Consider the following 72,089-nt stretch of genomic DNA (forward strand, 5'->3'; position numbering starts at 1 on the left):
CTTTGCCTCCACAAAGCAGCAAATTTCATATCATTTAAGTCAGTGACATTAAATCTGATTCTGATCTGGTTCTGAAAGCTGGCTTCAGAAAATGTGATACATTACTCTGTCTTGGTGAGAAATGTGACTATTGGTTTATACTAACGATATTAGTAAATTAGATTAAATGACTAATGATGTTTCTGGTGCAATATTTTCAGCATTGTAAAATAATACCAATACTCTCATAATTGTCTTCCCTAGTCTGGCTTTGCACAGGAAATGATATTAAGCATTTTCACTTCCCCAAATCAGCTTTCATTTTAAATAGATAGATAGATAGATAGATAGATAGATAGATAGATAGATAGATAGATAGATACTTTATTCATCCCCATGGGGAAATTCAACTTTTTTTTCCAATGTCCCATACACTTGTTGTAGCAAAACTAATTACATACAATATGATATGCATCAAAATCAATATCTCAAAAAGCATTTATAATAGCTTTTAAAAAGTTCTTAAGTCCTGGCGGTTGAATTGTAAAGCCTAATGGCATTGGGGAGTATTGACCTCTTCATCCTGTCTGAGGAGCATTGCATCGATAGTAACCTGTCGCTGAAACTGCTTCTCTGTCTCTGGATGGTGCTATGTAGAGGATGTTCAGAGTTTTCCATAATTGACCGTAGCCTACTCAGCACCCTTCGCTCAGCTACTGATGTTAAACTCTCCAGTACTTTGCCCACGACAGAGCCCGCCTTCCTTACCAGCTTATTAAGACGTGAGGCGTCCCTCTTCTTAATGCTTCCTCCCCAACACGCCACCACAAAGAAGAGGGCGCTCTCCACAACTGACCTATAGAACATCTTCAGCATCTCACTACAGACATTGAATGACGCCAACCTTCTAAGGAAGTACAGTCGACTCTGTGCCTTCCTGCACAAGGCATCTGTGTTGGCAGTCCAGTCTAGCTTCTCGTCTAACTGTACTCCCAGATACTTGTAGGTCTTAACCTGCTCCACACATTCTCCATTAATGATCACTGGCTCCATATGAGGCCTAGATCTCCTAAAGTCCACCACCATCTCCTTGGTCTTGGTGATATTGAGACGCAGGTAGTTTGAGTTGCACCATATCACAAAGTCCTGTATCAGTTTCCTATACTCCTCCTCCTGTCCATTCCTGACACACCCCACTATGGCCGTGTCATCAGCGAACTTCTGCACATGGCAGGACTCCGAGTTATATTGGAAGTCTGATGTGTACAGGGTGAACAGGACCGGAGAGAGTACGGTTCCCTGCGGCGCTCCTGTGCTGCTGACCACCGTGTCAGACCTACAGTCTCCCAACCGCACATACTGAGGTCTATCTGTCAAGTAGTCCACTATCCAATCCACCATGAGTGCATTGTGGCCTCTTTCCTGTGCAGTCAGCCATGACCCATAAAGGCTTGTTGCAAGACTGCCTCTTAGTAGCATCTCATTGATATGAAAAACAAATCCAATGTTTTCACTAACTCTCATCAGGAAAGTCTTGAAGCTTATTCCCGAACGTCATGCTCGTCGAATCCTGGGACAAGATGATCACTGCTTCATGTCCAGCCTGAGAAGCGCTAGGAGTGAAAGGAAACTCATTATAGGAAGGACGTGGAAGCTTTAGAGAGGGAGCAGAGGAGATTTACCGAGATGCTGCCTGGGTCAGAGAGCCCGTCATATAGGTGGAGTATGCTCGGGCTTTTCCCTTTGGAGTGAAGGATAATGCGAGGTGACTTGATAGAGATGTACAAGATGATAAGAGGCATAGAGGCCTGTATCTTTTTTCTCCAAGTTAGAAATGTCTAGTATGTGGGAGCATAATTTTAAGGTGATTGGAGGAAAATATCGGGGGGGGGGGGTATATCAGAGGTAAGTTTTTTTACACAGAGAGTGGTGGGTGCATGGAATGTGCTGCCGGGGTGATGGTAGTGAAAGATACATTATGGGAATTTAAGAAACACTTGGGCATAGGAATGATAGAAAAATGGAAGGCTATGTAGGAGGGAAAGTTAGATTTACTACGAAGCTGTGTATAATTGAAACTTGTGATTCACGTTTTGATGGTGTGCTTTTGGGCTGACTGAGCGATCTGACACTTTGCTGCTTCTGAGGGCGTTCCATGAGGTTTGGCTTGGGGCGTGCGGCCTGGAAACCTGAATACGGGGCAAGAGCGCAAGATCGACTCGGCTGCTTCTCACTGATTGAGGCGTCGGGCAGGGTTGACGTCGGCAAGGATGAGAGCAGAGGACAGGCAAGTGTTCAGCACCATCTGCCTGCAGCTGACCTGTCCTCCTCTCCCTCTCACGAGATGACGTCGGAGGGAAGTGGGTCCATGTGGCAAAGGTTGATCAGCGAGGTTGTGGATGTGCTTTGGGGGAATTTGAGGTCCATGTTGCATGTGTCCCTGGATCCTGGTTACTCTTCTTTTGCCGATTTTGTGTGGCTTGATCGATGCGGACTGGGGCACTTCAGCGAAGAATGGCTCTGCAACCTGCGGTTGGCGAAGGGCGAGGTGCTGAACTGAACTAAACGGAACACTCTTGGTTTAATGTTTGATATTCTAAGTTTTCTGCCATTTGCACAATTTGTTCTTTCTTCGCGTGTTGGGTGTTTTCTTGAACAGATCCTGTGGTGTTCCTATGTTCTGTGACGGCCTGTAGGAAGACAAATCTCACAGTTGCATTCTGTATACATACTTCTATAATAAATGTACTTTATATCCTTGAATATTTGGTTTTAGTGTAGGTTAAAAGGTCGGCATAAAACACTGAACCGCAGGGCCTGTACCGCGTTCTATTTTCCATGTTCTAAAACGTGCTGTGATAAGAAAGCTAAATGAGGAGATTTGCATGTATGTTGGTAGCTGTCATCATTCTCTCAGCCCATGAACTGGAGAGGCTCAAGGCAAAACAACTTCCATGTTTATTCATCCAGCGAAGGCTTTATTCAGTCTTTTTTAAAGATCCTAGAAGAATCAAAAGGATCAGGTTAATTACCACTGCCATACAGTTTGCTGTGAAATTCATTGCTTAGTGACAACATCCTTGCTGGACTAACTTGAAGAAATCACTGCCCAGTTATCACCTGTAGCACCAGGGGACCCAACACGCCCAATCACTGCTACAGTACTATCAAGAACGCCTTAGCCACATTTTGGGAAATCTGGGATTCTGGCTGACCACCTCCAACTTGTATATTGGCAGAGGCTGAAGAGCAAGGCACCGGAGGTAAGGGCAACAAAGAGGTGATCACGAGAGGCAGATAGATGGTTATGGGATTGCATTGAGTCAGTGAACTGGGCCATGTTCAAGAACTCATCGGAGTACCTGAATGAATATGCTATGAATATGTCCCCAGAATATCATTCTGTCTTACCTATCCAGAAGCCCTGGTGAACCAAGAAATTCAAGATCTGCTGAGGGCTAGGTTAGTGGTGTTCAGGACTGGTGATCCAGGAAAGTAGAAGAAGTCCAGGTATAACCTCTAGAAAACCATCCGACAATTCTCGGCCAAGCATAAATCTCAGAAAGATGCTGGAAAGCTGTGGCAGAGCTTGAATGCCGCAGCCTCCTGCAAAGCAAAACAAAGCAACGTAAATGACAACAAATGTTTAGCTCCCAGATGAGCTCAATGCCTTTCATACTCACTTTGACCGAGAAAACACAGAGGCACCTTCACAGCTCCTGAGATACTGTAAGTGCATGGATAGCAGCGGTATCGAGGACTAAGGTCCAGGTGCAGGGCAATGGGACTAGGTAGAATAACAGTTTAGTGTGGTCTAGATGGGGTGTGGTGCTCTATGAATCTATGTCTCTATGACCCTCTGATCTCAGTCTCTGAGGCTGACGTGTGAGCATCTTTCAGAAGGGTGAATCCTCAGAAAGCACCCAGCCCAGATGGTATAACTGGCCAAGTACTGAAGATCTGTGCTTATCAACTGGCTGGAGTGTTTACCAACACTTGAATCGAACCTGAGCGACAGATTTTCCCACTTTGCGGAAAAGTTGTCTCTCAGGTCTCCTGTAATTTTCCCCTTCACCTTTAATCTATGCCCTCTGGTTCAATACCCCCTTTTCCTGGGGAAAAATAAGATTCTATCTCTCCTATCTCTGCTCACAATATTATAAACTTCTAGAAGGTGATGCTTCAGCCTCTCTCATTCCTGTGTGAATGTGGTCAGACTGTCCAATCTCCCTTTATAACGTCAGCTTTCCATTCCAGACAACATCCTGGGAAATCTCTTCTGCATTCTCTCTATTGTGACCACGTGGTGACCATAGTGACCAGAACTGTGCACAATACTCCAGCTGTGGTCCCACCAACATTTTGTACAGCAGCGAGATGATACCCCAGCTCTTACTGTCAGTACGTCAGCCCATGAATGCCTTCGGCAACACACACACAAAACACTGGGGGATCTCAGCAGGTCACACAGCATCTATGGAGGGAAATGAACAGTTGACATTTCAAGGCGAGACCCTTCATCAGGATTATCCACTGCCTTTTAAACTACCCTATCCATCTGAGTCACCATGGTCAGGGAGATATGGACTTCCATCCCACAGTGCTCCCTAGGTCCCTGCCATTTAACCTATACGTCCTTACTGGAATTTGACCTCCCAAAGTTCATTACCTCACACTTGTCTGGATTAATTTCCAATCCAGATCTTTCTTCCCCACGCAAACATTGACAGGTAGAGGATGGCAGAGTGGTACAGCAACTACAATGGCTACCTCCCAGCTTCAGTGGCCCAGATCTCCAGGCCTATCAGTGCTACAGAGCGTGTACCTTCTCCCTGCGGCTCCACGCTTTCCCCGGCTGCTCCAGTTTCCTCCCACATCCCAAAGGTGTGTAATGGAAAATAGTTTTGTTCTTTGTTCTTTCCTCAACAACAAGAGACACCGGCAATAAAAGAGGCCATATACACAAGTTATCAAAGGAATGAAATACTGAATGGAAGTAGAGTAATGAATGCCATAAAGAAAAGAATAAAATAATACAGATCAACCCATGAACTGATTCACATAATGCCAGCGAACCTCAGGTACCTGGCAGCCTTTCTGAAGTCTCTCTCTCTTTCTCTTTCCCTCTCTATCTATCTCTTAGCACCAGGTTCAACCCAGCATAAGAGAAGGTTTGAGCTTGCCCCTTTTTGTACCCTTCGAAACCCTAGTATAATTCTTATATCATCACTTCTCCTTTCAGTCGTGGTACCACTCTGCATCCCCTTTCTCCTGTGACTCTCGGCACTGGTGCATTTCTCAAAGAGAGTGACAGTGGGACTACAAAGGGACATTCATCACTAGTGTCTAGTATCAAGAACGTGCGCCCCAAGTACATCTCCAATGTATTGGCACATTCCAAGCTGACAACATTTTGTCCTACAACCAGCATTTGTTGCACACTTTGCACATAGAGGAATCAAATTTCCCTTTTGTAAACTGTTCTTCTGATTGTAGGTTAGTTGGTCGGAGTGGGGAGATGGGTTTAGAGTGCTCGCTGTTCGGTGTAGATGTGGTGGGCTAATGGACTGGTTTCATGTTCAATGTCTCTCTGGCTCTATGTGTAGGTGAGTGGCTGGAAACTGTGGGAGGTGATGGGAATGTGGGAAAATTCAAATAGGATTAGTGTAGACTGGGATGAATTTGTGTAAGATTGCCGGTGCTCTAACAGGCTTGTTTCCATGCTGTGTGACGCTATGAGCTGGAGATCTCCAGGGGTCAGTGGGAATATTGTGTTTCTTCAGGAATCTGGTGTTGGCCACGTGAATAAGGTGCACGTGAGTGAGCTAGACCATCTCGTTGAGTGGGGTCAAGAGAACACACACCAGTCCTCAGTGAGAGGCCAGCGGTGTAAAGGCTGAGCAGCTTCAAGTTCTCAGAGGACCCGTCCTGGGCTCAAAGCACTGAGGCAATCAATGAAGAAGGCACACCAATGGCTCCACACCATTAGGAATTTGGGAAATCTGGTACATCGCCGAGGATTCTAGCAAACTTTTACGGCTGATGTTGCAAAGCATTCTGATTGGCTGCAAGACCGCCAGGTGTGGAGGATCCTATGTACCTGAAGGACTGCAGAATGTTGGAGACTCATTTGGTTTCATCACAGAACAAGCCTCCCCACCATCGAGGATATCATCGAAATGCAACGCCTCAAAAAGGCAGCATACATCATTAATGACCCTCACCATCTGGGACTTGTCCTCTTCTCTTTACTACCATTAGGGAGGAGGTACAGGAGCCTGAAGACACACACTCAATGTTTTAGGCATAGTTTCTTCTGCTCCACCATCAGGTTTCTGAATAGCCCATGACCTATGAATGCTATCTTGCTAATTTCTCTATTGCACAATTTATTTATGTATTTCCTTGTTTGTTTCTTTCTTTATTCCAATTACTGCAGTTTTTTATGTCTTGCACCATACAGCTGCCAGGCACAGAATTACATGACGTCCATCGGCGATGATAAACGTTGATGTGGCCAGTTCAATGAGTGCAGCTCGGGCTTCATGCTGGGGATACTAGATTGGCAGTGGACACTGAAGTTGGGTCATTTATTTTTCCTGTGGATATACAGAGGCAGTGTTTTAGTGATAATGTTGCAACGCCCTACCTTCTGTAGTTAACTCAGTGCTCAGAAACAACCAGGACGGTAAGGATCAACATTGTATGTCCACAGCTTAACAACCCTAACCCCTCCGACTTTGGAACGTGGGAGGAAACTGGAGCGCCAGGAGGAATCCCACACAGTCACGAGAGAACATACAAACTCCTTACAGACAGTTAACCCGATTGGTGAATGCCGGACAAGATTTAGAAATTTATAGACTAATTTCATTAGCCCACATATCACTTGGCTACATGGTCAATAACTGTTGACAGATCAGCAAGAGGTGACAGTGAGAAATATGCTGAACAGCAGGAGGATGTGGGGAGGAAGTGGAGTGACAGTACAGTACACAGATTAATACATTTACTGACAATGAAAATCTTCACATCACTATTTCTACTATTCTCAGAGGCAAAGGAAATCCTGCTCAAAGTTCAAAGTAAATTTCTTACCAAAGTACCATTTATACACACACAACAAATAACCGTGAGTTTCAGTTTCTTCGGGAATACTCATGAAATACAAAACTCACAGTGGAATCAATGAAAGACAGCTGCCAACGGGGCAGACAGGGATCCAGTTGCAAAAGACAACAAACTGTGCAAATAGAGAATAAATAATTAATAAATATATAAATAAGCGCTAAATATTGAGAACATGACATAAAAAGTCCTCGAAGGTGGGTTGATAGGTTGCGGTAACAGTTCAGTGATGGGGCAAGTGAAGTTGAGCGAAGTGCTACATTTTGGTAGGAATAATCCAGGTAGGACATACATGGTAAATGGTAGGGCACTGAGGAATGCAGTAGAACAGAGTGATCTAGGAATAATGGTGCATAGTTCCCTGAAGGTGGAATCTCATGTGGATAGGGTGGTGAAGAAAGCTTTTGGTATGCTGGCCTTTATAAATCAGAGCATTGAGTACAGGAGTTGGGATGTAATGTTAAAATTGCATTGGTGAGGCCAAATTTGCAGTATTGTGTACAGTTCTGGTCACCGAATTATAGCAATGATATCAACAAGATAGAAAGAGTACAGAGGAGATTTACGAGAATGTTACCTGGGTTTCAGCACCTAAGTTACAGAGAAAAGCTGAACAAGTTAGGTCTTTATTCTTTAGAGCATAGAAGGTTGAGAGGGGACTTGATAGAGATATTTAACATTATGAGGGGGATAGATAGAGTTGACGTGGATAGGCTTTTTCCATTGAGAGTATGGGAGATTCAAACAAGAGGACTTGAGTTGAGACTTAAGGGGCAAAAGTTTAAGGGTAACATGAGGGGGAACTTCTTTACTCAGAGAGTGGTAGCTGTGTGGAACAAGCTTCCAGTAGAAGTGGTAGAGGCAGGTATGATATTGTCATTAAAAAAAAATTGGATAGGAAAGGAATGGAGGGTTATGGGCTGAGTGCAGGTCAATGGGACTAGATAACAGTAAGTGTTCGGCACGGACTAGAAGAGCCGAGATAGCCTGCTTCCATGATGCAATTGTTATATGGTTATATGGAAGTTATCCTCTCTGGTTCAAAAGTCTCATGGCTGAGGGGTAATAACTGTTCCTGAGCCTGGTGGTACGGGCCCTGAGGCTTCTGTACCTTCTTCCTGATGGCAGCAGCGAGACGAGAGGGCGACCTGGGTGATGGGGTCCGTGATGATTGATGCTGCTTTCCTGTGACGTCGCTCTGAGTAGCTGTGCTCAGTGGAGGGGAGGGCTTTACCCATGATGGACTGGGCCATGTCCACTACTTCTTGTAGGATTTTCCATCCAAGGGCATTAGTGTTTCCGTAGCAGGCTGTGATGCAACCAGTCCGTACACTTCCCACCGCATACCTATAAAAGTTTGTTAAAGTTTTAGATGCCACGCCATGCTTCCTTCACCATTCCACTTACTTCTTCAAGGCAGCTGTCGATCCCAGGGGTTAGGAAGCATCTGCTGTGACTGTGGGACAGACAGTCCTTGCCACACTGTGTGCAGCAGAACACTGAGACAGCTCTGTCATCTTGGGCATGGAGCTTTCGGTGGCCTCTCTTTTCCTCTGCTTGCTACATCAGCATGGTCTTATACCTCAAGAGATGCTTTTTCACCTCCCGCTTCCAGGCACACCTGTCTGAGGCGAGTGGTTGCCATGTGTTGGAGCTAGTAAAGGGCCTCCCTGTAGCGCAGCTGGGGTCTTCCTGTTGGCCTCTTTCCAGACTCCAGCTCCCCAAAGAGAAGGTGCTTCAGTATGCGCCCATCTGCCATGTGCAGGACGTGGCCTAGCCAGCACATACACCTCTGTTTGAGGAAGGTGAAGATGGAGGTGGTGCCTGCTCTCTCGAGCACTGTGCTGTTGGTAGACCTCTCTTCCCTGGTGATATCAAGTATGCGCCTGAGGTAGAGCAAATGGAAAGCGTTGAGTCACTGCTGTTGTTTTGTGCTCCGAGTCCAACTTTACACCTGGACTTTGGTGTTCGTGGTGAGTCTGTCGTTGGCCCAGACTCTCTTGGTCAGCGTTGAGAAGGTTGTGTCTGCTTTTCCAATGTGCTTGTTGATCTCACTTTCAACTGGCTGGTTATCCAAGATTGCGGAGCCTGGGTATGTGAATTCGTGGACGACTTCCAGCTCATGGTCGACAACGTTAATGGACGGCTTGTCATCAACGTCTTGCCCCATCACCTGTTTCTTCTTCAGGCTGATCGTCAGGCCGAGCTCTCCACAAAGCAGGCCATGAGATTGTTTAGCTGCTCCTGCTGTGAGTGAGTTGCGACAGCTGCATCATCAGCACTTGCAGGTTCTTCTTGCTCAGAGAGGGCTTGTACGCTGTCCATGCTTTTCTCCTCCTCAATCAGAGGCAACAGCACTTCAGAGTGGGCCTCAAACCAGTCAAAGCCTTGACTGTCTTTTTTCTGAAGGTGGGTATCCCAGTGTTGTAGATGGTGTCCTGCAAGTTTTCCCATCTCTTGCTGACATTGGTGTCGGGAGAGACAGGCAGAGCTTCCTCCAGGGCTTGCACAAACTCAGCTATCTTTATAAGTGCTGGTGTCAATGCATGGCCTTCGGGAATGATGGAGTCTTCTCGGCTGAAGTTTCACCGTGGGGCACACAAGGGAGTGAGCAGGGTCGCAATCTGCAATCTGGTAACTGCGCGTCGCCTTGACTGCTGCGTCTTGCCAGGATGACATCAAGTTGGTGCCAATGTTTGGACTTTGGATGTCTCCATGACACTTTGTGCTGGGGTTTGGTGTTGAAGAAGGTGTTAGAGATACAGAGGTATGAAGGCAGCAGAGTTCAAGGAGGCGCTGGCCGTTTTCATTCATCTTTCCAGTTCCGAACTGTCCCAAACAGGAGGGCCAGCTGTGGTGGTCACTGCCAGCTCCTGCGTTAAAGTCACTGAGAATAAATAGTGGTTCTTGAGAAGGGACTTCTTTGATGCCAGTGCTGAGTTCATCATAGAATTTGTCCTTAGCTTCCTGGGTAGAGGTTAATGTGGACAGATAAGCAATGATTATGCTAACCAGTCCACAGACATTCGAAGCTGATTCCTGAGCAGTCTTTCAGTTCCTTCAGTTGACACCAACTAGGAGACACCAACTAGGCTGCTTTTAATGGCGAAGCCAACACCATCCTCCCTGAGCTCTCCTGGTGGTTTTCCGTGCCAGATGAAGATTAAGTCTTCCTCTCAAAGGCTTCCAGAGGGAGATAGCCTTGTTTCCAGAAGAGCGACGATGTCCACCTGCAGTCTGTTCAGTTTGTTGTTGATGACTGCGGTCCTGTGGGCGTCGCTCATATCTTGCAGGCCTTCTTGCGAGGTCCATACATTCCGAGTACCTATCTTGAGGGCTGGATAGTTTTGACGATTCCTTTTCTTGCAAGGTGTAAGGTTATCGATCCACCATCGGGGGTTCCCTGAGCCCCACACACCCAGTGGAGAAGGTGGACCGTGGCGAGGCAGCACCTATCTGACTGGGCACTGCCCAGTTTGAGGAGGGCGGCGGCTGCCCAGTGAGATCCTAGGACCTGTCCCACCATTAGAAGCAGCCCCTGGCGTCTCACTCTACGCCGATCAGGTGCAGTGGCTTATCACTGGTAATTGCTGCTTGCCGTGTTGCGTCAATGCTGAGGAGCAATGCAGGAGTACCCTCTCCAGGATGCAAGCCTGGGCGGGAAGATTTGAAGAACCGGCTGTTACCCATGCAGCGGGCTCCCCCTCTCCACGTCACTGATGTAGTCCAAGGGATGGGCAAACGCCAATACAGCTTGGCACTAGTGTCATCACAGAGATTGCCAGAGAGAAGTTGTAAACAACATCAAATGGCCTTGGGAATTCCACTTACTGGTCCTCCAATATGCTAAGACCAATGAATTTAAAGTTGCTGACCCTCTCCACCTTTTATCCCCCGATGAGGACTGGCTCATGGACCTCCCGTTTCCCCCTGCAGAAGTCATTAATCAGCTCTCACTCAATCTTGCTGACATAGAGTGAGAGGTTGTGGGACCACTCAGCCAGATTTTAATCTCTCTCTCTCTGCAGATTCATTGCCATCTGTGACGCGGCCAACAATTGTGGCGTTGTCCGCAAACTTCAATATGATATCGGAGCTGTGCTTAGCTGCTTAGTCAAAAATGTAAAGTGAGTATAGCAGAAAGCTAGGCACACAGTGTTGTGATGTGCGTTGGCAATACGGAACCCAAGTGCAAATAAAAGACAGACTCTGATGTAGAGACAGTGATGAGAGTTTATTCATAGGAATTCCAACAGAACACCAGTGGCTCGGCCAAGCAACACCGTGAGAAGTATCATTCTCAAAACTAGGACCCTGTGATTAATGCTAATCAGGCATCCACTTAAATAATACAAGTAACATCGAATCCCTGAACCTATCGAAATAAACTTCACCAGCTTAAACAAAAGGCACCAGGAGACCACACTACAAAGAGAAAAACTCAAGGATCTCTCAATGATTAGTGACTGTCCATAAGCAACAATAAACCAGTTCAAGTGCTCTAAAAGCCTTGATGTCCAACGCTCTCTGGCGCCCTGCATGGAGTGGCAGAACTCATTGTGGGACAGAGCTCCCTACTGACGGCAGAGAGAGACCCAGGCAAACTCAAGGAAAACCTTGAGTGGGGCTCTAAGAGGGAGGCTGAAGCTGGAAGGAGCCTTGAGAAGCCGGAAAGAGCCTTGGAAAACTGGAAGGAGCTTTGAGAAGCCGGAAAGAGCCTTGGAAAACTGGAAGGAGCTTTGAGAAGCTGGAAAGAGCCTTGGAAAACTGGAAAGAACCTTGAGAACCTGGAAACAAGAGACTCAAGACCTAGGGAAGGATCCTGGAAGGATCTTGCTCATATTGTTTTACTCTTCATTGTTTTTCCAGAGGCAATTACAATACAGAAGGCTGTACTCTCAATTTTACTGATTGAGACGGCATAGACAAGCTCTGCTTATCACTGGCTGCCTGTAGATCTGTTTTATTTGTTACATGAGTGTACAATTCTCCCAGTCTGTACCACAACTTTCATTGAGTGGTTATATATAAGGAACTCTAGCTTACTCTTGTTAGGGTTATTTTATTTGTGTTTGCACACTCCAGCCAGGGATCAGCTTTTGGAGCACGGTTCTTCTAAAACTTTACACTATTGATTTGAATCCTAATTTGCTGAATCAAACAAATGTTATCAATAAACTTGTTTGAAGCTCCTAATTGTTATGCAGACCCGAGTCATGGAATCCCAAAACGGGAAACCCAGGTACTTGTGACTCGAACAGAGACAGGAGACACTCAGAACATACACTCGTAATGTAGACTCAGGGCATATGCACTGAGAATAAAAAGCCTCCCCCCCACCAGCCACTGATGTCAAAATGCCACCGCCTATCCTCCGCTGGGTCCTTTTGTCATGACGTGTGCTGGCAATATCGGAACCCAAGTGCAGAGGAAAGACACATGCTGACATAGAGATGGTGAATAACATTTATACATAATAATTTCAAAAGAACATCAATTGCTCAGCTGGATGTATGCATCTTTGCTGTCTAGATATTCCAGTGTTGAATGAAGAGCCAATAAGGTGGCATCTCTGTGGACCTGTTGCTCCACTAGGCAAACTGGATCCAATTCACTTTTCAGGCAGGAATCTATATGTTCCATCACCTACCTCTCAAAGCACTTCATCACACTGGATGTAAATGCGACTGGACAACAGACATTGAGGCAGATTATCACATTCCTCTTAGGCATTGAAGTTCCTTTACTAATCCAATAGTATTCCACATCCATCCCAATATCTCATTATCATGAATCTCAGAAAAATAAAAGCACATTTACCTGATCTGCTGTACAAAATTTAGAATAAAGTTACATCAAAGGTCCTTTCATTGACCTTGTAGTTACTGTTTGTTCTGCTCTGGGACTTTACTGATATTAATGTTCAGCTTTCCCCCTCTACTTGCCTCTCTCTACTTGCAGTTAAGATTTATGTTCGTTCAGCACATGTAATGTGGGGAAAGCCAAAGTTCTCAAAGTCAAAAGTTGATCTTATTGTCTTGTGCACAAGTACATGTGTGCACAGGTTCAATGAAAACGTTACTGGCACCAGCATGGAGTCTTTACATTTTAGAAGGTTTAGGATGTTCAGCTTGTCATTGAACATTTTAACAAACTTCCACAAATGTACTGTTGAAAGTATCCTGACTGGCTGCATGATGGTCTGACACAGTTATTCGAATGTGCAGGGATTTAAGAAGCTGCAGAGAATACTGAACTTTGCCCTATACATCATGGGTGCATTCCCCCCCACCGCCACCCACCATTGCTCGTATCTACGGGAGGTGCTGCTTCAAGAAGGCAACATCTATCATCAAAGATCCCTACCACCCAGGCCAAGTCATCTTCTCACATTACCATCAGACAGGAGGTACAGAGGCCTGAAGTCCCACACCACCAGCTACAAGAACAGTTACTTTCCTTAAACCAACCTGCACAACACGAATCACTCCAGATTAGCAACACTTTGATCCCTTTGATCAACTTGCACAATAATGGACTTTGTTCTTCTTGTCTTCGTATTGTGTTCTTTGTCATTGACCCTACTAGGGGATCAGCTATACAGGACTGGGTATTCTGTTATGAACCGGAGGTGATTAGGGAGCTTAAGGTAAAAGAACTTTTAGGAGACAATGATCTCAATATGATTGAGCTCAACTGATAGGGAGAAAGAAGTAAAGTCTGATGTAGCAGTATTTCAGTGGAGTAAAGCAAATTACAGTGGCATGAGAAAGGAATTGGCCAAAGTAAATCGGAAGGAGAAGCTAGCAAGGATGACAGCAGAGCTGAAATGATGTTAATTTCTGGGGAAAATGAGGAATACCATTGACAAGGTGTCATAAATGAGGCTGCTTACCAAGTTAAAAGCCCATGGTATTACAGGAAATTTACTAGCATTGTTAGAGAATTGGATGATTGGTAGGAGACAGTGAGCATGATTTCAGGGATCCTTTTCTGGTTGGCTGCCAGTGACTAGTGATGTAACGCAGGGCTCAGTTTTGGGACCACTACTTTTTATGTTGTATATAAATGATTTCGATGATGGAATAGGTGGCTTTGTCGCCAAGTTGGCAGATTATACGAAGATTGGTGGAGGGGCAGGTAGTGTTGAGGAAACAGGAAGGCTGCAGAAGAACAGACAGATGAGGAGAACGGGCAAGAAAGTGGGAAATGAAATACAATGTTGGAAAATGCATGGTCATGCACTTTGGTAGTAGAAATAAATGTGCAGACTATTTTCTAAATGAGGAGGAAATTCAGAAATCTGAGATGCAAATGGACTTGGGAGTCCTTGTGCAGAACACACTAAGGGTTAAATTGCAGGTTCAGTTGATGGTGAGGAAGGGAAATGCAATGTTTGCATTCATTAGCATTTTTTAAATTTTTTTTATTTTTTTATTGAGTTTTCAAATGATTACAGAAGGAAAAAAATTATCTACCTTTCCCCCCTCCCCTTAACCCCTCCCCCCAACATCCCTGTAGAAGAAAAGAAAAAGAAAAAGAAGAAAAAAGAAAGAAAGAATGCCTGGATATTGGAAGATCCCCACATGCTCCACGGAGTTCGTAATAACTTTAGTATATATATTTATTTCTTTCCCCAAATAACCAATTATTTTATCTTCGGAGCACCTATATATTTAATCCTGTCTTTTGTAAATAAGGGCGCCAAATTTTCAAAAATGTTTCATATTTATCTCTTAAATTACAAGTAATTTTTTCAAGTGGAATACAGCTGGAAATTTCTTTCTTCCAACAATCTATACTTAAGTATGAATCCGATTTCCAAGTAACTGCAGTAGCCTTTTTGGCTACTGCCAGTGCAATTTTTATGAATTCTTTCTGATATTTATTCAATTTGGGTTTCGGTTTTATCCCTTCAATATCGTCTAATAAAAATAATATTGGGTTATGTGGAAGTTGTGTTCCAATAATTTGTTCCAGTAAAACTCTTAAATTTGTCCAAAAAGGTTGAATTTTAGAACAAGACCAAGTAGAATGTAAAAAAGTACCAATTTCTTGGTTACATTGGGAACACTGATCAGATAAATTTGGGTTTAATTTATTTTATTTTATTTATTAGCATTTATTTTGAGGTCTAGAATATGAGAGCAGGGATGTGATGATGAGGCTTTATAAGGCACAGATGAGGCCTCACCTTGAGTATTGTGAAGAGTCTGGGGTTCCTCACTGAAGAAAAGATGTGCTGGCAATGGAGAGGGTTTGGAGGAGGTTCACACGGATGATTCCAGAAATAAAAGGGTTATCAAATAAGGAATACTTGATGGCTCTGGGTCTGTACTCGCTGCAACTTAGAAGGAGTGAGAGGCAGCTGAAGAGGCTAGGTCATTGGGTGTATTTAAGGCAGATATTGATAGGTTCTTGATTGGACATGGCATCAAAGGTTACGAGGAGAAGACCAGTGAGTGGGGATGAGGAAGGGAAAGAAGGATCAGCCATGATTGAATGGTGGAACAGACTCGGTGGGTAAATGGCTAAATTCTGCTCCTGTGTCTTACGGTTGTATAATTTATACATACTTTGATAATAAATGTACCAGGAACTTTGAACATGCCTGATGACAGATGGTAGACTGTAGCATCTGGAGCCTTGGAGTTTCTGAAATTACCGCAGAGAAGGCGGGGCAGTGGGGAGAAGGGGAATTACAGAGAAAGAGAAAGGTACCTGGTGAAACCACGGCTCTCATTTCCTTCCACACTTTGAGATACCTCAACCTTCCTTCAGTCACATTCTCAGGAAGATCGACAGACACCACTCCAGGACGGGAAACCGGCAACTCACACCTACAGAGTCAGGGTGAGAAATTAAAGACTCTGTCTACATTTCTCACTGCCTCAGTAAACCAGCCAGCGTAATTAAATATCCCACCCACCATGGACATTTTCCCTTCTCCCCACCCCTCCCATCAGACACCACCAGGTTCAATGGGAAATTCTATCTCGCTGTTATAAGACTATTGAACAGTCCTCTTGGATGATATAATGGATCCATCCATCTACCACGTCATGGCCTTCCACCTTACGGTCTGCCTGCACTGCACTCTCTCTGTAACTGTGACACTTCATTCCGCACTCTGTTGCTGTTTTCCACTGTAATACAATACTGTGCCAAAGTTTTAGGCACATTTATATAGCCAGAGAGCCTAGGACTTCCGCAGAGTACTGTAGTAATTTTGTGTACTGCTGCTACAAAAGAAAACAAACGAATTTCATGACATATGCCAGTGATGATAAACCCGATTCTGAGGTGGGTCTCTATTGTGGACTGAGAGTGGGAAGGGGGCAGGGAGAGGGGAATCATGGTTGGGAAAATGGGAAGGGAGCAGGAAGCAGCAGAGAGACATTCTGTAATGATTAAATTATCAATTATTTGGAATCAAATGACCTACACTGTTGTAAGGAAATAATCTGTATGGAAGGCATCTAAAACAAAGTTTAATGTAACAATAATAAATCAATTGCCAATATACATCAGAGACACAACAGCAACCTGGTCTCAGAGTTTCAGATAAAATTTACTCACGTCTTCAAAAAGGCTTGAATATCCTGAGGGAAAAGAGAGAGAGTAGAATTGAGTGAAACTGTTGCTGAAATCTCTGGAAAGAATCACAGTGAGGGCTGGAGCACGAAGGCTAAACACTCACCCAGAGGGAAGGCTCCGAAACATTGGATTGATTTCCATGTTCCATCTTTTCCTGAATTATCTTTCGAGGACTATATTTAACTACTGTTCCACAGCCAGACCCTTCACTCTGAGGGTACTTCTCTAAATCCTCCAAAACCCTCTTCTCTTCTCCTCAAGAACTGAACTGTTTGAACAGCTACTTCCCTTCAACCATTCAGTTCCTGAAGCAATCAGCCAAACCCAAATCAGTTTAGAATCACCATTACCACTTTGATCTCTTGCACCAAAATGGACTTTGTTGTAGTTATATTCTTCTGAATAAAAGTTGTATAAAATTTATGTTGTGAGGAAGGGCCACTTTCTAGGATCAGAAAAGACTGCAGAAGGTTGCAGACTCAGGCAGCTCTATCACGGGCACTCCCTTCCCTTGCATTGAGGACATCTTCAAAGACAATGTACCAAGCAGACAGCATCCATTTTTAAGGAACCTCTCACCTAGGACATGCTAAGTGGCGCAGGCAGCAGTTCAGAGATTTCTACCCTGGAGCTTTTCAGCTTTCTGCCTAACTCTCTATATCCTCTCTTCAGGACCTCCTCTCTTTTCCTACCTACGCAGTCTGCACCAATAAGCACCTCGACCTCCAGCTGTCACCCTCCCCCTTTAGGATATTGTGGAACCGATCGGACACACCCCTGACCTGAGCACCTGGGAGGCAGCATACCATCTGGGAGTCTCTTTCACGTCCGCAGAACCTGCTGTCTGCTCCTCTACCTAAGGAACCCTTAGGAATCCTTACAACTGCACTCCTCTTCTCTTTCCTTCACTTCTGCTTCCCCCTGGTGGTTGTTTCCCCCAACAGTATTTAAACGGTATACTTATTATCAAGGCAAACTGCCACTGCGGTACTTGGCACTGTCTATCTATTCCCTTTACCTCCCCTGACAGTCGCCCAGGTATCCACCTGCTGTAACCTAGAGGTGAGTACCTCCCTGTATCTCCTGTCTATCACCTCCTCGTTTTCCTGTATGAGTTGAAGGTCATACAGCTGCAGTTCCAGTTCCTCAACACCCTCTCTAAGGAGCTGCAGCTCGATGCACTTCACGCAGATGTAATTATCAGGGAGACTGGACGTCCCACAAACTTCCCACATCTCACACAGGGAGCATACCTCTAACTCCAGATTCATTCTCAGTGCACTACCTCCATGTACTAACTGAGGGAAAAAGTTACTGGTAACTTTCTTACTTACCCAGAACTTCTGTTTGTGCTTGCCCAAGCCCGTTCTCACCCAAGCATGTTGAGCCAAGTCCAAACTGAGGAACTGAGGATATATAAAAAAAATCATTTTGAACCTATGTAACCTCTGGCTAAAAGAATAATTGGGACTGAACAGGAATTTTTGAACTGAAGTAAACTCTGTCTTCAGCAGTTCGCAAAAAATCCGGCTTATACTAGTTCTCTCTTAATTTGCAGAGAGGCATTGAGAATTTGATAAATTGTACATTGTACTCTCGTTTGAGTAGGCAGGAGGAGGACTCACCGATAACAACAGGAATGAATATCCATCTGTAATTAAGTCAGGGTCTAGCAAAGGGAATAACTGATAAGGACTGGATAACACATCCATCTGTAATTAAACCTTGATTTAATGGACTCTCTTATCCATAACTAAATTTTGCACCAACAGACTTGGTGGGCATACCACTTCTAATGACATCTTGCAACAGTAATGTATGGGACTTACTATGTATAAATATACAGCTGTAACCAGAGAGAAGCAGTCCTCTTGTCAGATGGTGGCAGTGCTTACGTGTCTTCCCTTTGACAACTGGGACTCTAACTCCAGCAGGGGAGTGTGCAATAAACCGTGGTGACGATAAGAAGCTGGTCTCCCGGGTTTTATTCAGATTCTACTTTAACAGAACCACTCTAACCTTGCAGCGCTCACACAATGGCCGCTCTGCTTACACCTGCTCACTTTTTACTGGCCCCAGGCTGACGACCACTGTTTCACCAATGAACGACCTCTTACGCTTACACCAGTCGGCTGATATCTACCGGAAAATCTGCTTCTGTGCGCCCAAAGACCCGGGATCTTTGGGAACAGAGCTCGGAAAAAGCGGTGTAACTGGCTTTTAACATCGTAAACCAGTGGGTTGTAGTTATGTCTCCCGCCCGCTGGGGAAAAAACGGAGACACCTCCTTCTTCCTTATGAGGAAGAGAGAGAACCTGCGGTATGTCCAGTGTCGGGTGGAATGCGAAGTCTCTGGGGTAACTGCAAGTCTGTGTCTTTGCTCACACATGTGCGTGGTGGGTGCCAATGCTTTTTTTTGCTGGTGGGGGATCATTGCTGCCACTTATGCACGGGGGGGAGGGGAACTGGGGGGAACTTTGGGGTTCTTAAGTTTAACTGTTGTTCGTTCTTTGGGGCACTCCTCTGTTTTCATGGATGGTTGCGAAAAATAAGCCTTCCAGGATGTATATTGTATACATTTCTCTGACGTTAAATTGGACCTTTGAACCTTTGAACTTTGAAAAGTTTTAAGTGAAACAGTTCTTTCTGCACTTTACGTGAAAGAGCTCCCCCTACATTTTGTGTGAGAATATTCCTCCTGTGTTTTGTGCGGAGAAGTCCCTGCCACAAATTGTGCGCAAGAAATCACCCTGCATTTTTGGATTAAATATTCCCCCAAACATCTTGTGTGAAAGGGTTCTCTCTGCACTTGTGTGAAACAACTCCTCCAGTGATCCACGTGAAAGAATCTCCTCCAGCATCTCGTGTGAAGTTCCCCAAAAAACTGTATGTGACACCATTTCACCTGCATTTTGTGTGAAACAGTTCCTCCCCCATTTTGTTAGTGTTGACCCTTCATCCGCTGTGTCCACACTGACCATCCAATAACACCATTTCATTCCCTCCGCATTACGATCAGCTCCCGTTTACCTACCCTCTGGAGACAGTTTACAGTGGCCAATTAGGCTACTAACCGACATGCTTTTCAGATATTTGTGGGTGGGGTGGGGGAAACCAGGTGGGTATAACAAGAATGCCAAACTCCACGCAGACAGCACCAATAAAGGTCTCTATTGAACCCTGGGTCACTCAAGCTGAGCTGCAGCTGCTCTACTCACTGTGTCACCGTGCTGCCCCACCCACACCAGCCCAGCCCTGTGGAAGTGCTGTGACTGTAATAGACAATAGACAATAGGTGCAGAAGTAGACCATTCAGCCCTTCGAGCCTGCACCACCATTCTGGGATCATGGCTGATCATCTACTATCAATACCCGGTTCCTGCCTTGTCCCCATATCCCTTGATTCCCCTATCCATAAGATACCTATCTAGCTCCTTCTTGAAAGCATCCAGAGAATTGGCCTCCACTGCCTTCCGAGGCAGTGCATTCCAGACCCCCAGAACTCTCTGGGAGAAGTTTTTCCTTAACTCTGTCCTAAATGACCTACCCCTTATTCTCAAACCATGCCCTCTGGTACTGGACTCTCCCAGCACCTGGAACATATTTCCTGCCTCTATCTTGTCCAATCCCTTAATAATCTTATATGTTTCAATCAGATCCCCTCTCAATCTCCTTAATTCCAGCGTGTACAAGCCCAGTCTTTCTAACCTCTCTGCATAAGACAGTCCGGACATCCCAGGAATTAACCTGGTGAATCTACGCTGCACTTCCTCTATAGCCAGGATGTCCTTCCTTAACCCTGGAGACCAAAACTGTACACAATACTCCAGGTGTGGTCTCACCAGGGCTCTGTACAAATGCAAGAGGATTTCCTTGCTCTTGTACTCAATTCCCTTTGTAATAAAGGCCAACATTCCATTAGCCTTCTTCACTGCCTGCTGCACTTGCTCATTCACCTTCAGTGACCGATGAACAAGTAATGCATTGGAACCACCTCCCTCTCATCTCCACCACTCCAGCACAGTCCAGCTGCCTCAGAGGAACGGAGGTTAGAAAAGCCCCAACACAGGTAGGAAAAGGGAGGAGGTCCTGCAGAGAGAATTTTGTCAGCTACATCGAAAGCTGAAAAGCAGGACCTCCAGGGTAGTAATCTTTGGATTGCTGCCTTTGTCACACGCCGGGGAGTGTCAGAATAGGAGGATTTGGCCGATTAATGTGTGGCTGAGGAACTGATGAAGGGGGCAGGGTCCCAGATTTCTGGATCATCGGGGTCTCTTCTGGGGAGGGCATGACAGAAGAGGGTTGGTGACACCTGAATGAGGGGGACCAATACCCTTTGCGGGCGTGTTTGCTGGAAGTGCTGGGGAGGGTTTTAAGTAACTTGGCAGGAGAATGGGAAACTGAGTGAGCGGGCAGTTGGTATACAGACAGAGGCAGTGTGTAGTGAGTCTGTCAGGAAGGGCAGGCAGACAAGGGAGAAAAATTGCAGTCAGTGGACTGAGTGCAGTGTAACGGGGGACAAGATCATAAAGGGTGATGAATATTGATGGTGATTTGAATGCACGCAGTAAGCGGAATAAGGTAGGTGATCTTGTAGCACAGTTACAGACTGGTCATTATAACAGCATAGGTATCACTGAGTCGTGGCTAAGAGGTCATAGTTGGGAGCTCGATATCCAAGGGTACATATTGTATCGAAAGGACAGGCAGGTAGGCAGAGGGGAGTGGGTGGCTGTGTTGGAAAAAAAATTCAAACAAAACCTTAGAAAGACGTGATGAGATTGGAAGATGTAGAATCCTTGTGGGTAGAGTTAAGGAACTCCAAGGGCAAAAAGACCCTGATGGGAGTTACATACAGGCCTCTGAGCAGTAGTCAGGATGTGGGTACAAATTGGGAACAGACAGGGGCAGGGAAGGATGGGGAGAGGAAGGGAGATGAGGTAAAAGGAGAGTAGGTTTGAAGGTTGCTTTGGTGGAGATCTGATCAGAAGCAGCCAGAAGCAAAAGCAGAGTTGGACATTCCACAGGAATGTGGGACTGGTTTTGGGAAAAGGGTATCTGGAGAGGAGAGACACTATCTGTGTTTGTGTGGGCACGGGTAACAGGGCGGGTTTGCTGGTGTGAATCAGGACAGCCCATTTCCCCACTGGCTTGCAAATTCCTCAGTCAGTCCGGATCGGGAGCAGCATCTCCAACACCATCACACTGAGCACGGGGCCCCCCTGGGTTGTGTGCTCAGTCCACTGCTGACCCACGACTGTGCTGCAACACACAGCTCGAACCATATCATCAAGTTCGCCGATGACACGACCGTGGTGGGTCTCATCAGCAAGAACGACGAGTCAGCTTACAGAGAGCAGGTGCAGCAGCTAATGGACTGGTGCAGATCCAACAACCTGTCTCTTAATGTGAACGAAACACGGAGCGACCACTCCCCGCTGAACATCGACGGCTCCTCGGTAGAGATCGTTAAGAGCACCAAATTTCTTGGTGTTCACCTGGCGGAGAATCTCACCTGGTCCCTCAACATCAGCTCCATAGCAAAGAAAGCCCAGCAGCATCTCTACTTTCTGTGAAGGCTGAGGAAAATCCATCTCCCACCCCCCCATTCTCATCACATTCTACAGGGGTTGTACTGAGAGCATCCTGAGCAGCTGCATCACTGCCTGGTTTGGAAATTGCACCATCTCAGATCGCAAGACCCTGCAGCGGATAGTGAGGTCAGCTGAGAAGATCATCGGGGTCTCTCTTCCCACCATCACGGACATTTACACTACACGCTGCATCGGCAAAGCAAACAGCATTATGAAGGACCCCATTCACCCCTCATACAAACTCTTCTCCCTCCTGCCGTCTGGGAAAAGGCACCGAAGCATTCCGGCTCTCACGACCAGACTATGTAACAGTTTCTTCCCCCAAGCTATCAGACTCCTCAATACCCAGAGCCTGGACTGACACCTTACTGCCCTATGGTCCTGTTTATTATTTATTGTAATGCCTGCACACTGTTTTGTACACTTTATGCAGTCCTGGGTAGGTCTGTAGTCTACTGTAGTTGTTGTGTGTGTGTTTTTTCTCTGTGTTTTTTTTTACGTAGTTCAGTCTAGTTTTTTGTACTGTGTCATGTAAACCATGGTCCTGAAAAACGTTGTCTCATTTTTACTGTGTACTGTACCAGCTGTTATGGTCAAAATGACAATAAAAGTAACTTGACTTGACTTCTGGCAAGAGCCAAGAGAAAACCCATGTGCAGACAGGAATTATGCACGAACTTCTGCTACTCTACCATGGTGCCCCCATGGTAATTATTTGGGCTGAATCAATCCTCACTCACATGGGGCTGAGGTCGCCACCTGGTGCTACATCAAGGAACTGCACTGGGATTTCCACACCTAACACAGGATTGGATTGTTACCAATGGCAGAGGACCATCTCAGTTCCAGCAATCACACAGGGGTCAAACACCGCTGCCTACGCCTGAATGTTTTGGACTTTCTACTGAAGTGACTGTACTTAGGAAGGTGTTTTGATCTTATTTGCCAAGATAATTAATTTCACTCACAGTTATTTAAGACAGTTTGTATCCCCCAGACAAGGAAGTGACACTTCCAGTACCCTGAGGAGCACTTGGAGATCTTGAAATTCCAATCTCATTTTTACATCTTGTATTGCTCCTTCAAGAGAAGAGATTTCATCGACGGTTCTCTTTAAATTGTTTCCCAGTTGTGTTAGGATTTTGTCCGCTTCTCTCTGCAGCTCTGCTTCCATCTGCTGTTGCTTCTCACGCAGGAACTGGTGCATCTTCTCAAATCCAGCCCTGATCCCACAGCTCCGTCCATCCACCTGGTCCTGTATCACATCGGTTGTCCCATCTTGGATGGAGTTCCAGTAGGTCTATGGATCACAACCATTTACAGCCAGAACCCACAAATAGATGGTTAAGGAAATTTGTGTCTCATAACACCGACAAATCTAAAGAAATGTTGCAACTGCTTGATCCCAACAATCCTACACAGAATGAGGCATGGGTACTTAGGAAAATGATCAGAGCATGGCAGAAGGAAATGCGGGAGGTAGATTTTAACTTTAGGAATACTCTTGAGGCAGCTAAAGTGTTTTCTCTTTGAGAAAATACACGGGATATCACGGGGGATTATGCGGGCCAGGACCGAAGCCAGCAGAGAGAAGCAACACAACACTGGAGCGCACCTTCACCCCATCAGGGAAGCTGCTGTCGGCCCTGAAACAGCAGTACAGCCCTGAAATCTGCTGTTTCTGATGTGGTCAAATGGGTCATTATGCCCAGAACTGTAGAGCTGACAGTTCCTGTCATTTAAATCCTAACAAAAATCAGAGATTGGAGTCACAGAAGGGTCAGAGTATGTTGGAAATTTGGTAAATACCTCAAACTTGTTGAATGCTATTTCCGTGTGCATGATGAATAACTTCCGACATTTCTTTGTTTTAAAGGCTTGGAGACATGCATTTCCTCAATGGTATCAGATTATTACTGTATATTCTGGCAATGGTTTAACCCTTAGGAACAAGAGATTTTCTGTAATGGTTTAAAGTGTGAATGGTTTGTATGCTTTAATTTTGTAAAATGTGGCCACATGTGGGTGAGAGAGAGAGAGAGAGAGAGACGAAAGAGGGAGGGAGCAAGGGAGACAACAAACATGAACAGGAGCTGTTTTAAGAGACCATGCCCTTAAGAGGTTGAATCAATGTGTTAGTGTGTCAGGGCCCCCACCAGGCTGTTTTTTTTTCTTCTCCTTGTTTCTTGGAAAGTGTGTAAAAGTTTTTCATAATGGGAATTAACTGCTTGTTCCAAGTTTTGCTGTTACTCATGGAAGGTTCTGAAAGAAGAACAGCGCAAGCATAGATTTTTGGAGAGGGGTAAGGAGATTAGAAAGCAATACACAAGAAAAAGATAATAAACAACGGGAAAACACAAAGGAAAAAGCCCTGTTTTAATTTTTTTGTAATGGCTCCTCATCAGTACAGATGGGAGAGACGAGAACTGGGGGCAGTGTATATGTAGAGGTTGAAGATCACCAGGACAGGCCTGGTATAACCTCAAGGTTACTCAACACCATGAGTGCACAGGCAGCAGAAGTGACAGCTGTACCAGATGTGGTTAACACCAAAAATATTCTCTGCTCGAATCTGTCATACTGTCTGATAGCATGTACGTTTGTTATAGCCTTACAAAAACATTTGCCTCTTTGGGAAGTAAGTGGGTTTGTTTCAGCCGACAGAAATCCCCTTCCATCTGCTGCTCTGCTGTGATATGTACTTAAAGAAGCGAAGGGGAGTCATAAAGGTGAAAGTCCACTCAAAATTATCCCCTTTGGGGAATAGGAAGGCTGATGAGTTAGCAAAGCAAGGTGCTTTAAATAGGCAGGAATGGCAGCCACAGATTAGGGAGATGGGAAGGCAGAAAGAACAACAGGTTGAGGGTATGGATTTAACTGAGGAGTAGAAGAAAGATAAAGAATTTGAAAAAGCAGAAGGAGCATGCTCAGAAACATACAAAGAGCACAAGGGTGCACATGTTAACAATGGAGTAGTCCAGTTTGAAGGAGAGCTTGCGCTCCCACAGGGAGGAAGAAATCAGATGGTCCATTGGTACCATGATCTATGGGGACACCAATAGCACCCTGGAAAAGAGAAGGAGGTGTGTTCGTGGCCAAGGATGAAGGACAACATGGAACACTATGTCAAGACTTGCTCGATTTGTCCACAATATAATCCTGATAGAAATGTAAAGAAAGGAGCCCTCCAACATACCACACTAGTGGAGGGCCCTTGGACAATTTACAGATATATTATGTTGGACCTTTGCCGCCCACCCCAGGGTGGTACAAGTATCTCATCATGGTAGATTCTTTCACCAAATGGGTGGAAGCTTTCCCAATTCAGACTAACATGGCCAAAGCCATGGCAAAAATCTTATTGGAAAGGGTTTTCACTCACCGGGGATTAACTCAGTCTAGAATCAGATCAAGGCCCACATTTTACAGCCCGGATAATGCAAGATGTCATGGCACTGTTAAGGATCAAGGTGAGATTTCATGTACCCTATTGACCACAGTCTAGAGAAATTGTGGAAAGGATGAACTGAACTTTGAAAAAGTATGATGGCCAAAACAGTGAAACAACATGGAACAACAGGGTAGGTAGTTTTGCCTTATGTACTGATGATAATAAGGAATACAGTGGCATCATCGACAGGTTACACCCCCCATAAACTCATGTCCGGAAAAGACATGAGAGGGTTGGAGGATTTGTTTGGATCAGACTTGTGGGAACCCGAAGTAGATGGGAATTTGTTGAAAAAGTGGTTACAGTAATTGGTAGAGATAGTGAAAGAGGCCAATTATGTGGCAGCCCATCAACTATGAAAGACAAGGCCACAGAGTAAGCCTATTTTGACTCGAGTCAGTCCCATAGAATTAAGTCCAGGACTAAGTGATGATTAGAATACAATAACCTTTATAAATCCAAGGTTTGCAGGGCCCTAAGGAATTATAGACAAAGTCCATCAGTATACAGGGTACTGAGTTCTCCAGAAAAAAATGGATGGTTCCACATCACACAGTTGAAATTGGTGGGGGAGAAAGAGGGAATGTTATCATCATTGGCACGTAACAATCGATGTACATGATGGTCCCACTATCAGAGACCTGACAATCGATGTACATGATGGTCCCACTTTCAGAGACCTGACAACCGATGTACATGATGGTCCCACTATCAGAGACCTGACAATCGATGTACATGATGGTCCCAATATCAGAGACCTGACAATCAATGTACATGATGGTCCCAATATCGAGACCTGACAATCGATGTACATGATGGTCCCACTTTCAGAGACCTGACAATCGATGTACATGATGGTCCCACTATCAGAGACCTGACAATCGATGTACATGATGGTCCCAATATCAGAGACCTGACAATCGATGTACATGGTAATCCTGATTTGGAAGATTTGAGATTGGAACAGCTGTTCAAGTAGATTGCAACAGAGCTAACCAAGGAGGAATAATTTTCATTCTCACATTCTGAGAATCAGGGGAGTTTGTAAAGAAAAGGAAAGAAAAAGCATGTTGGTTCCTGCCTCCCCTGTCTGGAAACAAAATTAGGTAGGGGAGAAAAGATGGATGGATTGAGTCCAAAGACAATTAGGAGCCTGGATTGGATGGAATAGAAAACAGACAGAAAATATGGACTTAAAATGATTTATGATTGAAACTTGAAACTGGAAATAAGAGCAGAAATTACCAGGTGTGTTACAGGTTTAATTCAATATGATGAGAGTAATGTAAAATTGACTACCTACAACTTCAAGTAGCTGGAATTACACCAGAGTCCAAATACAGTGAGATCCAGTGTAACACCAAGGGGGAGGATTAGTGTTAGAAGATACAGGGGAAGTTGTCACTTTGGTACCAGGGTACCAGCATATGCAGGTAATTTTTAATCTAACGGAAATAATGGTGTTTGAATGGTGCTTGTCCACAACAAGACGGCTATTTACTCATTTCCTTGGGAGACAACAAAGGGGGAGTGAGTTTAAACTCAGTCAAAAACAGAAAAAGAGAGGACTATTGGAATTAGTGGAAATATGTTATGCATCAAGGTTTGCAATGGTCAATACTTCAGATACAGCAGAGTTAGGAAACCAGATATTGCCCCTTCAGCAGAAATGTTGAATATTACTGAAGAAAATTATCAGAATCAGAAACAAACTTATCAAATTAGTTTGGAGTGCATCTCAGGTAACTCTGGATTTAGTTACATTTCTGAAGTCCCTTCAAGATGCCACAAATCTGATAACTGACCACACAGACCTCATATCTAAGGGAACGCATAAAGCTGAGATCTGTGTTACATATACTGGTTGGTTGTTTGCCTTCGTTGGTATGGCTCAATGTACATCAAGTACAAAATTGGGTATCAGACGAGCAACTAAAACAAGGGGTTGGGGAAAAGTGCCCTTGTGTCATATTAGAAGACTTACACTGATCAATAGATACTGGGTATGTGTAATGATGGTAAAGGGCAGTTCTACGTCGGTGTGGTATTTCATTTTCTGACACGGAAATAATTTGACCTACTCTTTGAAAAGAGTTCACAATGTGGGCAAATATCATGAGAGTACTTGGATATTCTTAAGTAACGCACCAACATATGCTATTGTTGTGAATGGTCCCAGGAAAGGGATAAATTTATCAAGATGTCATCAAAGGCCCCTACAATTCACCTACTGATGGAACCGGTCTATCAACTGCGCCAGAGCCACAGCATTACACACCGTCCTCACTCAGCTGGAGAAGAGCGATGCATACGTTAGAATGCCGTCCCTGGACGTCCCAGAATGCCGTCCCTGGACATCCTGGACATCCTGAACATCCCGGAATGCTGTCCCTGGACATCCTGAACATCCTGGAATGCTGTTCCTGGACATCCTGGAATGCCGTCCCTGGACATCCCGGAATGCCGTCCCTGGACGTCCTGGAATGCCGTTCATCATTCAACATAAAAGTTCCCTCCAGACTTGACAGGAAGCTCAGAGGCCTCGGCCTACATCCCACCTTGTGCAGCTGGATCCTAGACTTCCTACTGGATCACCGACAGGTCCTAAGGATGGGCTCCCTCACCTCTGCCTCTCAACGCAGGTGCCCCCAGACTTGTGTCCTGAGCCCCCTCCTCTACTCCCCTTACACCCACGACTGTGCTGCCACACACAACTCCAACTGCCGATCAAATTCGCAGATGACACGATTTTGATTGGCCTTATTTCTAGCGGTGACGAAACAGCCTACAGAGCTACCCTGACACAGTGGTGCCAAGATAACAAGCTCTCCCTCAATGTCCAAAAATAATGAGCTGATGATGGATTACAGGAGGAACAGAGACAGGATTAAATTCAGTGGGACTGCAGTTGAGAGGGTGAGTAGTTTCACGTTAACTGAAGATCTCACCTGGACTGTACACACTGACTTTGTGGCAAACAAAACACAAAGGCATCTCTTCCATCTCAGGCGACTGAGGAAGTTTGGCGTGAGCCCCCAAATCCTCATGATCTTCTACAGGGGCACCACTGAGAGCATCCTGACTGGCTGTATCACCGCCTGGTACAGGAACTGTACTTGATCACTGGAATTTGCAGAGAGTGGTACGGACAGCCCAATGCATCTGTGGACGTGAGCCTCCCTCCACCATTTACAGCAGCAGGTGCATAAAGAAGGCCTGGAAGATCATCGGGGACACCAGTCACCCCAACCATAAACTGTTTCAGCTGCTTCTGGCTGGAAAACGGTACCGCAGCATTAAAGCCAGGACCAATAGACTATGGGACAGCGTCTTTCTACAAGCCATAGGACTTATAAATTCATATGTTTATATACTGCAACGGAGTCATAACACAAAGATTTTTACTCCTTTGCGTTGGGGGATGGATGTAAGATTTAAATAAATTCAAACTCAATTGTATAAATTCGAGGGGAGAGCACAGAAGAAGGGACGAAACAGAAACTTCTGAATTGTGGTTTCAGTACTTATGAGAATTGTGCATTGTATGTTCTGCCGGAACCTAATGAGTTCTTCTTACAACATACATTGGAGAGACAGACGTATTATAAAGCAACAGCAACAATGAGTTATATCATGGGATGGAAATAGTGTCCTTAGAAAGTCACAATGTTGTACTTACGAACATGACTTTGGATTTGACTACTGGAGGACAAACTTTGCCTCAGTTAGCAGGAGCCATCGTAATGAAGGAGAACTTCAAGATCTAATGCACTGATATGAATCGATGCTGTGGGTCTATTTTGTTACCGAATTGCCACCAATTTCTCATTTGACTGTAGACTGGACACAGGCTGTGGAGGAGGCAAAGGAGATAATAAATCAATGGACTAAACACACAAGTTATTAAGACATTCTGATAAAGCAAATGTCTTATTGCGTGACTCAGACTCTTGGAATAAGTTGTGAAATTGGAGATCAAATGTTTAAATACATGCATGGGTGAGGATAATATCACATGCTGCCATAATATTAGTTTTATGTATACTGATAATTGTATTATATAATTATTGTACATTGAAAGGCCAAGTGCGCAAATGGAAGAGGATGATGGTTTTGTAATAGAGTGAAGATGATTCTCTGTATACAGGCTGTATGAATTCAATAAGTAATGGTAACTTTATCTTTGTATAACATATGTGCTGAGCACCTGCTGGTGGTTCATGATAGTTCTATGAATACTCAATAGACCAGAAGATAAAACATTCTCAAAACCCACGCCCTTTTAAATAATCACAGAATGCAGCAAACCTACGCCAGTCAAAATTAGTTTATCCGAGTGTGATGTCACTTGGTTAAGTCACAGATATCCTGTTGGAAATCCAATGTATTTATGCCTGTTTCTGTCTCTGCATAGGAATCTGTCGTTCCTCCGCACCTGGGTTCAGTTATTGCCAGCGTTCACCACGACATATTTACACGGATTTATGACTCGAGTTCAAACAACAATTTATAATGTTTCCTTCCTCACCTCAACCTCGTCCTTACCCCATTCTTCCCTTCCTTCATTCTCCTTCTCCCCCACCTCTCTCCAGTTTCATCGTTTCCAGTTTGGTCCTACTTGTCTTCCTTCTGCTGCAACTGTCCTCCATCATCCGTCGCCTCACCTCGACCTCTCCCCTCCACACCTCCCAATTCTACCCGATAAAGTTCAAAGTCAATTTATTATCAAAGTGTTTGTACATCGTCATATGTTACCTTGATTGATTTTCTTACATTTACAGGAAAATAAAGACATAAACGAATTATTGAAAGCCGTAAAATAAGAAAGACTGACAAACAACCAATGTGTAAAAGGAGACAAGTCATGCAAATAATAAAAAAGTAAATAATATTGAAAACCTGAATTGTCGAGCCCTTCAAAATGTGTCCATTGTTGTGGAATCAGTTCAGTGTTAAGGTGAATGAAGGTATCCACACTTATTCATCCTTAACATGGATGGGAACGAAAGCACTTGTACCTCCTTCCGATTGGCAACAGCGAGAAGAGAGCATGGCCTGGCTGATCTTCCATCTCCCCTCCCTTGCAGCCTCTAACCTGCCCGTCGTCCCCTCACTTCCTGCCACACCACACCCCGCGCCTCTACCTCGTTCACTCCCTAACCCGTAACGTCTTCTTCCTTCCCTTCTGTTTCTCCTACCAAGTTCTCTGAATTTCTTCCCTTTCAAAACGACTTTTCCTTCCTTCTCCAACAACCCTCGAACCCTTGGACACCCCTCCCTCCGCTCACCCACCTTGAACGTCTTTAGTCCCTCTCCTTCCAACCCTAGCTGCGCCCTGTTTCCAAACCAGGCATTCCCTTATCTCCTGCTCTGTTCTTAACATGTTCCTTCCTCCCAGCCCTTCATCGCCCTCTCTCTGCGCCCTCCTCCACCCCTCTCAAAGTTTCCCTTCTCCGTTTCCCTGTACTTACCCACCCGCCCCTCTCCCCGACCGCACGGCAGGGAGGGCAGGCGGGTGATCTCGCACCTTGAGCGCCTGGGCTGCCTCCTTTATCGGGATGACATTGTGCATCTTGTGCTGTGCCGACAGGCCACACACCAGGCAGATCATCTCCTGCTCCTCCTGGCAGAACAGTTTCAGCTTCTCGTCGTGCTCCTGGCAGACAAACTCCTCCGTCCGCTCGGCCGTCCCCACCCTCAGCTGCCTGACCTGCTCTGCGACGTTGCTCAGGATGTGAGCGGGCCTGGTGTTCCTCTGGGGGAAAACCTGTCGGCACTGGGGGCAGGAGACATCCCCCAAAACCCTCCCCCAAACCTGAGAGATACACGCTCCACAGAAGTGATGTCCGCAGTCCAGGGAGACCGGATCGGTGAACATCTCCAGACAAACGGGACATGTTAATTCCTGGACAAGGTTTGCAGAAGCCATCTCGGTCCTCTCTTCCCTACTCGGAACTTCCTGTTACAAGTCTGAGTAAGTGTCACACTTCCTGTTTTGATCCCTGTGACCTTTGAGAGACTGCAGACGTGGAAATACAGTAATATTGAATTGTTATTGCTACATGTGCCCTCATGTAGTGAAAATTTACCTGTATTGCATACTGTTCATACATCAGATCATTACACCGTCCATGGAGGTAGAACAATGACAGGATAAAGTGTCACAATTACAGAGAAACTGCAGTGTAGGTGAACAATAGGGAGCAAGGTCAATACGAGGTAAAGGATGAGTCCATATTACCATACGGACCAGTCAATAGTTTTATAACAGTGGCCTAGAAGCTCTCCCTGAGCCTGCTGGTAGATTCTTTCAGGCTTCTGTATTTTCTGTCCCACGGGAGGGAGGGGTCCTCTGAAACTCGCTGGCATTCAGAAGAATGAGAGACATTGAAGAAACAAATACAATTATAAATATGATAGATAATAGAGGCAGAGAAGTTGTTTTCACTGGTGGGTGAGACGAGACACAACGGATAAAGCCTTAACTTTGAGGGGAGTGGATTCAGGATGGGGCTGAGGAGAAACTACTTTTCTCAGAGAGTAGAGAATCTGTGGAATTCTCTGCCCAGGGAAACAATAGAATCCAGCTCATTAAATATTTTTTACTCACAGTTAGATTCAATCATTGCATGTCAGGAGAATTAATCGTCATGAGGAAAAGTAGAGAGGTGGATGTGAATCTACAGCCGGATCAGCCCTGATCTTACTGAATGGTGGAGCAGACTCAGAGGGCCAGATGGCTTAGTTCCGCTCTGATGTCTTATGAGAAGAGAGAAGGTCTGGCGTGTGGCTGGTTGACCAGTGGCATTATTGCAGAAAGGAAGTTGTTAGTTCAAGTCTGGGCACCGGCAAAGTTCCTCGCAGTCCCAAGGAATCTCCTGCAAACTGCTGATTTACTAATCTGAGACCTGTCTGCATTGTGAGGGGGTACTGAACTCCATCTTGGAGTAAATTCTGACATTGTCCCCAGTGTCCTGGCCAACAATTATTACACTGTCAGACCTTGTGATAGCCACACCACATTCTGTGGGGATTTGCAGCCCAGAGAACAGCAACATCCCAGTCACTTTTCCCCAGGGGCAGCATTGGCCCAAATTCCCTGGCCAAAAGATGTAGTTATTTACTGTCTGACCTGGTCATACCCACACTGTGTTCTGTGGGGTCTTACTGTCCAGAGGCTGCCCATCCTCTACACTGTATCATCCCAGTCCTTTTCCCCAGGGGCAGCAATGAACAATATCAGAGGGCATCCGTTTACGGTGAGCGGTGGAAAGCCTACCCGAGATGTCTGTTGTCTATCTATACGCAGAGAGTGGTCAGTGCCTGGAATGCATTGCCAGAAGAGGCTGATACAATAGGGACTTTTATAAAACACTTCTATAAATCCACTGACGTGAGAAAATTAGAGAACAGGGTTAGATTATTTGTCAACTGGTCTTATTTAGGTTGGCACAACGTGCTGGGCCAAAGGGCCCATACTGTACTATACAGTTCTGTGTTCTGTCTCTGCCATATTCACCTGGACTTTAAAAGTAGCTTCACTGTGTGTGAAGCACTGAGATACAAACTGAGGAGGGGAAAGGGGCTATGGAAATGAAATTTCCTTTTTCCTTGTATTTATTCTCATTTTTGTTGAGTGCCGTCAAGTCGTCATCAATTCATGACGGACATAGTTGTCCATAGGATTTTCGTGGCAAGATACGGAAGTAGATTGTCAGTTCCCTTTTCCACATTGATACTGCTGCTGCCCAGGTTGGGTCCCGGCTGGTCTCGAACTCGGGACCATCTACCTCCACTGCTAATGCCGCTACACCACCAGCCTAGCTAAACCAAAGGGAAACTCTAGTTCAGATTTTATACGTCTTCTCAAATGGGAGAAAACTGGACTCGAAACATTAGTAACTACAAAGATTCTCAATGTAAAGGTGAATCATGTGTTTCTTCCTGTCTCCTACACCTTTCCCTCCAGCATCCCAGTAGTTTACTTAACTGATGCCAGGAAGAAGTGGGTTGTCACAGGAAGATGGGTTCAGTAGGCTCAGAATTTCAAAAGTAAACACAGCAGTTTCTGGAATTCTGAAATGAAAATGGAAAGTGGCATCTGTGGAGAGAGAAACTGGTTGAATATTTCTGATCAGCTTGAGTGTTTGCAGCATTTTTTTCATTTCTTTTGGGACACTCTAGGCTTTAGTGTAGAAGAGGGAGAGGTGACTGGATTGGAATTGGTTTATTTTTCTCACACGTACTGGGGTGTACTGAAAAGTGTGACCTGTATACTGTCTTTACAGTTTAAATCATTACACAGTGCATCGAGGTAGAACAAGAAGAACTACAAAGAAAATCCAATGCAGGTAGACAATAAGGTCAACATGGATTTACTGTCACAAACCAAAGTCCAAGACAGGACACCCTCTGGTATCAGATGCTGGTGTTTCTGTCTGCCCTTTGTGCCATGTGGAACAACCAAAGGAATTCCAAATGAGTCCCCAGGCCATCCAGTCAGGATTGTCACTGGAGTGGAGAGAATTCTGTGGGTTGGTCATTCTTGGTGGTGCCCAAAGATTGGCACTTGCAGAGCTGCATGGGGTTGGGGACTGGCATTGATGTTCTCCTCTTTTCAGAAGAATGGGAGGTTGGAAACATAGAGACTGTGGGAAGGAAACCCAGGGCTTAGAGTGCGGGTGTCTGAAGGTATCGATGAGTTGTTGGACTGGATGAGATTACAAAATAGTGAGGGGGTGATGTTGTGGAAGGGATTTGAAATTAAGAGTTTGATGAAACACTTCTAATCTAGGGGGCAGTGTATCCTGGTGAGTGGAGCGGTGATGGGTGAGGAGGATTTGGTGGGTGTTAACTTCTAAGCTATGGAATCTTGACCAGATCCAGTAAACGGAGAGTGGGAGGAGGAGATGGGCTCAAAAAGTTGGAATCTGGCAGGGAAGAATTGGATGAGAATCTGAACAGATGGTCTGAACCGGAGTGTGGAAAGGGACGGCTGGTCAGCTGGAGGTACTAGGGGTCTGAGCTCAGCTGTCTATCTCAGAGTGAGATTGGACATGGACTGCAGGACCAGGGTACCTGGTTCAGTTTCAGATGGTTGTCGTGTCAGGAAAAATGGAGTTGGGAGGCAAGGAGAGGGCATCAGAAAGGATGCATGGCTCAGATCTTGTCTTTTCCCAGCTGCAGCAGTTCACGTTGTTACAGCGCTGGATACGGGATAAGCCATGCAGTAATCGAACAACAGGGCAGGAACAATGACAACAGTGGTGTTGTGAGGATGGTTGTCCCCTAACTCTGGATTCAGATGTTGTCACTAAGTTGGTGCCACACAAGAGGAGTCTAAATACTGAGTCTTGCAGGGATATCAGAAACAAGGTGTGTATGTTGTGGGAGTGGGGGGTAAGAAGACATTGATCACAGTAGTTATAGATCCAACTTTGGAAGTCTACAGACCCTCACTTGCATCTGTTTTACAAGCTTCACACCTTCAGGTGTATTATCTGTGCAATGGAAGAAAATGTGTCCTCATTCATCGGCTCATGCTCTTCATACCTCCACTGACATCTGGAGATATTTCATATTGGGATCGGAATTCTGGAGATACTGGGAATTGGGGAGTATCTTCTCAATGTCCGTTGTCCAATTACCCACCTTCTGATCTGTACACAGTGAACACTCCCCATCCTCAGCTCCAACACTGTACATTGGGAAAGATACATGTACTGTGGAGGGGTAAGTCAGCATTGTGAGGGTAACACAGGCTGCTAAACAGTTATTGGTAAATCTTTGGGTGCAATTGGGCGGGCAGAGGTGGGGTAGTGAATAATTCAACTCAGAATGAGAAAATGATCTAATAGTGTTAATACTGGAAAAACTTCCCCATCACTGGAGAAACTGAGAACAAGGGAGAATTCCTTCTCGATGGAGACGGTCAGCAACGTCTAATTCATATGAGATGACTTATCCTAGGTTCAGCACATAAACACAATCACGGGGAAGTTGTGTCATTGTCTTTACTTTATTTAGAGCTTCAGGGTCACCAAACACTTTAACAATGTTCTACAAAAGTCCTATTGAAAGTGTCCTGACTGGTTGCATTATGGTCTGGTAGAAATAAGCGAACATACAGGAGTGTAAGAAGATGCATCACTAGCATACCCCACCCCACCCACCTTTGGAAGTATTTACATGAGGCACTGCCTCAAGAAAGCAACACCTAGCGTTGAAGATCCCTGTCCAGGCCAAGTCATCTTCTTGCAGCCACCATCAGACAGAAGGTACAGAGACCTGAAGTCCCACACCACCAGACACAAGAACAGTTACTTCCCTTCAACCAGTCAGTTGTTAAACCAACCTGCAAAACACTAATCACTCCAGATTAGCAAAACCTGACTCCTCTGATCAATTAACACTAAAATGGACTTTGCTTTTCTTGTCTTCATATTGTATTCTTTCCTGTAAATGTTCTTTTCTTGTGAAAGCCGTTTCCGTGATGCCGTGTGCCTGTGATGCACCTGCAGGGTTTTCATTGCACCTGTGCAGACATGTACTTGTGCATGTGACAATAAACCTCACCTTGACTTTGAGAAAAGTAGTCTTCATACACCGGGACTGCGTTCCCATTACGTTTCTTCCTGTACAGCATGCTGAGGTCATCAATGATCATTAAACCCAATTTAAACTGACTTTCTGAGATCCACATTGCCTTCTCCAGGAATTAAAGAGAGCACTGTTTAATTGGACCAGCCCCTCTGCTTTTCATTGACGCGCAGGATCGAGAGCACGTCTCTTCCAGAACGAGGCTGCAATATCCCCAAAAATTGAGAAGCAACGACTCCCCGCTCTCCCTCCAGCAGGGAACCCAAGTAGCCATCTCCCATGTTGTTCCCATTCCATTCCCTGTTTCCCCAACGTAACCAGCTCAGACACACTGTCAGTTCACTGTGCAGGTTAAGTGTTTATAACACAGAGAATATCTGCACATATTCATACTGTTTGCTAGATGCACATATCACAATTCCAGGGAACAGTCCACTTCACTGTATTCTAACACCACGTGCGCCTAGTCTGCAGTCGGTAGGAGAGAGTGTGAGAGAGAGCTGGGAAGAAGATACTGAGTCAAATCTGCAGATCAGACGTCAATATAAACAGCCTCACCTGTCAGTATCAATGGCAGAGAGTCAGTTCTCACATGGTGGTCTGGACCTGAAATATGAACCATGTTTCCCCACTGCTGAGTGCTCCGGCTTTTTCTGGTTGTATTTCAGAGAATCGGTGCAGTGAGATCTGCTCAGTGGGTCCAGACAAGTCTGAGACCTCGGAGAACGTGTCCCACTGTGTTACGTTGTGAGCAGGGTGAGTGGTTCAGAGTTGTCACCTGTCTCGTAATCACATGGGTTTAAGATGAGATGAAGTTTCTCAGTGAAACTGTCTGTGTAAGTGTGGAGGTGACACATGTTGTCAGCATTGTAAAATGACACTTGGCCCCGCTCGTAATCCAGGTAAACCCCCAGTTTGCGGAGTTTTATTTCCAGATGGGAGATGACCTTTGGTATCATCACTGAATTAGAACAGACATGAAGAACCCAGTATCCCTCTTCCAGTGTGTAGGAAATGTCTCCATCCCTGCTTACAGACTCTCTGCAGACACCCACAACCCAGCTAGTCTTATTTCCAACATAGACCTCCCAGTAGTGCCTCCCAGTCATGAAACTCTGTGAACTCAAAACACAAAATTCTCTTAGGAATCTTTTCGGGTGATCCTGAAGATTTTGATTCCTGATCATGTACTTCACATTCATCAGATCCTGAGAGAGGACGAGCTGATTGGAGCTGTATCCGGGTCCAGTGTCAGCCGCTCTGGCACTGAAACAAAACAGTTACAGTAAGAAAACCAGGTGGAACTGCCAGGATCTGAGCTGACAGTGATGAGCATCGTCTCCTCCCTCAGCCCAGGAAATGTGGAGCCCCTGGAGGAGATTTCAATCCCCACTGCTCCCTCCATCCTGTTTAACACCGTACAACGTCACAGCGATTTATTTGTTACAGGCAGTTCAATCCCCTTCCTCTGTCCAGCTGACTGGATTCTATGATGTTTTATGTGGCTGCAGTTCTCTTTTTAAGAGCTAAACGGGACAAGCCATGACACATTCATTCCTAGTGACACAGCAGCCCGTGAGGGGCCAGGGCTGAGTGGACTTTTATTATTTAAACTGCAGATGCTGGAGATGTGAACCTAAAACAGAAATGTATCGGTACAGGCAGTGTTTCCCATGGGAGAGTGATCAAAAACAAGAGGGTGGAGGTTTACGGGGAGAGGAAGGAGATTTAAAGGTGATCTGTGGAGTAAGTGCCTTACACAGAGAGTGCTTGCTATCCGGAATGTTCTCCCGGAGGAAGTGGTGGGATCAGATACAATTGCCAGGTTTAAGAGGCATTTAGACAGACATGTGAATAGGCCAGGCACAGAGGGATATGAGCCAAATGTGGGCACGTGGGATTAATGTACAGTAGATGGCCAGAGTGGTCTGAAGGCTTGCTTCTATACAGTAGAACTCTACGACTCTGTGAATAACCAGGACTGGGTGACAAAATCCGTGCTCAAATAAAAATCAAAAAATGTAGATGCTGGGAATTTGAAATGAGAACAGAAAACTCTGGAATCATCAGATCAGGTTGGAACTGTGGAAAGAGAGATATTTTAGGTTGTAACGAAGATCTGTACTTACAAGTTGATTTGTGGCAAATTCAACACCAGGTATCAGATGGTATCACTACTTCAAACTACAGGTCAGTGTCAGAATAAGGGGCAAAGCCTTCAGATTTGAGAGGAGGAGAAATTTCTTCCCTCAGAGGGTGATGAACCTCAGGAATTCTTGTTTTGCAGAAGGCAATGATGGTTCAGTCACAGAATTTCTGAAGGATGGAGGTGGATCAATCTCTAGATATGAAATATATCGGGGGTAATATGAAACATGACAGACGCTGAAGCAGATCTGATGGGCCGAGTGGCCTAATACTATTCCCATTTTTTATGGTCTATTAAGCGAGAGCAGGACCAAGGATTTGAGACTGAGGATCATCTACTGTTATGTGTGTGGATCAGAGATGATGTTCGCATGCTCCAGTGTTTGCTCACAAATGTGATGGTTTGCTGAGTTGGGCTTCAAATGTCCTGAACATTTCTACTGGGCTGCACAACAAGGTGCAATGGGTTCACCTGTAAGCTGCCTCATTGGAGGCAAAAATTTGAGCGATATATATTGCCAAGGGTGAGTTATCCATCAGCTGAGTGTTCCACTCCATGGATCAGTGATGGAGGGAATTGAAGCTGCCTCAACTAGGGTATGAGGTAGGGAAGGGTGTTGGGGAGGTTCCGGACGTATCACAAGACAGTGCATATATCAGGTTGTTGGTGTTAGAAGCAGAAATGTTGCACAAACTGAACACATGCCTGATAAGGAATGGAGACTGATAAATGTAGAGAGTTGCATCTGGAGTTTCTGGAATTCCAGGGGAGAAGGTGGGGCAGTGGGGAGAAGGGGAATTACAGAGAAAGAGAAAGGTACCTGGTGAAACCACGGCTCTCATTTCCTTCCACACTTTGAGATACCTCAACCTTCCTTCAGCCACATCCTCAGGAAGATCGACAGACACCACACCAGGACTGGAAACCGGCAACTCACACCTACAGAGTCAGGGACAGGAATCAGTGACACTCGTTACCAAAGACTCTGTCTGCACTTCTCACTGCCTCAGGAAAGCAGCCAACGTCATCAAAAACCCCTCCCACCCTGGGCATTCTCTCTTCTCCCCACCCCTCCCTTCAGATAGAAGGTAGAAAATCATCAAAGCTCACCTCCAGGCTCAGGGAGAGTTTCTATCCTGCTGTTATAAGACTATTGAACAGTCCCTTGTATGATATAATGGACTGAAAACCTCTCCATCCATCTACCACGTCATGGCCTTACACCTTATGGTCTGCCTGCACTGCACTCTCTCTGTAACTGTGACACTTTATTCTCCACTCTGTTGCTGTTTTCCATTCTAATGCAATATCGTGTAAAAGTTTTGGGCACATATAAAGAGAGGTTGCATAAGACATTTTCATAGTACGGTAGTAATTTTATGTACTGCACTATACTGCTGCCGCAAAAGAAAAAAACACATTTCAAGACAGATGTGACTGATGGTAATCCTGAATCTGATATGGGTTTGCATTGTGGACTGAAAGTGGGAAGGGGGCAGGGAGAGGGGAATCATGATTAGGACAAGGGAAACGGGGGGGAGCGGGACGCACCAGAGAGACATTTTGTAATGATCAATAAAGCAATTGTTTGAAATCAAATGACCTTGCTTGGTGTCTCAGGGCTGGGTGTGCCTGCACACATGCTATCATCTCCCCGTCCTCCACCCTCAGCACCCCTGCTGTCCCACCTATGCCACACACTTCCCATGACTCTCCACTCCCAACATCCTTTGCTCCCACCACATTTACAAACTCGCTCTCCACTCCAAATCTCAATACTCTGTTGTAAGGAAATAATCTGCATGGAAGACAATTAAAACGAAGTTTCATGTAACAATAAATCAATTGCCAATATATTTTTGAGCAGCCTTTCTCAACCTTTTTGCCCTGGAGGAATCCTTGAAATAATTTTCAGGTCTCAGGGAACCCCTGCATAAAAATTATTATATTTAGAACTCACGGTACATTGACGTGATCAAAAAGTTGTAGATATAATAATCCAAAAATATTTGTCAATGCTCTTTTGAGTAGAGAATGAATTTATAGCCAACTTTTTTGGGGGAAAAAAACAGAGTTAAGCTTAGCTTAACTTTCTTGAAATTACTCTTTCTTTCTCTTGCAAAAATTTTTAAAAACTCATAAGGCAAGCGTAATAAATTTCTCAGTTCTGGGTCGAACTTGAGATCAGCACAAACAGATTTCACCTTCAACTGAAATGAGACAATCTCTATCCTTGCTCATGATGCTTGTTCACACATGTAAAAAGTTGAAAACTGTAACAAAATGTTCCTTGCTCTCCTATGAATGACAGAATACTCTTCTTCCACAGAAATCCAGAACTTGTCCAGGGGCAGGTCAGTAAATCCCATCTTGAGTGCACGATCAGACTGCATCTCACAAAGTTCCTCCTTTTCTCTCAAAGTCAAGTTCTCAGGCTGAGCAGAAGATTCAGAGAAAGGGTCCCTCACCCAGTCATACACTTGTGTTGAAAAGGGGGGAAAATATTGTTCGATTTTGTTCTGCAGTTCTTCCAGGGGGTTTTCAAAAAGACTCAAGACTCTGATATCCTTCCTCACACTCAAGCCCAAACAGCAGTGGAAACATTTCAAGGTTTCCTTTTGCAACATGATTTTTCCAAAGATTCAATTTCCTTTTAAATCTAAGATTCTTGTCACTTGAAGTCAAAACATTTTCTCCAGCACCTTGCAGAGACTTGTTCAGCTGGTTCATATGATGAAAAATGTCTGCTAAGTAGGCCAGTTTATGCAGATATTCTTCATCTTCAAGGCACTAAGCAAGTTCTGGCCTGCTAGTTTCTTGAAAGTACTCCTGCAATTCAACATTCTGCTTAAACACTCTTTTGAGAACTCGTCGTCTTCTAAGCCACAGGATTTCTACACATAACAGGAGACTGGTTTGCTCTTTGTCCAGGTTTTCACACAGTTCTTCAAACATTCTTGAGTGAACTAGTCTTAAAGCTACTAAATAATTTGCTTCTTGTATCATTTTACTAACCGTGACTTTATAGTCAAAAGATATAATCTCTTTGATTCCAACAGTCATTTAAAATAATCAGCACTTTTACGTGTCATATGGTTGTGATTTGTAGTTGGGTGTCTTTTCAATTTTGCTGGAGCCATTGCTACATTTGTAAGCTGTTTACCACAGACTAGGCACAATGGAACAGGACAACTTGGATCACCAGTCCATGTTTAGACTCCATCTTTAGAATGAAAATTTCCCACCAATTTTCTACTGCACTGGTACATTTTTGCTCCCGTCAGTCAGCTGGCAGCGCGTCAGGGGAAGTTGCGGGAGGTAATTCAGGAGGGAGAGGCTGACGTCACAGCCCATGTTGGGCGAGTCTATTCAATGCTCGGAAAATGCACTTCACACTGAACAGACTACCGTCCTCCCCTCTGTGCAATACACACTCACTAATTATCAACCTAACATACTACCCTCCGTGTAATACAGCGCTCACCAACAATCAGCCTACAGTCCTCCCCTCCGTGCAATACAGTACTCAACAATTATCAGCCTACCATGCTCCTCCCGTGCAATACAGTGCAAACCAATTATCGGACTACTATCCTCCCCTCCGCACAATGCTGCGCTCCACAGTTACCAGCCTATCATCCTTCCCTCCGTGTAATACATCACTCACTAATTATCAGCCTACCGTCCTCCTCTCCGTGCAATACAGCACTCATCAATTATCAAAGACCTCCCCTATCTTGTGTTAAAAACTGAGAATGGACTCAAACAAATAAAAATAGCCCTACTGCACCTTGCCATACTGGGCTGAACGACCTATAACAAGATTGCTAACAGGCGTGCTCAGTCACTGCCCACCACTGTGAGCACTAGCATCGCGTGCTGCACTTCGTTCAAAAAACAAGGTTTCTTTTTACGTGATCTCTCGCCGAACCCTAGTGAACCCCGGTTGAGAAACCGTGCATTAGAAATACAAAAGCACCTGGCGTCAGAATTTCAGCTAAAATTTACTCACCTCTTCAAAAGGACTTGAATATCCTGAGGGGAAAGAGAGAGAGTAGAATTGAGTGAAACTGTTGCTGAAAATCTCTGGAAGGGTTGGAGAGTGAAGGCTGGACACTCAACCAGAGGAAAGACTTCGGAACTAATCTGATTGTTTTCCACAGCAAAACCCTTAACTCTGAGGTTACTTCTCTACGTCCTCCAATACTTTCTTCTCTTCTCAAAACCGAACTGTTGAACAGCTACTTCCCTTCAAGCATTCAGCTGAAATCAGCAAAACCCAAATCACTACAGTTTATCATCACTGCGACCACTTTGATCCCTTGCAATAAAATGGACTTTGTTTTAATTATATTCTTCCTTATAAAAGTAATGCATAATTTATGATTCAATTATGTTGCAAGGAGGGGCCACTTTCTAGGATCAGAAAAGCCTGCAGAAGATTGCAAACCCAGTCAGCTCTGTCACAGGAACTTGCCTCCCCAGTATTGAGGAGTTCTTTAAAAGGCAATGTATCACAGAGATGGCATCCATTATTGAAAAAAAAACAAAATGCTGGAGGGTGGAGTGTCTCTGTCAGTGAGGCATTGCCCCAGCTCCCTCTCTCGTGGTCCTGATGCAGTGATGCACCACTCTGGGGAATGGGAACTAGCACAGAGTCTGCTGTAGGCTGGGAATGCAGAGTGGGGAGGGACTGAGACTAGGCCTGGAATGGGACAATTGGGGACATGTGGGAGGATGAAAGGCAGGGTAGTGGGATGCAGTGGAGGGGTAAGAAGAGGCAGAGGGTGTTTTAGGGAAGAGTGAAGCACAGAGAGGGGGAAGAGGAAGGGACGGTGGAGGATGGGGAGGGGAAGGGAGAGAAAGGTGGGCGATGTGAGACTGCATTGGTGGTGATATCATCAGGAGCAGCCAGGGGCAAATACAGCGTGGGTTGTTACACAAGGGACCGGTTTTGTGAAAGGAGTATTTGGAGAGGAATGACATCATCTGCATCCCTGCAGACATGGGAAACATGGGGTTTCAGGACAGCTCATTCCCGGCCCCATTTCCACACTTATTTATTTAGACACACAGTGCGGAACAGGCCGTTCCAGCCCAGTGAGCTGTCCCACCCGGCAACTCTCCAATTTTAACACAGCCTGAACTAGCCTACTTACTGGTACGTCTTTGACCTGTCCGAGGAAACCCACAAGCACATGGGAAAAATTACAAACTATCTTTCTTACAAAGGACACTGGAATTCAACTCTGAACTCCAACAGCCTGAGATGTGATCGTGTCACTCTCATCGCTACGCTACCAAGCCACCCCTCCCCAATGGTATTTATCTGGGCTAAATCAATCCTCACTCACATGGTGCTGACAGCGCCATCTGGTGATGCTTCCAGCAACTGCACTGGGATTTCCACACAGGACAATCTCCATTACAACATTGACACAGGGGTCAAACCCAGGGCCAGGAAGGCAAGGGCAGGGTGTGAGCCCACCGCTGCCTAGTCTCTGAATGTTTCTGAGTTTCTATAGAACTGACTGCTCTCGGGAAACTAGATTTAACCCTAGATGCCCATATAATTAAATTTACTGACAGGTATTTAAGACAGTTTGGGTCCCCCAGACAAGAAAATGACACATCTTGTACCTTGAGGAGCCCTTGGGGCTCTTGAATTCCCAATTGCACTTTTACAGCTTTTATCACTTCTTCAAGGGAAGAGATTTCCTCGACGGTTCTCTTTAAATTGTTTTCCAGTTGTGTTAGGATTTTGTCCGCTTCTCTCTGCAGCTCTGCTTCCATCTGCTGTTGCTTCTCACGCAGGAACTGGTGCATCTTCTCAAATTCATCCCTGATCTCACAGCTCCGTCCATCAACCTGGTCCTGAGTTAGAGTGAGGTTAGCAGAGAGTCACTGGCCAAACCGAAATCATCAAGTTGAATGTTTCATTTTCTAAATAAGAAATCAGATCTGCTTGGAGTGGTTATTTACACTGGGGTTGGGGATGCTTTGTTTTTTAATGTAAAAAATGGATGCTGATTGGAGTTTCAGTGGGAGTGGGGTCAGAGTAAACAATCATGGACACAATAATCAACCAAAATCCAATCCCACGGATCTGACTGGATCTCTGGGATTGATCCCCATTCTGGAATCGAAGAGAGAACAACATGCAGTGATGAGGACAGTTCAAGTTGTCCTTTGGGACTTCAGTAAAGAGTTTGACAAGATTTCACATGGGAGGATGTTTGGGAAGGTTACACCGTAGGATCTGGGGTGAGGTGTCCAATTGTATCTATAAACTTGGCTTGGCACTAGGAAACAGATTGTGTTGTTTCAGTGATTAGAAATTTGTGACCTGTGATGTGTCACAAATATCACTGATGAGACTCCTACTGTTTTGTTCTGCAGATCATTTTGAATAGGAGTGTACAAGATATGATTTGTAAGGTTTCAGTTAACATGTAAATACTTGTGTTGATAGAGTGGAGAACAGTCATAGCCTACAAGATGACATTGATCTGTTGGGAAATGAGGCAAAGCTCTGGCATTGTAATTTGATCTTCGGAAGTGTGAGGTGTTACAGGTAGGGTGGACTAACAAGAGTTGGATATAGACAATAAAAGCAATGTCTTAAAGAGACACATTCAAAATGATGGAGGAACACGGCAGATCAGTCAGCATCTGGAGAGGAAAAAGAATAGTCAAGGGATCAGGTTGACTCTCTTTATCATGACTGGGACATCCAGGTGTGAGTTACAGACTGGAATCTAATCAATGGGTTCAGGGTGGTCTATATATAGAATAGTGGATCCCTGGACTATGTTGCAGGCGGGATCTAATCAACAGGTTCAGGGTGTTTTTTATTTTGAATAACGGATACCCAGGAGTGAGATACAGGCTAGGCTATAGTCAAGGGATTCATCTGGTATCCATACCAGTCTGTCATTGTGAGCGCTGGCAATGACTGAACCCAGGTCTGGAGGAACGACAGAGTCCCATGTAGAGACTGAACACAGAGTTATACATTGGAATTCCAAAAGTACTTCAGATGCTCAACCGAGTGACACCCTGAGATGAAATGTTCTCAAAACCTGACCCACTGAAATAATCACAGAACGCAGAAAGCCCTTGCCAGTCAAAATCAATTTGTGAAGATTAATCTGAAAATACCAGGGATTAATTCCTTTCATTGTAGTTATTATTTACAGTCAGCTGCTTGCATTTTGCTGTGGGACAGCATCATACAGCTGGAAGGGGCCTGTCACTGTCGGTCTCTTTATTTATTTGTTGAAGTACGGCATAAAAAAGGTCCTTCAAGTCATGACACTCTGCCACCTCCGATTAACCCTAGCGTAATCAGCAGACAATCTACAATTACCAATTAAACTACCAATTGAAGCATCTTCTCTCTGGCCTGTGGGAGGAAACTAGACACACAGCCCAGGAAACCATCCATGAACACCAAATGATTCCTTACCTTCAGCCCCCGGATCGCAGCCTCCCCTTCCTGCTTACTCCAAACACTCTGGTTCATTTGCTCTTTTAGAAACTTCAGTGACTCTTCCAACTTTTCCTGAAAGTCAGAAGATGCAAAAGAAAATCTGAGAAAGGAACCTTCCGAAGCTGCTGACGAAGTGGGGGGGGGGGGGCAGAGGACTGGGGGGGGGGTAATCCCTGAACCTGTGGGGGAAATAGAGTCATTCTTTCAAACCTTCCCACCAGTCATGTTCACCTCCCCTTCACCCTCCATCTCCCAGTCCCTCTCTCTCACTCCCTTCCTCAATATTGTCCTTACCCCACTCCGCCCCTCCCAATTTTCCCATTCTCCCCCTCCCTCCTGTCCGATCGTCTCCAATCTGATTCTATTTGTCTTCTCTCTACCGCTGACTCACCTCGACCTCTCCCCTCCACACCTCCCAATTCTGCCCCAGGAAGCTCAAAGTAAATTTATCAAAGTGTTTCTACATCTTATGTTAGCTTGAGATTGATTTTCTTAGAAGCATTTACACATCATCATATATACAGGAAAATAAAGATATAGATAGAATTTATGAAAAACCACGAGTCCATTGGATGTGGAGTCAATTCAGTGTTGAGGTGAGTGAGGTTATCCACGCTGGTTCAGGAGCCTGCCTGACCTGGTGACACGTTGTACCTCTTGTACCTCCTTCCCAATGGCAGTAGCCAGAGGGCATGGCCGGGATGAGAACCCATCTCCCGTCCCTCGCAGCTGTCAGACATCCCTCATCTACACTCCTCTCCCCCTCTCCCTATTCCTTCCCTTACCTTTGACCTTCTCTTCATTCCCTTTCTCTTGCAATATTCCCCGATTTTCTTCCCGTTCAGAACGTCTTTTCCGTTCTCAAACATCTCTCTTGCCCTTGCCTTCCCCGGCCTCCCCTCACCCATCCCCCCCCCCCCAACTTTGTTAGTCGAACTGTGTCCTGTTTCTAAAAGGGACAATCCCTTATCTCCTGCTCTGTGTCTATTGTTTTTCTTCCTCCCCGACCTTCATCGCCCTCTCTCTGTGCTCTCCACCCTCTCAAAGTTTCCCTTCTCCGTTTCCCTGTACTTACCCACCCGCCCCTCTCCCCGACCGCACGGCAGGGAGGGCAGGCGGGTGATCTCGCACCTTGAGCGCCTGGGCTGCCTCCTTTATCGGGATGACATTGTGCATCTTGTGCTGCGCCGACAGGGCACACACCACGCAGATCATCTCCTGCTCCTCCTGGCAGAACAGTTTCAGCTTCTCGTCGTGCTCCTGGCAGACAAACTCCTCCGTCCGCTCGGCCGTCCCCACCCTCAGCTGCCTGACCCGCTCTGCGACGTTGCTCAGGATGTGAGCGGGCCTGGTGTTCCTCTGGACGAAAACCTGTCGGCACTGGGGGCAGGAGACATCCCCCGAAGCCCTCTCCCAAACCTGAGAGATACACGCTCCACAGAAGTGATGTCCGCACTCCAGGGAGACCGGATCGGTGAACACCTCCAGACAGACGGGACACGTTAATTCCTGGACGAAGTCTGCAGAAGCCATCTCGGTCCTCTCTCCCCTACTCAGAACTTCCACTTTCAATTCTGAGTAAGTGTCACACTTCCTGTTTTGATCACGTGTGACCTCTGAGAGGCCGCATACGTGGAATTGCTGTTGGTTTCTTTTGCCACAAGTACCGAGCCTGTCTTGCAGACTCTTCACACAGATCAGACCATCTCACCGTGTATAGAGGTAGAGAATAACAGAATGCAGAATAAAGTGTAACAGCTACAGAGAGAGTGCAGAGCAGGTAAGCAGCGTCTTTCTGCAGATGCGCAGTAGAGAGCGTTCGAACGTGTTGGTGTGAATGGTGTCGACTCTCCACTGCGGGGGGCAGAAGTCTCTGTAAGGGTTAGTCAAAACTACCCATCAGCAACAGCCTACTCGCCATCAAGGACGTACATACAGAAAGGGGCCGGAATTATCGTGAAGGATCCGACCCAAACTGGTCATGAACGATTTGTCCCACTCCCATGAGGGAGGGGGCTGCGTAGCATCCACGCCAGGGGCACCAGGCTCAAAAACAGTTACTTTCCCTAAGCAGGTAAACTGATCAACATCTCCACCCATTTACCCACATCTGCCCCACCCCCATCACCACTACTTTATCATTTCCCGTCGGTCACCTCATGTACAGATACTCCTGTGCCTAGCGTCACCTTCAATCTATGTGTATGAGCTATCTTTAGTATTTATATTTATTTTTTACTCTTTGGAGGTGCCGGTGGTGTAGTTGTATCCGCAAAAGGACTTCGGAACGAGAGGTCCCGGGCTCCAATCCGGCCCCCCGGCGCCTTCCGCGCTTTCCATCGGTGCCGGGTTGAACGTTGAGCTGGTAACTCGATCCCGTAACACAGTCAGACGCTGAAGAAACGGCGGGATGCCGCCCGGTGCCCAAACAGGACGCAGGGAGGAACCTGACCTTTGTTTACATTACTATTTTTCAGTGATGGATCAGACCCAGAGTAACAATAATTTTGTTCCCCTTTACATCTGTGTGCTGGAAATAATATTAAACTATCGTGAATCTTCTCATAGCTGCGAGCCCGTTAATAATCTTTTCACTGTGGCAGAGAAGCTGTCCTGAAGCCTGGCGGTACATGCTTTCAGACTTTGTACCGTCTGCTGATGAGAGCGAGGAGTTCCCGACACCATGCTGAAATTCAGAAGAATGAGAGAAGAACTCACAGCAGTATATGTTTCCTTTTTAAAACTTTTATAGAATAATATTTTAACAAAATAAACTTTATTCATGATAAAAATATTTACAAGATTGAACCCTGCGATGACCTTTCATTTGTCACATTTACTGTCAATGCGTTCCGAACTGCTGTCTATGAATGATATGATTTACATTCAGACTCACCAACTGCCCTGCTGTCCCTCCTGTGGCTCTCCGGGACGGTATTCTACTACGATAATTGAGGGGCTTCCTCACCCCAGCCTGCCCCTCCCTCTCCAGTATCAGGAGACCCCTACACCGTGTTCCTGTCCCACCGGGCCCTTGCGGTGGCTACACCGAGTGTCAGTGCGTCCCTCAGCACGTTCTCCTGCGGCCTGGAATGTGTCAGTCGGCAGCTTCACCTCATATACCGTCTGGGTCGTCTCCAGCCCCTTGGCATGAACATTGAATTTTCCAACTTCCGGTAATTCCCTTCCCCCCATCCCAATTTCATCCCTGCTTCCCCTCCCCCACCCCTTGATCTTTCCCCTTACTGGTCTTTCACCTGCCACCCTTCTCCTTCCCACCCTCCCTCCACCTTCTTTATAGCGCCCCTGCCCCCTCCCTCTTCAGTCCTGACGAAGGGTCTCGGCCCGAAACGCTGACCGTTCGTTTCCACGGATGCTGCCTGACCTGCTGAGTTCCTCCAGTGTGTTGTACGTATCCCTCATGGACATCTCAATGTGCTGGCTGACCGAAGCAGATTTTTTTACTAAAAAAATATATTCAAAAATAAAATTATTTACAATAAATCATTCTATGACTCTCAATCCTTTACAGACATTTCCACTATGTGCTATACATTTCCACAGTTCCAGTCACTCACGTCGCGCTCTGTTGGTTCATCGTCACCCACCATTGAGGTGCAGGAGTAGGCACCGCCATTCAATGTGATCATGGTTGATCATTCACAATCAGTACCCCGTTCCTGCCTACTCCCCACATCCCTTGACTCCGCTATCTTTAAGTGGTGAATCTGTGGATTTTTTTTGCCCAGGGAAGCAGCAGAGGCTGCCTCACTAACTAAATATTCAAGATATAATATTTGCATAGGAAGGGAATTGGGGTGATGGGGAAAAGGCAGGTAGGGGGAGGTGGAGCTCACTCATAGAAGGTCAAAGATCTCGGGAACTCTTCCTCAAAGGTCATAGAAGAGGAATCTTCAAAACAGTTAAGAGGGAGGCAAAATGTTGCCATGGTCAGGTGGGACTGCAGAGCTGAACTGATCAGCTGGGACTTTGTTGATCGAGGAATAGCTTCATTCACCAGGTACATTTCCATGTATTAGGAATTTGCTGAGGTGTGCTGATCAGGACATGTCATGAAACAGAAAACAGCAACATTCAACAGTAATGTGCACTGAGGTAAACAGTAAAGTTAGAGGTGAAATATGAATATAGAAGTAAAATGTGTGTAAATACATAAATGCCAGCTTGTATTTGCACTGTGAACAGGACGATAAGAATGTGCTTGGAATTCCTTTCAGTGCGTTGACAGGGATAATAGACGGAGGCGGCGTGGAGGCTCACCGGACTGGTTGATCAGATTAACTGTATAACGAGAGAAACATTTTTTACATGGCATGAAATTTTGTCTTAATAGCGCTATGGAGTTTTACAGATTTTCCTGCCCACATGCAAATATGGCAGTACAGGACTGAGTGGAAAAATGGTCCGAACCTGTTCTTCATCCACAATTAGGCTCTCAGCAGGTTTGCCTGGGGCCATCCGTGTAAAAATAACCCCCTGTCTCGGGGTAAAGCAGTTTCTCCTGAATTCCTCGGCCGACTGATTGTCGGCTAACTGTTTGGAGTTTGTGGTGACAGTCTTGCTGTGGTCATATTCCGTACAGACACCAGGTGACAGGGTTGCAATTCCTGTTTTGACCCTGTGGGACCAGAGAGACGTCTGCAGACATGGAATTGCTGTTGGTTTCTTATTGCCACATGTACTGAGTGTTACGTACCCCGTAACTGGGTGTCAGACCAGCAGAGAAAGAAATATCCGTTGGAGTCTGGGATTGAGGTTCTCCTGTTGTAGGAGGAATGGGAGGTTGGAAGCATAGAGACTGTGGGAAGGAAACCCAGAGCTTAGAGTGCGGGTGTCTGAAGGTATTGGTGAGTTGTTGGACTGGAGGAGATTACAAGATAGTGAGGGGGTGATGTTGTGGGAGGGATTTGAAAACAAGAGTTTGGTGAAGCACTTCCAATCTAGGGGGCAGTGTAGATTGGTGTGGGTGGAGATGACAACACTATTGTTGTGGACATCGTCGTCCCGTAACTCTGGAGCCAGATGTTGTGTTTGCAGGTGTTGTCACTGAGTAGATGAGACACAGGAGGGGTCTTGGCAGGGATATCAGAGACAAGGAGTGTCTCTGGTGGTGGTTGGGGTAAGAAGACATTGATCTCTGTAGTTTTAGACTCACCTTTAGAAGTCTCAGACCCTACACTACCTGTTTAATAGGCTAAACACCTCAGGAGTATTGTCAGTGCAATGGAATGTTCATTATCTTCTCCATGCATCCACTGACATCTGGAGATATTTCATACTGGGATTCGGAATTCTGGAGACACTGGGAATTGGCGAGTATCTTCCCGACATCCATTGTCCAATTACCCACCTTCTGATCTGTACACAGTGAACTCCCCACCCTCAGCTCCAACACTGTACATTGGGAAAGATACTTGTACTGTGGAGGGGTAAGGCAGCCTGGTGAGGGTATTAGAAACACAGACTGCACAACAGTTATTGGGAAATCTTTGGGTGCAGTGAGTCAGGGGAAGGGGTAGTGGTGAATAATTCAAATGTGAAAGAGAAAACTATCTGGAAAAGTGATACTGGAAGGGTGTCTTCATTGGGGGGAGATCAAGAACAAGGAAGAAACTCCTCTCGGTGGGTCGGTCAGCAACTTCAAATTCCTGTGTGTTAACATATGAGATGATGTATTCTAGGCTCAGCACATAAGTACAATCACAAGGGAGGCGTGTCAGTGTCTTTACTTCATTAGGAGGGTCAGATTGTCGCCAAACATTTTAACAAGCTTCTACAAATGTCCTGTTGAAAGTAGAGCTATTTGAACATGCAGGAATGTATGAAGCTTCAGAGTAGTGGACTCTGTCCAGTGCACCAAGAACACATCACTCCCCACCTTTCATAGTATTTACATGAGGCACTGCCTCAAGAACACAACATTTGTCATCAAACATCTGTATCGTCCAGGCCCAGTCATCTTCTCACAGCCATCATCAAACAGGAGGTACAGAGGTCTGAAATCCCACACCACCAGACACAAGAACAGCTGCTTCCCTTCAGCAATCAGTTGTCAAACCAACTTGCAGAGCGCGAATCATTACAGATTAGCAAAACATGACCCCTTTGATCAACTTGCACAAAAATGAACTTTGTTGTTTTCATCTTCGTGTAACGGGGGTTTTTTTCTTTTTCTTTGTTACTGTGTATGTAATCAAAATGGCGTCTTTGTTTTGTTAAAAGTAGGAATGCTGGCGCCTGTGTTAATAGTAGGAGTGCTAGCGTCTTTGTTATGATAAGTGCTGGAAGCGTGTTTGGGACTATAAACTGATTGTTGGGGGGGCTTTTGGGGAGTCGGCGTGATGGAGTGAGAGAGAGAGGACGGGATGCTGGAAGCTGGGCGACGGTCCCCGGCCCAAGGGTTTCGGTGAGGAGAGGAGACGAAGACAGATTTGTGTGGAGCGTCTGGTCGACCACCGTGGGGGTCCCAGGAGGCGGGTCGAGGAAGTCGGAGGGGATCGAATGGTGGCCAGAAGACTTCAGTAATTGAGCTCCAACGGTTGTGCACGAAGTGGTTTGGACTTTGATAAGTTTGGCGCCTTTTCTTTTTTTCCCTCTTATTCATATATACTGTATCATTAGTAATCGCTTAGTTATAGTAATCTTTATAAATTGTACTCATTTAATCGCATAAGGTGTACTGTCTGTTTGTTGGGCGAGGCGGGGACATCACACAGTATCCACACCAGCTGATTACCCAGTTTGGCGGGGCCGAAGGCTGCTCCCCCTAGACTAGAACGAGTTTGAGCGATGCCTGAGGCGACCCAGGGGTTACATTCGTATTGCATTCCTTCTTATAAATATTGCACATAATTTATGCTTGGTTAATTTTCCCTTGTGAAAGCTGTTTCTATGATGCTGTGTGCCTGTGAAGCTGCTGCAGGGTTTTCATTGGCCCTGTGCAGACATGTACTTGTGCATGTAACAACAATCTTGACTTTGACAAAAGTAGACCTCTTCCCAGGATTGCATCTCCAGTACATTTCTTCACACACGGCATAGTGAATGTATGGAACACTTTGAATAGTGCTGAGGTCATCAATAATCATTATGGATGTGTTCAAACCACATTTGACTGACACTCTGAGATCCACTTTGGCTTCTGTGGACATTAAAGAGTGCTCTGTTTAATTGGACCAGCCCCTCTGCCTTTCAGAGACAGTATGGAGAGAAGTACATTATTGAGAACATGTCTCTGACAGAGCTAGTCTTCAATCTCCCAAAAGCTGGGAGGCAGTCACTCCCCCAGTCCTCCTTCCATCGCTGAACCTGAACCTCCATCTCCCATTCCGTTCACTGTTTCCCCAGCTCAGACACACTGACAGTTCACTCTGCAGTTTAAATGTTTATTACACGGAGAATATCTGCACATTATTCAGACTGATTGTTAGATGCAGATATCACAATTCCAGAGAACAATCCACTTCACTTTATTCCAACACAATGTGCACCTGGATTGCAGATAGTAGGAGAGAGTGTGAGAGAGCTGGGAAGGAGACACCGAGTCAAATTTACCGATCAGATGTCAATATAAACAGCCGCACCTGTCAGTAGCAATGGCAGAGGATCAGTTCTCACATGGTGGACATGCATGGCACTCACCCTCAAATCCTTATGCTCCCCGGAGTACCTTATGCTGTGTTGTTGACCTTTCCGACTGCCTAGAGAATTCATGTCTGTTATTATTACAGCTGTGTACATCTCCCCAAAGGCCAATGCCAACCTGACTCTGAATGAACTTTGCGAAACCATGTCACCACGCACACAGACGCTGCTTTCATCATCGCTGGAGACTTTAACCAAGCATCACTTATCCGAAGTTCTGCCAACACATCGAGGTGAGCACATGGGGAGGAAGCATACTCGATGGTTGCTACTCTCCATTCCGCAGTGCCCACAAAACACTTCTCCGCCATCTGTTTGGAAAGTCAGACCATTCTTCCATCTTGCTTCTATCCACCTGCGGCCATAGTGAAAACCATCCACTGCTGGTTCAACCAATCACACTCAATGCTACAATACTACTTTGAAAGCGTCGCCTGGGAGGTATTTCGAGCAGAGAATATCTCCGAATACATGGAGGTGGTCACAAGCTTCATATAGAAGTGTACTGAAGATATTGTTCCCCAAAAATCGGTCCGGGTCTACCCAAACCAGAGGCCTTGGATAAATAGTTCAATGTGTGTTCCTTTCAGCGCAAGGGATAAAACCTTCGCCTCCGGAGACCAACAGGAGCTCAAGAGATGCCACTACGATTTACGTAGAGCCATAAAGGTGGCAAAATGGTAACACAGGGACAAAGTCCAGTCACAACTCTGTGACAATGACACACACAGCGTATGGCAAGGTCTGCACACCAACGCAGACTTCAAGAGGAAACGCATCAGTACAGCCAACATTGCCGTCTCGCTCCTGGGCGAGCCAAATGTTTTTTTCTGCTTGATTCAAGGTTGATCGGACAGGACCCCGGAGGAGAGCCGCCGAGACCTGCACCTTGGTCATAACCGAGGCTGAGATACGTAGAGCATTCCGACGTGTCAACGGCCACAGGGCAGCAGGGCGGGTCCTCAAAGTGTGTGCTGAACAGCTGGCTGGTGTGTTTAGGGACGGTTTTAATCTCTCCCTCCCCCAGCGGGTGGTGCCCATCATTGTCCCTGAGCCTAAGGAAACCCAGGTAGCATGTCCCTGTCGCACTCTCCTCAATTACAAGCAAATGCTTTGAGGGGCTGGACAAGGACGACATGCTACCACCCACATTGGACACTCCCTGACGACGGAACCGGTCTCCCGATGACGCCACAGCCACAGCACTACACACCGTCCTCACGCTCCTGGAGAAGAGGCTGCATACGTTACAATGCTGTTCAGCATTCAACACTATAATTCCCTCCAGACTTGACACGAGGTTCAGAGACCTCGACCTACACCCCACCTTGTGCAGCTGGATCCTGGACTTCCTATTGGATCGCCGACAGCTGGTAAGGATGGGCTCCCTCACCTCTGCCCCTCAACACAGGAGCCCCGCAGGGTTGTGTTCTGAGTCCCCTCCTCTACTCTCCTTACACCCACTACCATACCGTCACACACAGCTCCAATCTGCTGATCAAATTCGCAGAGGACCTGACTTTGATCGGCCTGATTTCCAGCAGTGATGAGACGGCCTACAGAGGAGAGGTTGACACCCTGACATAGTGGTCCAGGATAACAACCTCTCCCTCAATGTCCAAAAAACAAAAGAGCTGATTGTAGACTGCAGGAGGAAGGGAGACAGGTTTGCCCCGATCAACATCAATGGGACTGCAGTTGAGAGGGTGAGCAGTTTCAAGTTCCTCGGTATACACATCACCGAAGATCTCATCTGGACTGTACACACCGGCTTTGTGGCAAAAGGAAAAGCTCAACAATGTCTCCTTCACCTCCGGCGACTGAAGAAGTTCGGCATGAGCTCCCAAATCCTCAAGACCCTCTACAGGGGCCCATTGAGAGCATCCTGACTGGCTGTATCACCGCCTGGTACAGGAACTGCACCAACCTTGATCACTGAGCACTACAGAGAGTGGTACAGACAGCCCAGCACATCTGGACATGAACCTCCCTCCACTGAGGACATTTACTGCAGCAGGAGCTGAAAGAAGGCCTGGAAGATCATCGGGGACTTGAGTCACCCCAACCATAAACTGTTTTGCCTGCTTCCATCTGGCAAACGGTACTGCAGCATTAAAGCCAGGACCAATAGGCTATGGGACAGCTTCTTTCTGCAAGCCATTAGACTTTTAAATTCACGTGTCTGTACATTGTGTCAGAGTTATAACGCAAAGATTTTTACTCCCTCACGTTGTGGGATGGATGCAAGATTTAAATAAATGTTATTTAATATAGTCAATGAAAGAGAATGTCTTAGGCCTGGGTTTCCCATGCACAGGTCCATGATCCCCTCAGTCAACGGTGATGCTTCATGGCATAAAATTGCTTGCAAACTCCTGCCTTAGAAAGCCACACTCAAAAGAACCCTGAAAGGGAAAAATAGAGATATTAAAGATAGAAATAGAGCTGTTTCCAAAGATGCAAGCAAAGGAGTCGCCGTTAGGTGCCATCGTCTCCTAAACTCCACTTAGGCAGTGTTATAGAAATGTAAAATTATGAAAGGGATAGAGAGGCAGGAAAGTTGTTTTCACTGGTGAGTGAGATGAGCAACGGGGGATATAGCCATAACATTGGGGGGTGGCGGGGGAGGCAGATTCAGGATGGAGATGAGGAGAAACTATACTATATTTCTAAGAGAGTATTGAACCTGTGGAATTCTCTGCCCAGGGAAGTAATAGGGATCACTTCATTAACTGTATTCTAGTGACAGTTAGATTTGATTATTTCATGGCAGGAGAGTTAATCAGCATGGGGAAAGGTAGATAGGTGGATCTGAGTCTACGGCCAGATCAGCCCTGATCCTATTGGAGCTGACTCAAAGGGCCAGCTGGCCTACTTCTGCTCCGATGTCCTATGAGAATGCCTGGCGTGTGGATAGTTCACCAGTGACATTATTGCAGAAAGGTGTTGTTGGTTCAAGTCTGGACTCCAGCAAAGTTCCCTGCATAGCTGAAGAATCATCTACAAATTGCTGATTTATTAACCTGAGACCTGTCTGCACTGAGTGGGTACAAAGTACTGAAGTCCATGTCAGTGGAAATTCCGACATTGACCCCGGTGTCCTGGCCAACGTTTAGTTATTTATGGTCAGATCTGCTCATACCCACACTATGTTCTGTAGGGTCTTGCTGCCCAGAGGCTGCCCATCTTCTGCACAGCAAATCCCAGGGGCAGAAATGACCAGCATCAGAGAACATTTGATTATGGTGAGTGGTGGAAAGTCTAGTGGAGATGTCAGATGTCTGTTTTTCAGCAGGTGCCTGGAATGCATTGCCATAAAGACGCTAATACAGTACGAACATTTATAAAACTCTTCAATAAACCAATTGATGTAAGAAAATTAGAGAGTTTATATAGATTGGCACAACATGCTGAGCCAAAGGGCCCATACTGTACTATACTGTTCTGTGTTCTGTTCTATTTCTTCCATAAACACCTGGACATTAAAATTAGCTTGACTGAGAGGCTAGCTGAAGATGGGAAAGGGGCGATGAAAATGCAGTCTTGTATTTACGCCATAAGACATAGAAGTAGAATTGGGCCATCTGGCCCATTGAGTCTGCTCCACCATTCAATCATGGCTGATCCTTTTTACTTCTCCTCCTCAACCCCAGTTCCCAGCCTTCTCCTCGTAACCTTTGATGCCATGCCCAATCAAGAATACGTACAATGATACGTATACGTACAATGATTTTTTTACCTGCCTGCTTTTTTGTTCTCGACACATATAAATACGACAATACAGGACCGGGAGTCCAAATGCTCTACACTTGTTCTTAATCCACAATAATGGTATCAGCAGGTTTGGCTTGCACCCTCCATATAAAGACACCTTCCGGTCTCTGGGTAATGCTGTTTCTCTTGAATTCCTCGGCTGATTTATTATTTTGAGCCTGCGGTGACAGGCTTTGTGGCTTCGTGAAAGGTCACGGCTGGAAACGTCGTCTCTTTGCTCTTTTCCATAGATGCTGTCTGGCCCGCTGAGTTCCTCCAGCATTTTGTGTGCGCTGCCGGGGGCTTGGTTGGTTATATTCCGTACGGACACCAGGTGGCGGTATTGCACCTAGTGTTTTGACCCTGAGAAGGCTGCACACGTGGAAATGATATTGCCACAGGTACTGAGACCAGAGAAAAGACACAGAGCCCTGCACACTGTTCAGACACATCAAATATTACACCGTGTTTAGAGGTAGAACAATAACAGAATACAGATTAAAGTTACAAAGTTAACATTTACAGAGAAAGTGCATGCGGGTAAATGATAAGATGCGAGGTCCTAACGAGGTAGATAGTGACTTATAGAGTTATCACCTACAAACTTCTGATTCATTAATCTCAGACCTGCATTGGGAGTGGGTACCAAGTGCTGAACTCCATGTTGTAGGAAATTCCGACATTGACCCTGGTGTCCTGGCCGACTTTTACTTATTACTACTGTCAGACCTGATCATACCCACACTGCATTCTGTGGGGTCTGTCTGCCCAGAGGCTGCCCATGGCCATAACCATGGCAGAGAAGCTGTCCCTGATCCTGGCGGGAGGTGCTTTCAGGCTTTTGTACCTTCTGACCCATGGGAGGGAGGAGCCCTGTGGAACTCGCTGGAAGTTAGAAGAATGGCAGATATCTTATAAAAACATAATATTATGAAACGCATATATAATTTCTTCAGTGATTATTCAGCGGTTTGATCGGGGCACGACTGCGCAAGCGCTTGCAGCTCAGCCAATGAGAACAGTGAAAAGAGTTTAAAAAGAAGACAGATTTATACAGTGGGCCTCGGAGAAGCGGGCGAAAGAGTAGAGGGAGACAGAGTAGGAAGGCTTTGGCGATAACAGGTCGAGGCGAGGTAGGTTATCTGTGTCGAATACAGACAGAAAGTATGTGTGTGAGGCCGGTTTTCTGTGCTCGGTGTCAGATGTGGGAGATCTGGAGTCTCCGAGCCTCCCGGACGACCACATATGCACCAGGTGCGCCGAGCTGCAGCTCCTAAGGGACCGTGTTAGGGAACTGGAGATGCAGCTCGATGACCTTCGTCTGGACAGGGAGAGTGAGGAGGTGATAGAGAGGAGCTATACGCAGGTAGTCGCTCCGGGGGCTGGGGAGACAGATAAGTGCGTAACAGTCAGGAGAGGGAAGGGTAAGAGACAGACGCTAAGAGTATGTTCCACGACATTCGAAGTAACTCCTACAGTGATTTGCCACAGGGGTGCCTTTCTTCAGTGAACTACCACAACCAGACAAGGGTAACACACACGTGGTGATCACAAAGGTTTACCCCTCACCAGAGAACCCACTCCTGTGGATTAACTACATGACAGTCACACCCTCGTATTCGCCGGCTGGCGGTGTAGTGGCATCAGCGCTGGAGGTCCTGAGTTCGAATCCAGCCGGCACCCTTGCATGCTCTCCATCTGTGCTGGGTTAAGAGCTGGTGATCTCTTTTAAAAAATAAAACTCACCTGGCAGAAGGCAATGCTGTAACTTGCCTCATATGCGATTTCCCCGTACGTCAGAGCGGGCGGCATGGAAGGAAATCGCCCGCTATCTGGAAAATTCCAGATGCAACATACCCTCGTATTCGAATGGAACTCAAGCTCACCCTTCCGGGCTACAGAGGAGAGAGTCCAAACAGTGACCTCTTTGTCACTGGGTTTCTTCTGGTTCAAACGTTCTTCTCCCCTCTTCTCTTCCTTTAAAGTCACCGAATGTGACCACAAACAAAGGTGACTGTTCTTCAGTGGTGGAACTGGATAAGTGGCTATCACAGTTGTGTGTTTGGAAACGATCTGTGTGTGATAATCCCGGCCTGGGTTGGCAGTTTTACCACTTGAAGATGGTACCTCAGTGATACTGCTGCTACTCAGTGCTACTGTTGGTTGTAATCCACATGTGGATTCTGAGGGAGTCTGTGAAGGCCTTATCCAAGCTGGTCGGCACGTTGATCACGTGATGGTTAAGTGTTCGGTGTCGAAGTGGAAAAGGGGCAATGGTTGACCAAACACCACTTTGAATAACAGGATCTGGTTTTGCAGGAATTTGACTTTTTTTTGTAACAAACCATGTGAAAGATAAAGACGATATCATGGTAGATTGACTGAAAGTTGAGTTTAAAAGTGAAATATAGATTAGTATTTGTGTACGCTTCTGTAATGTGCTAAATTGTAATCACATATGTATTGCTTTATATTCTGTAACGTACACTTAAGTTTAAATTTTCCCTCCGTAAAAAAATTCTTTTAACAGGAAGGGGGTTTTATGTACCCGTAGGATTCATATTTTCTGTGGACAATCACTTTAAAATGTCAGGAGAATGAGACTGCCTGTGGAGAGGTGGAGAGGTGGAGAGAGAGAGAGGTAGAGGGAGAGAGGGAGAGAGAGAGAGAATCGGCTGATTATTTACCTTTCTCCAAGGTCACTTTTGCCTGCTTGTTAAGTTGCAGAACAGCAGGGAGGAGCCAGTTGATGGGCCGGTGTCCAGCATGTGGAGATAAAAAGCAGGTCTGCTAAGACACAGATAGACACACCACGGGACACTGAACGAGCTTTGTGCACCCACGTGAAGGTGGGGTTTTGGAGGATCGATTCAGGGAAATCGATCAGCGGCTCACAGTGTGAGAAGGTGTGACCGGTGGAGAACTATCTGTGCGTCCTCCCATGCCTGGGTGATAGTTTTACCACTGAAGAATGGTCGTACGTGGTAGGGTCATAGTTGTTGACCACAACAGGAAGACAACGGGAAGATCGATGGCAACGGCATCACCTCTCATCGTCCTTTTCTCTCTCTTTCCAACATTACTCAAACAACTACCTCGACCTGAACTGAACTGAACTCTGCATCATATCGTAAGACTGTATCCATTTACCCCTAGCTCTGCAAGAGCCTGGTTTTGGTTCCTATTTCTACAATTCTGTATATATCATTGCTAACCTGTTTCATATATATTTGCATCTATATTGCTGTACTGCTTAGTTTACTAATAAACACTATTAGTTACTAGTAATACCAGACTACAAAGTGTTTTCCATTTCTGCTGGTTCTTAACCCGGTCACGGGGTACGTGACAGTGCGAAGGGCTGTCAGAGGTTACAGCGAGATATTGATAGGATGCAAAACTGGGCTGAGAAGCGGCAGATGGAGTTCAACCAGATAAGTGTGAGGTGCAAACACGAGGAAATCTGCAGATGCTGGAAATTCAAACAACACACACAAAATGCTGGTGGAACACAGCAGGCCAGGCAGCATCTATAAGGAGAAGCACTGTCGACATTTCGGGACTGACGAGGGTTCTCGGCCCGAAACATCGACAGTGCTTCTCCTTATAGATGCTGCCTCTCCTGCTGTGTTCCACCAGCATTTTGTGGGTGAAGTGTGAGGTGGTTCATTTTGGTAGGTCAAATATGATGGCAGAATATAGCATTAATGCTGAGACTCTTGGCAATGTGGAGGATCAGAGGGATCTTGTGGTCAGAGTCCACAGGGCACTCAAAGCTGTTTTGTAGGTTGACTCTGTGGTTAAGAAGGCATACGGTGCATTGGCCTTCATCAATCGTGGGATTGAGTTTAAGAGCTGAGAGGTAATGTTGCAGCCATATAGGACCCTGGTCAGACCCCACGTGGAGTACTGTGCTCAATTCTGGTCGCCTCACTACAGGAAGGATGTGGAAGCCATAGAAAAGGTGCAGAGGAGATTTACGAGGATGTTGCCTGGATTGGGGAGCATGACTTATGAGAATAGGTTGAGTGAACTCGGCCTTTTTTCCTTGGAGTGATGGAAGATGACAGGTGACCTGATAGAGGTGTACAAGATAATGAGAGGCATTGATCGTGTGGATAGTCAGAGGCTTTTTCCTGGGGCTGAAATCGCTAGCTTGAGAGAGCATAGTTTTAAGATGCTTGGAAGTAGGTACAGAGATGTCAGGAGTAAGTTTTTTTTATGCAGAGTGGTGAGTGCGTGGAATGGGCTGCCATTGGTGGTGGTTGAAGCGGAAACGATAGGGTCTTTTAATAGACTCCTGGGTAGATACATGGAGCTTAGAAAAATAAAGGGCTATGGGTAAGCCTAGGAAGTTCTAAAGTAGGGTCATGTTCGGCCCAGCATTGTGGGCCAAATGGCCTGTAGGTTTTCTATGTTTCTAATAGAGGCAGGAAGGTTTTTTTTCACAGGTAGGTGAGACTAGAAACAGGATATAGCCGTATGATAGAGGTGGGGGGAGGGATGGATTCAGGATTTTGAGGAGAAACTTAAGAGAGAGTGAATCTGTGCAATTGTCTGCCCGGGGAAGCAGTAGGGACCAACCTCATTAAATGCATTTTAGACAGTTAGATTTGATAATTGCATGTCAGGAGAATTAATCATCATGGGGAAAAAGTATTTGGGTGGATCTGAATCTACGGCCAGATCAGCCCTGATCTTATTGAATAGTGGAGCAGGTTCAAAGGGTCAGATGGCCTACCTCTGCTCCGATGTCTTACGAGAAGAGAGAATGCCCGTCATATGGCTGGTTGATCAGTGGCAATATCGCAGAAAGAAGGTTATTAGTTCAAGCCTGGACTCCAGCAAAGTTCCCCACGGAATCACCCACAAATTTCTGATTCATTAGCCTGAGACCTATCTGCACTGTGAGTGGGTTCCAAGTACTGAACTCCATGTTGTAGGAAATTCCGACACTGACCCTGGTGTTGTGGCCAAAACATTTGCTTGTTACCACTGCCAGACCTGGTCATACCCACACTGCATCCTGTAGGGTCCTGCTGCCCAGAGGCTGTCCGTCTTCTGCACAGTAACACCCCGGTCCTTTTTCCCTGGGGCGGCAATGACCAATATCAGAGGACATCTGTTTATGGTGAGTGGTGCAAAGTCCAGTGGAGATGTTGGATGTCTGTTTTTCAACAGGTGCCTGAAATATCAGAGGACATTTGATTATGTCCTAATCGAATGTCAGGGAACCTTTGATTATGGAAATTGGGGAGTATTTCAACATCTATTGTCCAATTGCCCACCTTCTGATCTGTACACAGTGAACAGCTCCAACACTCGAGGAAAGATGAGAAAATGATCCACTAGAAGTGATGATGGAAAAGTATCCTCATTGTGGGGGAAATAGACAGCAAGTGAGAACATCGAAGTGGAGAGGGTCAGCAACTTCAAATTCCTTGAGTAACATAGGCTCAGCACATGAATGTAATCACAAGGAAGGTGAGTCGGTGGCTTTATTTTATTAGGAGGGTCAGACTGTCACCAAACATTTTAACAAACATCTGCAAATGTCCTGTTGAAAGTATCCTGTGGTTGCATTATGGTCTGACACAGCTATTCGAACGTTTAGGAATGTAAGAAGCTGCAGAGTTGTGGACTCTGCCCAATGCATCACTAACACTCCTCTCCCCAATACTGGTAGTAGTTACACGCGGTACTGCCTCGAGAAGGCAACGTCTATCATCAAACCCCGTTCAACCGACTTTCTCAGTTCCACCTTGGCTCCTCTGGGCTTTAAAGAGCTCTGTTTAATTGGATCAAACTCTGCCTTTCACAGATTCCACCGAGAGAAGTACATGATCAAGAATATGTCTCTGCCAAAACCTGGGCTGTAATCTCCCAAAAAGCTGGGTGACAACAGTTCCATTCCTCCCTGCGGAGCAGAACCCAAACCTCCGTCTCCCATTTTGTTCCCATTCCGTTCACTGTTTCCCCAAAGTAACCAGCACAGACACATTATCAGTTCACTCTCAAGGTGAAATGTTTATTACACAGAAAATATCTGCACATTTTTACACTGACTGCGAAGAGCAGATATCACAATTCCAGAAAACAGTCCACTTCATTTTATTCCAACACAATGTGCACCTGGACTGCAGTCGGTAGGAGAGAGTGAGAGAGAGCTGGGAAGAAGATACGGAGTCAGATTTACACATCAGATGTCAATATAAACAGCCTCACCTGTCAGTATCAATGGCAGAGAGTCAGTTCTCACATGGTGGTCTGGACCTGAAATATGAACCATGTTTCCCCACTGCTGAGTGCTCCGGCTTTTTCTGGTTGTATTTCAGAGAATCGGTGCAGTGAGATCTGCTCAGTGGGTCCAGAGAAATCTGAGACCTCAGAGAACGTGTCCCACTGTGTTACGTTGTGAGCAGAGTGAGTGGTTCAGAGTTGTCACCTGTCTCGTAATCACATGGGTTTAAGATGAGATGAAGTTTCTCAGTGAAACTGTCTGTGTAAGTGTGGAGGTGACACATGTTGTCAGCATTGTAAAATGACACTTGGCCCCGCTCGTAATCCAGGTAAACTCCCAGTTTTTGGAGTTTAATTTCCAGATGGGAGATGACATTTCCCATCTTAATTAAATTAGAAAATACATAAATGACCCAGTATCCCTCTGCTGGTGTGTAGGTGTGATCTCTATCTCTGCTTACAGACTCTCTGCAGACACCCACAACCCACTCAGTCTTATATCCAACATACACCTCCCAGTAGTGCCTCCCAGATGTAAAACCCTGTGAACTCAGAACATTTAATATTTTCTCAAATCTTTTTGGGTGATCCTGAGGACTTTGTTCGGTGATCAGGTACTTCACACTCATCAGATCCTGAGAGAGGATGAGATTATTTTGAGATGTATCCGGGTCCAGTGTCAGCCGCTCTGGCACTGAAACAAAACGGTTACGATAAGAAAACCAGGTGGAACGGCCAGGATCTGAGCTGACAGTGATGAGCATCGTCTCCTCCCTCAGCCCAGGAAGTGTGGAGCCCCTGGAGGAGATTTCAATCCCCACTGCTCCCTCCGTCCGGTTTAACACCGTACGTCACAGTGATTTATTTGTTACAGGCAGTTCAATCCCCTTCCTCTGCCCAGCTGACTGGATTCTATGATGTTTTATGTGGCTGCAGTTCTCTTTTTAAAAGCTAAATGGGACAAGCCATGACAGATCCATTCCTAGTGACACAGCAGCCCGTGAGGGGCCAGGGCCGAGTGAACTTTTATTATTTAAACTGCAGATGCTGGAGATGTGAACCCAAAACAGAAATGTATCGGTACAGGCAGTGTTTCCCATGGGAGAGTGATCAAAAACAAGAGGGTGGAGGTTTATGGGGAGAGGAAGGAGATTTAAAGGTGATCTGTGGGGTAAATGTTTTACACAGAGAGTGCTTGCTATCCGGAACGTTCTCCCGGAGGAAGTGGTGGGATCAGATACAATTGCCAGGTTTAAGGGGCATTTAGACAGACATGTGAATACCCAGGCACAGAGGGATATGAGCTGAATGTGGGCACGTGGGATTAGTGTACAGTAGATGGCCAGAGTGGGCAGAAGGGCCGACTGTACAGTAGAACTCTATGACAACAAGGGGCAGGAGGTGGGTGGATGTTGGGGACAGTCAGGAAGCATTTCAGAACATTGTTTATGTCAGGTTTGTGTGTTAGTAGCAGAAATGTTGCACAGTCTGAACACATGCTTGATGAGGGATGGTGACTGATAAATGTAGAGTGTGGATCTGGAGCCTATGAGTACAGTCGGCCCTCCTTATCCGCGGGGGATTGGTTCCGGGACCCCCCCCACGGATACCAAAATTTGCAGATGCTCAAGTCCCTTATTTAACATGTATCAGTGCGGTGCTCTTTAAAAAACATAGAAACATAGAAAATAGGTGCAGGAGTAGGCCATTCGGCCCTTCGAGCCTGCACCACCATTCAGTATGATCATGGCTGATCATCCAACTCAGAACCCTGTACCTGCTTTCTCTCCATACCCCCTGATCCCTTTAGCCAAAAGGGCCATATCTAACTTCCTCTTAAATATAGCCAATGAACTGGCCTCAACTGTTTCCTGTGGCAGAGAATTCCACAGATTCACCACTCTCTGTGTGAAGAGGTTTTTCCTCATCTCAGTCCTAAAAGGCTTCCCCTTTATCCTTAAACTGTGACCCCTCGTTCTGGACTTCTCCAACATCGGAAACAATCTTCCTGAATCTAGCCTGTCCAATCCCTTTAGAATTTTATACATTTCAATAAGATTCCCCCCTCAATCTTCTAAATTCCAGTGAGTATAAGCCTAGTCGATCCAGTCTTTCTTCATATGAAAGTCCTGCCATCCCAGGAATCAATCTGGTGAACCTCCTCTGTACTCCCTCTATGGCAAGAATGTCTTTCCTCAGATTAGGGGACCAAAACTGCACACAATACTCTAGGTGCGGTCTCACCAAGGCCTTGTACAACTGCAGTAGAACCTCCCTGCTCCTGTATTCAAATCCTTTTGCTATGAATGCCAACATACCATTTGCCTTTTTCACCTCCTGCTGTACTTGCATGCCCATCTTCAAAGACTGGTGTACAATGACACCCAGGTCTCGTTGCACCTCCCCTTTTCCTAATCGGCCACCATTCAGATAATAATCTGTTTTCCTGTTCTTGCAACCAAAGTGGATAACCTCACATTTATCCACATTAAATTGCATCTGCCATGAATTTAGGACCCAACGGAACCCTGACTTTATTTAACATGTCTCCGTGTGGTGGACATTAGGACCTGGTGGTGCAACTCTGAATCCACAGTGTTTCTGTTCACGAAAATAATCACAATCGCGATTGAAAATAAGGTGGAAGTAATAACGCAATCGGATAGAGGTGAAACGCCATGGGTCATTGGAAAAGCGTTAGGCTACAGTTGGTCAACAATCGGAACAATTTTAATGGAGAATGTGAGAATAATGGAGCATGTGAAAGGCCCTGCCCCGATGAAAGCTACAATTATTACTAAGCAACGCAATGGTTAAATTTTTGAAATATGTATGTTTCTTAAGTGTTTTATATGCATTGAAAGGTAAAATATGTACTATATACTAAGAAAAACGTTTGACTAACTGACGCGAACTAATACCGGATATACCTGTTCCGACTTCAAATCCGACTTAAAGACGGACTCAGGAATGGAACTCATTCATAACCTGGGCACTGCCTGTACATTTAATTCATTTCTAGATTACTTATAATACCTAATACAATGTAAATGCTATGTAAATAGTTGTTATACTGTATTGTTTAGGGAATAATGACAAGAAAAAATAGTCTGTACATGCTCAAGCAACGCGTGCTGGAGAGAGAACTTCCGGGTTTTCCCGATCCACGGTTGGTTGAATCCGCGGATAAGGAGGGCTGACTGTATCAGGAATTCCAGGGGAAAAGGCAGCGGGGCAGTGGGTGAAGGGGAATTACAGAGAAACAGAAAGGTACCTGGTGAAACCACGGCTCTCATTTCCTTCCACACTTTGAGATACCTCAACCTTCCTTCAGCCACATCCTCAGGAAGATCGACAGACACCACTCCAGGACGGGAAACCGGCAACTCACACCTACAGAGTCAGGGACAGGAATCAGTGACACTCGTTACCAAAGACTCTGTCTGCACTTCTCACTGCCTCAGTAAAGCAGGCAACGTCATCAAAAACCCCTCCCACCCTGGGCATTCTCTCTTCTCCCCACCCCTCCCTTCAGATAGAAGGTACAAAATCATCAAAGCTCACCTCCAGGCTCAGGGAGAGTTTCTATCCTGCTGTTATAAGACTATTGAACAGTCCCTTGTATGATATAATGGACTGAAGACCTCTCCATCCATCTACCACGTCATGGCCTTACACCTTATGGTCTGTCTGCACTGCACTCTCTCTGTAACTGTGACACTTTATTCTGCATTCTGTTGTTGTTTTCCATTGTAATACAATACTGTGCAAAAGCTTCTGGCACATTTATAAAGCTAGAGTGCCTCAGACTTTACACAGTACTATAGTAACTTTGTGTATCGCATTGTACTGCTGCCGCAAAAGAGGAAACACATTTCACCAGCTATGTGAGTGGTGATAAATGTCAATCTGATATGGGTTTCTATTGTGGACTGCGACTGGGAAGGGGGCAGGGAGAGGGGAATCCCTGTTGGGAATGGGGAAGGGAGAGGGAGGGAGCGGGAAGCACCAGAGAGACATTCTGTAAGGATTAGTCAACCACTTGTTTGGAAGCAAATGACCTTGCCCGGTGTCTCACGGCTGTGTGTCTACACCTGTGCCAATCCTCACCCTGGCACTCCTTCTCTGCCCCCTGTCCCGCTCCCCTCCCATGGCTCTCCATACTATCCATTCCCAACATCCTTTGCTCCCATCTGATTTGCAAACTCGTTCTCCACTCGAGTTTAACAAATCCAGTACTGTGTAAAAGTCATAGGCACATATATATATATAGCTGGGCTGCCTAAGACTTTTGCACAGTACTGTATCTCAATACTCTGTTGTAAGGAAATAATCTGTATGGAAGGCATCTAAAACAAAATTTAATGTAACACTAATAAATCAATTGCCAATATACATCAGAGACGCAACAGCAACCTGGTCTCAGAATTTCAGATAAAATTTACTCACCTTTTCAAAAGGGCTTGAATATCCTGAGGGAAAAGAGAGAGAGTAGAATTGAGTGAAACTGTTGCTGAAATCTCTGGAAAGAATCACAGTGAGGGCTGGAGCACGAAGGCTAAACACTCACCCAGAGGAAAGGCTCTGAAACATTGGATTGTTTTCCATGTTCCATCTTTTCCTGAATTAGCTTTTGAGGACTATATTTAACTACTGTTCCACAGCCAGACCCTTCACTCTGAGGGTGCTTCTCTAAATCCTTCAAAACTCTCTTCTCTTCTCCTCAAGAACTGAACTGTTTGAACAGCTACTTCCCTTCAACCATTCAGTTCCTGAAGCAATCAGCCAAACCCAGATCTCTTGCACCAAAATGGACAGTTTTAATTATATGCTTCCTTATAAAGGTTATGTACAATTTATGTTTAAATTTTGTTGTAAGGTAGGGCCACCTTCTAGGATCAGAAAAAAACTGCAGAAGGTTGCAGACTCAGGCAGCTCTATCACGGGCACTCCCTTCCCTTGCATTGAGGACATCTTCAAAGACAATGTACCAAGCAGACAGCATCCATTTTTAAGGAACCTCTCACCTAGGACATGCTAAGTGGCGCAGGCAGCAGTTCAGAGATTTCTACCTGGAGATTTTCAGCTTTCTGCCTAACTCTCTATATTTTCTCTTCAGGATCTCCTCTCTTTTCCTACCTACGCAGTCTGCACCAATAAGCACCTCGACCTCCAGCTGTCACCCTCTCCCTTTAGGATATTGTGGAACCGATCGGACACACCGCTGACCTGAGCACCTGGGAGGCAGCATACCATCTGGGAGTCTCTTTCATGTCTGCAGAACCTGCTGTCTGCTCCTCTAATCATGGAATCCCCCACTTCACTCCTCTTCTCCCCCACTTCCCTTCTGAGCCACAGAGACAGACTCAGTGCCGTAGACTTGGTCACTGCAGCTTCCCCCTCGTGGTCACCCTTCCCCCCCCCCCCCCCAAAACGGTATACTTATTATCGAGGGGATTGGAAGATTGCCCATCCACAGACCACAGAACCAACCGTCTCCAATGCCGTCAGGCCCGGACGTCTCCAGTCCACGATCTCTGCTACTGACCTCAACGGCTCTAACGAACCAGAACAGATTCAAAACCCGGACTCCACCGCCATCAATGCGGGTTCCAGTGACCTCGGACATCTCCTAAATGCCAACTGCACAACTTCCATCTCCGACTCCAGCGATGACCTCCAGGCCGGGTGTTCACACGCTGCCGCAGGAACCCCCGTCTCCCCTCCCCCCACTACCACTCCGCAATCCCGTCTCTCTCAGGTCCCACCACCCGCTCTTGGGTCCTCAGAGACTGCACCTTCCTCCCACCCCACCATCCCTGTGTTACGAATGTGCCACAACTCTGAGGGGCCGAAGGGTACAAAGTAGCCCCCTCCTTTTTGAGAATCGCAAGATCGCTATTAACTCGGGTCTGGGACCCAGGAAATGAGAGAGAATCCTCAAGGGTTTGGAATGTGTGTCCTGCCCTCAGCGAGACAAAGCCATGAATACCGGCCATTGTCCCTTGGAGACGGAATTGTGTATTGAGTACTGTACTATTCATTGAAGCCCTCAGGGGGTGACCAGAGTGGGCTGGTTGAGGGATTGCATCATCCCAACCTGATTGACATCTGAGACCCTGTGAGTAAGGATAAAAGAGGGTCTGGGGAACAACCCCTTCAGACGCACCAGGAGAAACGCTAGAAATCCCGTGACAGCGGTTAATAGCGACAGCCGGTGGGGGGCCCGCATGCGTCCTTTTCCATTTGCCTCAGAATTGGCAGGACTTACCACGGAAGACGGCTTAGCTAAAGAAGAGACCACCACCAACGAAGGATCGACATCATAAAAAGGAAAAGCTGGCAAGTTTCAAAAATCCCCCTCTTGACTCCAACCAAAAGCTGCAGCCTGCATGAACTAAATGACTTCTATATTTCCATCAGACAATACATTATCCCCTAGACAACGATAGAGCCTATTTCTTATTGATTATTATTATACCCGCGCTTTTAGAGTTAGTATTGACGACGTATATTATCTGTATGTTTGCATTGATATTATTTTTGTGTATTTTTACCAATAAATACTGTTAAAAATAGTACCATCAGACTTCAACAGACCTATCTTTGCTGGTAAGTGACCCAGTCACGGGGTACATAACACATGAAACACCCCAAACCGCCCTTCTCCTCAGACACTACCAAACCCCCTTCCCCCTCTGATCCCAGCTCTCATCCATGCCGGCTTTTCACCATTCCCTCTGACCTTCTGTCATCGGCAAGGGCCTCACGTTTGTCCCCTTGTGCCCGAACCTCAGTGAGTTCCTCGCCCGCCACAACATCGAGCTCTTCTTCTGCGGCCTCCGTCTCCAAGCCTATTTCTTTGGCAAGCACTCCCCACCCCGCACTGATGACCCCTTCGCCTGTCTTCAACCCTAATGCTCTTCCTGGACACCCCCCCCCCCCCCCGGTCTTCTGCCTGCTCTGGTCCTTTTTATTGCCAATTGCCGATGGGACATTAATTGCCTAGATTTTAACACTCCTATGTCCTATTCCAACCTCACTCCTTCCGAACACTCGGCTCTCCACCCTCTCCGCACTAATCCTAGCCTCACCATCACACCCACAAATAAAGGGGGTGCTGTAGCAGTCTGGCATGCTGATCTCAACCTTGCTGTGGCCTGGCAACAATTCTCTGACACCTCCGCTTACTTACCCCTCGAACAGGATCCCACTAAGGAGCATCAGGCCACTGTCTCCATCACTGACCTCATTAGCTCTGGGAATCTCTCACCTGCTACCACCAACCCCATAGATCCCACACCCTGCACCTCCCGTTTCTACCTCCTGCTCCACTGAACACATATCTCCATACCTCTACTCTTTCTTATTCCCCCCCCATTTCAGTCCCCTCCTACCTACATCCGTGACACTTCACACACTCTGAATCCTTTCAATGATTTCAAGTTCCCTGACCTTTGTTTTCACTCTGGATGTCCAGTCCCTATACACCTCCATCCCCCATCAGGCAGGCCTCAAAGCTCTCCGTTTCTTTCCGGACACCAGACCCAATCAGTTCCCCTCCACCTCCACTCTCCTCCGTCTAGTAGAACTTGTCCTCACTCTTAATAATTTCTCCTTTGGCTCCTCCCACTTCCTTCTAACAAAAGGTGTAGCCATGGGCACTCGCATGGGTCCCAGCTATGACTGCTTTTTTGTCGGCTATGTGGAACAACTTTTCCTACGCTACATGGATGACTGTATTGGTGCTGCTTCCTGCACCCACACTGAGCTCGTCAATTTCATCAACTTTGCCTCCAACTTCCACCTTTCCTTCAAATTTACCTAGTCCATTTCCGACACGTCCTTCCCCTTTCTCGATCTCACTGTCTCTATCTCTGGAGACAGCTTATCTACTGCTGTCTATTATAAACCCACTGACTCTCACAGCTACCTGGACCAAACCTCTACCTGACCTGTTACCTGTAAAAATGCCATCAGCTGCTCTCAATTCCTCCATCTATGCTGCATCTGCTCTCAGGATGAGGCTTTCCACTCTAGAATGAGGGAGATGTTCTTCTTTTTCAAAGAAAGGGGCTTTCCTTGCTCCACCATCAATTTCATGCACCTCTGTTTTTACCCTATCCTCCCGCCACCCTACCAGCGATAGGGTTTCTCTTGTCCTCTCCTACCACCTCACCAGCCTCAGTGTCCAGCACATAATTCTCCAAAACCTCCGACACCTCCAACGGGATCCCACCACCAAACACGTCTTTCCCTCCCCACCACTTTCCGCTTTCCACAGGGATTGCTCCCTATGTGACTCCCTTGTCTTTTCATCCCTCACCACTGATCTGCCTCCTGGCACTTACCCTTGCAAGTGGAACAAATGCTACCCCTGCCCCTACACGGCCTCCCTCACTAACATTGATTTTTACCATAAATGCTGCCCAGCCTGCTGAG

General features: G+C 45.9%; 2 protein-coding genes across 5 annotated transcripts in view; both read right to left on the reverse strand.

Moving 5' to 3' along the window:
- Nucleotides 1-984: 984 nt before the first annotated feature.
- LOC140718858 (zinc-binding protein A33-like) lies at nt 985-47,548 on the reverse strand. Of its 3 annotated transcripts, none has more exons than XR_012096819.1 (7): nt 47,121-47,548; nt 45,966-46,061; nt 44,138-44,371; nt 42,510-42,532; nt 15,829-15,947; nt 3,391-3,585; nt 985-2,669 (listed from the first exon to the last, which is right to left on the reverse strand). XR_012096819.1 is itself a non-coding variant. In XM_073033105.1 (6 exons), exons 1-6 carry the CDS (start codon nt 47,520-47,522, stop codon nt 37,550-37,552), a joined length of 939 nt encoding a protein of 312 aa, XP_072889206.1. In that variant the 5' UTR covers nt 47,523-47,548; the 3' UTR covers nt 37,177-37,549. The 3 variants fall into 3 exon arrangements, 1 of the variants encoding a protein (XP_072889206.1); XR_012096818.1 differs by having other exon boundaries at nt 985-2,980; XM_073033105.1 differs by lacking the exons at nt 985-2,669; nt 3,391-3,585; nt 15,829-15,947 and adding exons at nt 37,177-37,614; nt 39,318-39,436.
- Nucleotides 47,549-63,431: 15,883 nt separating this feature from the next.
- LOC140718866 (E3 ubiquitin-protein ligase TRIM39-like) overlaps nt 63,432-72,089 on the reverse strand; it is a 14,582-nt gene continuing 5,924 nt past the window's right edge. Inside the window, exons 4-6 of one of the 2 annotated variants that reach the window (XM_073033127.1) lie at nt 68,097-68,119; nt 66,922-67,040; nt 63,432-63,574 (exon numbers count right to left, since the gene is read on the reverse strand). In XM_073033127.1, the coding sequence (XP_072889228.1) occupies nt 63,519-63,574; nt 66,922-67,040; nt 68,097-68,119 (198 nt within the window). In that variant the 3' untranslated portion in view covers nt 63,432-63,518. Of the gene's footprint in view, nt 64,342-66,921; nt 67,041-68,096; nt 68,120-72,089 lie in introns of both variants that reach the window. The other variant, XM_073033120.1, reaches the window with a different exon arrangement.

The sequence above is a fragment of the Hemitrygon akajei genome, chromosome 2 (assembly GCF_048418815.1).
Source record: "Hemitrygon akajei chromosome 2, sHemAka1.3, whole genome shotgun sequence".
Classification (NCBI taxonomy): Eukaryota; Metazoa; Chordata; class Chondrichthyes; order Myliobatiformes; family Dasyatidae; genus Hemitrygon; species Hemitrygon akajei.

Excerpts from the sequence above, each read along its gene's own strand:
- LOC140718858 (XM_073033105.1), bottom strand. The coding sequence starts at position 47,522 with ATGGCTTCTGCAGACTTCGTCCAGGAATTAACGTGTCCCGTCTGTCTG. Across the intron at positions 39,437-42,509 it reads ATTCAAGTCCTTTTGAAGAG|GTGTGAGTTGCCGGTTTCCA; the intron begins GTGAGTAAATTT and ends CTGACTCTGTAG. Across the intron at positions 37,615-39,317 it reads GAGAGCCGTGGTTTCACCAG|TGCCAGAGCGGCTGACACTG; the intron begins GTACCTTTCTCT and ends GTTTTGTTTCAG.